The sequence below is a fragment of the Procambarus clarkii genome, chromosome 69 (genome assembly GCF_040958095.1).
Source record: "Procambarus clarkii isolate CNS0578487 chromosome 69, FALCON_Pclarkii_2.0, whole genome shotgun sequence".
Lineage (NCBI taxonomy): Eukaryota > Metazoa > Arthropoda > Malacostraca > Decapoda > Cambaridae > Procambarus > Procambarus clarkii.
This window is the reverse complement of record NC_091218.1, coordinates 29733490-29805578: the sequence shown is the minus strand read 5'-3', so window position 1 is coordinate 29805578 and position 72089 is coordinate 29733490.

Here is a 72089-nt window from a genome sequence, read left to right as displayed (position 1 = left end):
AAATGATGCAAACACATAATTGATTAGAAATTAACCCTAAATACTTCATTTTCAATCAACCATTTGTTTCTCGTTAAAATACTGAGTAGAATATTGAAAAGGGGAGAAGTTCTGTTTTTATTGCATATATCGACGTTTCAGCCGGAATAGAGATGTTCTCGTTTACATCTTCCATCGGTAATATAAACGGAAAATCAAGAACATTTTAGTTAATTCTAATGAAAGCACATTGTTTTTTATCATTTGTATTGGAAACAACATTGTCATATGTCTTTTCTTGGATCTAAATAATACAAAACCTCGCTCTATGATTTGAAGTTAAAATCCTCAAATATGGTAAAATAGTGACTTTTTTCACGTTTTTCATGTAGTTTGATATTAGGTAAAGATATTCAATTTTACCAATATTTCGATCCTATTTCATGTAGTATCACGATATGTGATTTGGCCTTCATATCTCAGAATTTCGCATAATATTGCGTTTTAAGCAAGTTTTCTTGCATTTTGTTTCGTACGAAAAATCATCGAATTTAGCAATATTTTGACGTTTATCATCTCCTTTTCCTTTATGTGATTTAAACAAAATATCATCGAATTAGGCAATATTTTGCCGTTTTTCCACGTTTTTGTGAATTTTCAGTCTATGGGTATTTATTCATTATATATACGATAAAAATGATGCAAACACATAATTGATTAGATAATAACCTTAAATACTTCATTTTCAATCATCTATTTGTTTCTCGTTAAAATACTGAGTAAGATATTGAAAAGGGAAGAAGTTCGGTTTTTATTGCATATATCGAGTTTTTAGCCGAATTAGAGCGGTTTTACGTGTACATCTTCTATCGGTAATATAAACGGAAAATCAAGAACATTTTAGTTAATTCTAATGAAAGCACATTGTTTTTTATCATTTGTATTGGAAACAACAATGTCATATGTCTTTTCTTGGATCTAAATAATACGAAACCTCGCTCTATGATTTGAAGTTAAAATCCTCAAATATGGTTAAATAGTGACTTTTTTCACGTTTTTCATGTAGTTTGATATTACGTATATATATTCATTTTTACCAATATTTCGATACTATTTCATGTAGTATCACGATATGTGATTTGGCTTTCAAATCTCAGAATTTCGCATAATATTGCATTTTAAGCAAGTTTTCTTGCATTTTGTTACGCACGAAAAATCATCGAATTTAGCAATATTTTGACGTTTATCATCCCCTATTCTTTCATGTGATTTAAACATAATATCATCGAATTTGGCAATATTTTGCCGTTTTACCACGTTTTTGTGAATTTTCAGTTTATTGATATTAATTCATTATATATACGATAAAAATGATGCAAACACATAATTGATTAGATAATAACCTTAAATTCTTCATTTTCAATCAACTATTTGTTTCTCGTTAAAATACTGAGTAAGATATTGAAAAGGGGAGAAGTTCTGTTTTTATTGCATATACCGACGTTTCAGCCGGATTAGAGCGGTTTTACGTGTACATCTTCTATCGGTAATATAAACGGAAAATCAAGAACATTTTAGTTAATTCTAATGAAAACACATTGATTTTTATCATTTGTATTGGAAACAACATTGTCATATGTCTTTTCTTGGATCTAAATAATACGAAACCTCGCTCTATGATTTGAAGGTAAAATCTTCAAATATGGTAAAATAGTAACTTTTTTCACGTTTTTCATGAAGTTTGATATTAGGTAAAGATATTCATTTTTACCAATATTTCGATCCTATTTCATGTAGTATCACGATATGTGATTTGGCCTTCATATCTCAGAATTTCGCATATTATTGCATTTTAAGCAAGTTTTTTTGCATTTTGTTTCGTACGAAAAATCATCGAATTTAGCAATATTTTGAGGTTTATCATCTCCTTTTCCTTTATGTGATTTAAACAAAATATCATCGAATTATGCAATATTTTGCCGTTTTTCGACATTTTTGTGAATTTTCAGTTTATTGGTATTAATTCATTATATATACGATAAAAATGATGCAAACACATAATTGATTAGATAATAACCTTAAATACTTCATTTTCAATCAACTATTTGTTTCTCGTTAAAATACTGAGTAAGATATTGAAAAGGGGAGAAGTTCTGTTTTTATTGCATATATCGACGTTTCAGCCGGAATAGAGCGGTTTTCGTGTACATCTTCCATCGGTAATATAAACAGAAAATCAGGAACATTTTAGTTAATTATAATGAAAACACAAAGGTTTTTTATCATTTGTTTTGGAAACAACTTTGTCATATGTCTTTTCTTGGATCTAAATAATACGAAACCTCGCTCTATGATTTGAAGTTAAAATCCTCAAATATGGTAAAATAGTGACTTTTTTCAGGTTTTTCATGAAGTTTGATATTAGGTAAAGATATTCATTTTTACCAATATTTCGATCCTATTTCATGTAGTATCACGATATGTGATTTGGCCTTCATATCTCAGAATTTCGCATAATATTGCATTTTAAGCAAGTTTTCTTGCATTTTGTTTCGTACGAAAAGTCATCGAATTTAGCAATATTTTGACGTTGATCATATCCTTTTCCTTTATGTGATTTAAACAAAATATCATCGAATTAGGCAATATTTTGCCGTTTTTCCACGTTTTTGTGAATTTTCAGTCTATGGGTATTAATTCATTATATATACGATAAAAATGATGCAAACACATAATTGATTAGATAATAACCTTAAATACTTCATTTCAATCAACTATTTTTTTCTCGTTAAAATACTGAGTAAGATATTGAAAAGGGGAGAAGTTCTGTTTTTATTGCATATATCGACGTTTCAGCCGGAATAGAGCGGTTTTCGTGTACATCTTCCATCGGTAATATAAACGGAAAATCAGGAACATTTTAGTTAATTCTAATGAAAACACATTGATTTTTATCATTTGTATTGGAAACAACATTGTCATATGTCTTTTCTTGGATCTAAATTATACGAAACCTCGCTCTATGATTTGAAGTTAAAATCCTCAAATATGGTTAAATAGTGAATTTTTCACATTTTTCATGTAGTTTGATATTACGCATATATATTCATTTTTACCAATATTTCGATACTATTTCATGTAGTATCACGATATGTGAATTGGCCTTCAAATCTCAGAATTTCGCATAATATTGCATTTTAAGCAAGTTTTCTTGCATTTTGTTACGTACGAAAAATCATCGAATTTAGCAATATTTTGACGTTTATCATCCCCCTTTTCTTTTATGTGATTTAAACAAAATATCATCGAATTAGGCAATATTTTGCCGTTTTTCCACGTTTTTGTGAATTTTCAGTTTATTGGTATTAATTCATTATATATACGATAAAAATGATGCAAACACATAATTGATTAGATAATAACCTTAAATACTTCATTTTCAATCAACTATTTGTTTCTCGTTAAAATACTGAGTAAGATATTGAAAAGGGGAGAAGTTCTGTTTTTATTGCATATATCGACGTTTCAGCCGGAATAGAGCGGTTTTCGTGTACATCTTCCATCGATAACATAAACGGAAAATCAGGAACATTTTAGTTAATTCTAATGAAAACACATTGATTTTTATCATTTGTATTGGAAACAACATTGTCATATGTCTTTTCTTGGATCTAAGTAATACGAAACCTCGCTCTTTGATTTGAAGTTAAAATCCTCAAATATGGTTAAATAGTGACTTTTTTCACATTTTTCATGTAGTTTGATATTACTCATATATATTCATTTTTACCAATATTTCGATACTATTTCGTGTAGTATCACGATATGTGATTTGGCCTTCAAATCTCAGAATTTCGCATAATATTGCACTTTAAGCAAGTTTTCTTGCATTTTGTTTCGTACGAAAAATCATCAAATTTAGCAATATTTTGACGTTTATCATCCCCTTTTCCTTTATGTGATTTAAACAAAATATCATCGAATTAGGCAATATTTTGCCGTTTTTCCACGTTTTTGTGAATTTTCAGTCTATGGGTATTAATTCATTATATATACGATAAAAATGATGCAAACACATAATTGATTAGATAATAACCTTAAATACTTCATTTCAATCAACTATTTTTTTCTCGTTAAAATACTGAGTAAGATATTGAAAAGGGGAGAAGTTCTGTTTTTATTGCATATATCGACGTTTCAGCCGGAATAGAGCGGTTTTCGTGTACATCTTCCATCGGTAATATAAACGGAAAATCAGGAACATTTTAGTTAATTCTAATGAAAACACATTGATTTTTATCATTTGTATTGGAAACAACATTGTCATATGTCTTTTCTTGGATCTAAATTATACGAAACCTCGCTCTATGATTTGAAGTTAAAATCCTCAAATATGGTTAAATAGTGAATTTTTCACATTTTTCATGTAGTTTGATATTACGCATATATATTCATTTTTACCAATATTTCGATACTATTTCATGTAGTATCACGATATGTGAATTGGCCTTCAAATCTCAGAATTTCGCATAATATTGCATTTTAAGCAAGTTTTCTTGCATTTTGTTACGCACGAAAAATCATCGAATTTAGCAATATTTTGACGTTTATCATCCCCTATTCTTTCATGTGATTTAAACATAATATCATCGAATTTGGCAATATTTTGCCGTTTTACCACGTTTTTGTGAATTTTCAGTTTATTGATATTAATTCATTATATATACGATAAAAATGATGCAAACACATAATTGATTAGATAATAACCTTAAATTCTTCATTTTCAATCAACTATTTGTTTCTCGTTAAAATACTGAGTAAGATATTGAAAAGGGGAGAAGTTCTGTTTTTATTGCATATACCGACGTTTCAGCCGGATTAGAGCGGTTTTACGTGTACATCTTCCATCCGTAATATAAACGGAAAATCAAGAACATTTTAGTTAATTCTAATGAAAACACATTGTTTTTTATCATTTGTATTGGAAACAACATTGTCATATGTCTTTTCATGGATCTAAATAATACGAAACCTCGCTCTATGATTTGAAGTTAAAATCCTCAAATATGGTAAAAAAGTGACTTTTTTCACGTTTTTCATGTAGTTTGATAATACGTAAATATATTCATTTTTACCAATATTTCGATACTATTTCATGTAGTATCACGATATATGATTTGGCCTTCAAATCTCAGAATTTCACATAATATTGCGTTTTAAGCAAGTTTTCTTGCATTTTCTTACGTACGAAAAATCATCGAATTTAGCAATATTTTGACGTTTATCATCCCCCTTTTCTTTTATGTGATTTAAACAAAATATCATCGAATTAGGCAATATTTTGCCGTTTTTCCACGTTTTTGTGAATTTTCAGTTTATTGGTATTAATTCATTATATATACGATAAAAATGATGCAAACACATAATTGATTAGATAATAACCTTAAATACTTCATTTTCAATCAACTATTTGTTTCTCGTTAAAATACTGAGTAAGATATTGAAAAGGGGAGAAGTTCTGTTTTAATTGCATATATCGACGTTTCAGCCGGAATAGAGCGGTTTTCGTGTACATCTTCCATCGGTAATATAAACAGAAAATCAGGAACATTTTAGTTAATTCTAATGAAAACACAAAGGTTTTTTATCATTTGTTTTGGAAACAACTTTGTCATATGTCTTTTCTTGGATCTAAATAATACGAAACCTCGCTCTATGATTTGAAGTTAAAATCCTCAAATATGGTAAAATAGTGACTTTTTTCACGTTTTTCATGAAGTTTGATATTAGGTAAAGATATTCATTTTTACCAATATTTCGATCCTATTTCATGTAGTATCACGATATGTGATTTGGCCTTCATATCTCAGAATTTCGCATAATATTGCATTTTAAGCAAGTTTTCTTGCATTTTGTTTCGTACGAAAAGTCATCGAATTTAGCAATATTTTGACGTTGATCATATCCTTGTCCTTTATGTGATTTAAACAAAATATCATCGAATTAGGCAATATTTTGCCGTTTTTCCAAGTTTTTGTGAATTTTCAGTCTATGGGTATTAATTCATTATATATACGATAAAAATGATGCAAACACATAATTGTTTAGATAATAACCTTAAATACTTCATTTCAATCAACTATTTTTTTCTCGTTAAAATACTGAGTAAGATATTGAAAAGGGGAGAAGTTCTGTTTTTATTGCATATATCGACGTTTCAGCCGGAATAGAGCGGTTTTCGTGTACATCTTCCATCGGTAATATAAACGGAAAATCAGGAACATTTTAGTTAATTCTAATGAAAACACATTGATTTTTATCATTTGTATTGGAAACAACATTGTCATATGTCTTTTCTTGGATCTAAATTATACGAAACCTCGCTCTATGATTTGAAGTTAAAATCCTCAAATATGGTTAAATAGTGAATTTTTCACATTTTTCATGTAGTTTGATATTACGCATATATATTCATTTTTACCAATATTTCGATACTATTTCATGTAGTATCACGATATGTGAATTGGCCTTCAAATCTCAGAATTTCGCATAATATTGCATTTTAAGCAAGTTTTCTTGCATTTTGTTACGCACGAAAAATCATCGAATTTAGCAATATTTTGACGTTTATCATCCCCTATTCTTTCATGTGATTTAAACATAATATCATCGAATTTGGCAATATTTTGCCGTTTTACCACGTTTTTGTGAATTTTCAGTTTATTGATATTAATTCATTATATATACGATAAAAATGATGCAAACACATAATTGATTAGATAATAACCTTAAATTCTTCATTTTCAATCAACTATTTGTTTCTCGTTAAAATACTGAGTAAGATATTGAAAAGGGGAGAAGTTCTGTTTTTATTGCATATACCGACGTTTCAGCCGGATTAGAGCGGTTTTACGTGTACATCTTCCATCGGTAATATAAACGGAAAATCAAGAACATTTTAGTTAATTCTAATGAAAACACATTGTTTTTTATCATTTGTATTTGAAACAACATTGTCATATGTCTTTTCATGGATCTAAATAATACGAAACCTCGCTCTATGATTTGAAGATAAAATCCTCAAATATGGTAAAAAAGTGACTTTTTTCACGTTTTTCATGAAGTTTGATAATACGTAAATATATTCATTTTTACCAATATTTCGATACTATTTCATGTAGTATCACGATATATGATTTGGCCTTCAAATCTCAGAATTTCACATAATATTGCGTTTTAAGCAAGTTTTCTTGCATTTTGTTACGTACGAAAAATCATCGAATTTAGCAATATTTTGACGTTTATCATCCCCCTTTTCTTTTATGTGATTTAAACAAAATATCATCGAATTAGACAATATTTTGCCGTTTTCCACGTTTTTGTGAATTTTCAGTTTATTGGTATTAATTCATTATATATACGATAAAAATGATGCAAACACATAATTGATTAGATAATAACCTTAAATACTTCATTTTCAATCAACTATTTGTTTCTCGTTAAAATACTGAGTAAGATATTGAAAAGGGAAGAAGTACGGTTTTTATTGCATATATCGAGTTTTTAGCCGAATTAGAGCGGTTTTACGTGTACATCTTCCATCGGTAATATAAACGAAAAATCAAGAACATTTTAGTTAATTCTAATGAAAGCACATTGTTTTTTATCATTTGTATTGGAAACAACATTGTCATATGTCTTTTCTTGGATCTAAATAATACAAAACCTCGCTCTATGATTTGAAGTTAAAATCCTCAAATATGGTAAAATAGTGACTTTTTTCACGTTTTTCATGTAGTTTGATATTAGGTAAAGATATTCATTTTTACCAATATTTCGATCCTATTTCATGTAGTATCACGATATGTGATTTGGCCTTCATATCTCAGAATTTCGCATAATATTGCGTTTTAAGCAAGTTTTCTTGCATTTTGTTTCGTACGAAAAATCATCGAATTTAGCAATATTTTGACGTTTATCATCTCCTTTTCCTTTATGTGATTTAAACAAAATTTCATCGAATTAGGCAATATTTTGCCGTTTTTCCACGTTTTTGTGAATTTTCAGTCTATGGGTATTAATTCATTATATATACGATAAAAATGATGCAAACACATAATTGATTAGATAATAACCTTAAATACTTCATTTTCAATTATCTATTTGTTTCTCGTTAAAATACTGAGTAAGATATTGAAAAGGGAAGAAGTTCTGTTTTTATTGCATATATCGAGTTTTTAGCCGAATTAGAGCGGTTTTACGTGTACATCTTCTATCGGTAATATAAACGGAAAATCAAGAACATTTTAGTTAATTCTAATGAAAGCACATTGTTTTTTATCATTTGTATTGGAAACAACATTGTCATATGTCTTTTCTTGGATCTAAATAATACGAAACCTCGCTCGATGATTAGAAGTTAAAATCCTCAAATATGGTTAAATAGTGACTTTTTTCACGTTTTTCATGAAGTTTGATATTAGGTAAAGATATTCATTTTTACCAATATTTCGATCCTATTTCATGTAGTATCACGATATGTGATTTGGCCTTCATATCTCAGAATTTCGCATAATATTGCATTTTAAGGAAGTTTTTTTGCATTTTGTTTCGTACGAAAAATCATCAAATTTAGCAATATTTTGACGTTTACCATCCCATTTTCCTTTATGTGATTTAAACATAATATCATCGAATTAGGCAATATTTTGCCGTTTTTCCACGTTTATGTGAATTTTCAGTTTATTGTTATTAATTCATTAAATATACGATAAAAATGATGCAAACACATAATTGATTAGAAATTAACCTTAAATACTTCATTTTCAATCAACCATTTGTTTCTCGTTAAAATACTGAGTAGGATATTGAAAAGGGGAGAAGTTCTGTTTTTATTGCATATATCGACGTTTCAGCCGGTATAGAGATGTTTTCGTGTACATCTTCCATCGGTAATATAAACGGAAAATCAGGAACATTTTAGTTAATTCTAATGAAAACACATTGACTTTTATCATTTGTATTGGAAACAACATTGTCATATGTCTTTTTTTGGATCTAAATAATACGAAACCTCGCTCGATGATTAGAAGTTAAAATCCTCAAATATGGTTAAATAGTGACTTTTTTCACGTTTTTCATGTAGTTTGATATTACGTATCAAACTCGTATAAAACGTATAAACGTATAAAACTCATTTTTAGCAATATTTCGATACTATTTCATGTAGTATCACGATATGTGAATTGGCCTTCAAATCTAAGAATTTCGTATAATATTGCATTTTAAGCAAGTTTTCTTGTATTTTGTTTCGTACGAAAAATCATCGAATTTAGCAATATTTTGACGTTTATCATCTCCTTTTCCTTTTTGTGATTTAAACAAAATATCATCGAATTAGGCAATATTTTGCCGTTTTTCCACATTTTTGTGAATTTTCAGTTTATTGGTATTAATTCATTATATATACGATAAAAATGATGCAAACACATAATTGATTAGATAATAACCTTAAATACTTCATTTTCAATCAACTATTTGTTTCTCGTTAAAATACTGAGTAAGATATTGAAAAGGGGAGAAGTTCTGTTTTAATTGCATATATCGACGTTTCAGCCGGAATAGAGCGGTTTTCGTGTACATCTTCCATCGGTAATATAAACGGAAAATCAGGAACATTTTAGTTAATTCTAATGAAAACACGTTGATTTTTATCATTTGTATTGGAAACAACATTGTCATATGTCTTTTCTTGGATCTAAATAATACGAAACCTCGCTCTATGATTTGAAGTTAAAATCCTCAAATATGGTAAAATAGTGACTTTTTTCACGTTTTTCATGAAGTTTGATATTAGGTAAAGATATTCATTTTTACCAATATTTCGATCCTATTTCATGTAGTATCACGATATGTGATTTGGCCTTCATATCTCAGAATTTCGCATAATATTGCATTTTAAGCAAGTTTTCTTGCATTTTGTTACGCACGAAAAATCATCGAATTTAGCAATATTTTGACGTTTATCATCCCCTATTCTTTTATGTGATTTAAACATAATATCATCGAATTTGGCAATATTTTGCCGTTTTTCCACGTTTTTGTGAATTTTCAGTTTATTGGTATTAATTCATTATATATACGATAAAAATGATGCAAACACATAATTGATTAGATAATAACCTTAAATACTTCACTTTCAATCATCTATTTGTATCTCGTTAAAATACTGAGTAAGATATTGAAAAGGGGAGAAGTTCGGTTTTATTGCGTATATCGAGGTTTTAGCCGGATTAGAGCGGTTTTACGTGTACATCTTCCATCGGTAATATAAACGGAAAATCAAGAACATTTTAGTTAATTCTAATGAAAACACATTGTTTTTTATCATTTGTATTGGAAACAACATTGTCATATGTCTTTTCTTGGATCTAAATAATACGAAACCTCGCTCTATGATTTGAAGTTAAAATCCTCAAATATGATAAAATAGTGACTTTTTCACGTTAATCATGTAGTTTAATATTACGTAAATATATTCATTTTTACCAATATTTCGATACTATTTCATGTAGTATCACGATATGTGATTTGGCCTTCAAATTTCAGAATTTCGCATAATATTGCATTTTAAGCAAGTTTTCTTGCAATTTGTTACGTACGAAAAATCATCGAATTAGGCAATATTTTGCCGTTTTACCACGTTTTTGTGAATTTTCAGTTTATTGATATTAATTCATTATATATACGATAAAAATGATGCAAACACATAATTGATTAGATAATAACCTTAAATACTTCATTTTCAATCAACTATTTGTTTCTCGTTAAAATACTGAGTAAGAAATTGAAAAGGGGAGAAGTTCTGTTTTTATTGCATATACCGACGTTTCAGCCGGATTAGAGCGGTTTTACGTGTACATCTTCCATCGGTAATATAAACGGAAAATCAAGAACATTTTAGTTAATTCTAATGAAAACACATTGTTTTTTATCATTTGTATTGGAAACAACATTGTCATATGTCTTTTCATGGATCTAAATAATACGAAACCTCGCTCTATGATTTGAAGTTAAATCCTCAAATATGGTAAAATAGTGACTTTTTTCACGTTTTTCATGAAGTTTGATATTAGGTAAAGATATTCATTTTTACCAATATTTCGATCCTATTTCATGTAGTATCACGATATGTGATTTGGCCTTCATATCTCAGAATTTCGCATAATATTGCGTTTTAAGCAAGTTTTCTTGCATTTTGTTACGTACGAAAAATCATCGAATTTAGCAATATTTTGACGTTTATCATCCCCCTTTTCTTTTAGGTAATTTAAACAAAATATCATCGAATTAGGCAATATTTTGCCGTTTTTCCATGTTTTTGTGAATTTTCAGTTTATTGGTATTAATTCATTATATATACGATAAAAATGATGCAAACACATAATTGATTAGATAATAACCTTAAATACTTCATTTTCAATCAACTATTTGTTTCTCGTTAAAATACTGAGTAAGATATTGAAAAGGGGAGAAGTTCTGTTTTTATTGCATATATCGACGTTTCAGCCGGAATAGAGCGGTTTTCGTGTACATCTTCCATCGATAACATAAACGGAAAATCAGGAACATTTTAGGTAATTCTAATGAAAACACATTGATTTTTATCATTTGTATTGAAAACAACATTGTCATATGTCTTTTCTTGGATCTAAATAATACGAAACCTCGCTCTATGATTTGAAGTTAAAATCCTCAAATATGGTTAAATAGTGACTTTTTTCACATTTTTCATGTAGTTTGATATTACGCATATATATTCATTTTTACCAATATTTCGATACTATTTCATGTAGTATCACGATATGTGATTTGACCTTCAAATCTCAGAATTTCGCATAATATTGCATTTTAAGCAAGTTTTCTTGCATTTTGTTTCGTATGAAAAATCATCATATTTAGCAATATTTTGACGTTTATCATCCCCTTTTCCTTTATGTGATTTAAACATAATATCATCGAATTAGGCAATATTTTGCCGTTTTTCCACGTTTTTGTGAATTTTCAGTTTATTGTTATTAATTCAATAAATATACGATAAAAATGATGCAAACACATAATTGATAAGAAATTAACCTTAAATACTTAATTTTCAATCAACCATTTGTTTCTCGTTAAAATACTGTGTAGGATATTGAAAAGGGGAGCAGTTCGGTTTTTATTGCATATATTGACGTTTCAGCCGGAATAGAGATGTTTTCGTATACATCTTCCATCGGTAATATAAACGGAAAATCAGGAACATTTTAGTTAATTCTAATGAAAACACATAGACTTTTATCATTTGTATTGAAAACAACATTGTCATATGTCTTTTCCTGGATCTAAATAATACGAAACCTCGCTCTATGATTTGAAGTTAAAATCCTCAAATATGGTTATATAGTGACTTTTTTCACGTTTTTTCATGTAGTTTGATATTACGTATATATATATTCATTTTTACCAATATTTCGATACTATTTCATGTCGTATCACGATATGTGATTTGGCCTTCAAATTTCAGAATTTCGCATAATATTGCATTTTAAGCAAGTTTTCTTGCATTTTGTTTCGTACGAAAAATCATGAAATTTAGCAATATTTTGACGTTTATCATCCCTTTTTCCTTTATGTGATTTAAACATAATATCATCGAATTAGGCAATATTTTGCCGTTTTTCCACGTTTTTGTGAATTTTCAGTTTATTGTTATTAATTCATTAAATATACGATAAAAATGATGCAACCACATAATTGATTAGAAATTAACCTTAAATACTTCATTTTCAATCAACTATTTGTTTCTCGTTAAAATACTGAGTAAGATATTGAAAAGGGGAGAAGTTCTGTTTTTATTGCATATACCGACATTTCAGCCGGATTAGAGCAGTTTTACGTGTACATCTTCAATAGGTAATATGAACGGAAAATTAAGAACATTTTAGTTAATTCTAAGGAAAACACATTGTTTTTTATCATTTGTATTGGAAACAACATTGCCATATGTCTTTTCTTGGATCTAAATAATACGAAACCTCGCTCTATGATTTGAAGTTAAAATACTCAAATATGGTAAAAAAGTGACTTTTTTCACGTTTTTCATGTAGTTTGATATTACGTATATATATATTCATTTTTACCAATATTTCGATACCATTTCATGTCGTATCACGATATGTGATTTGGCCTTCAAATCTCAGAATTTCACATAATATTGCATTTTAAGCAAGTTTTCTTGCATTTTGTTACGTACGAAAAATCATCGAATTTAGCAATATTTTGACGTTTATCATCCCCCTTTTCTTTTATGTGATTTAAACAAAATATCATCGAATTAGGCAATATTTTGCCGTTTTTCCACGTTTTTGTGAATTTTCAGTTTATTGGTATTAATTCATTATATATACGATAAAAATGATGCAAACACATAATTGATTAGATAATAACCTTAAATACTTCATTTTCAATCAACTATTTGTTTCTCGTTAAAATACTGAGTAAGATATTGAAAAGGGGAGAAGTTCTGTTTTTATTGCATATATCGACGTTACAGCCGGAATAGAGCGGTTTTCGTGTACATCTTCCATCGATAACATAAACGGAAAATCACGAACATTTTAGGTAATTCTAATGAAAACACATTGATTTTTATCATTTGTATTGAAAACAACATTGTCATATGTCTTTTCTTGGATCTAAATAATACGAAACCTCGCTCTATGATTTGAAGTTAAAATCCTCAAATATGGTTAAATAGTGACTTTTTTCACATTTTTCATGTAGTTTGATATTACGCATATATATTCATTTTTACCAATATTTCGATACTATTTCATGTACTATCACGATATGTGATTTGGCCTTCAAATCTCAGAATTTCTCATAATATTGCATTTTAAGCAAGTTTTCTTGCATTTTGTTTCGTACGAAAAATCATGAAATTTAGCAATATTTTGACGTTTATCATCCCCTTTTCCTTTATGTGATTTAAACATAATATCATCGAATTAGGCAATATTTTGCCGTTTTTCCACGTTTTTGTGAATTTTCAGTTTATTGTTATTAATTCATTAAATATACGATAAAAATGATGCAAACACATAATTGATTAGAAATTAACCTTAAATACTTCATTTTCAATCAACCATTTGTTTCTCGTTAAAATACTGAGTAGGATATTGAAAAGGGGAGAAGTTCTGTTTTTATTGCATATATCGACGTTTCAGCCGGAATAGAGATGTTTTCATGTACATCTTAAATCGGTAATATAAACGGCAAATCAAGAACATTTTAGTTAATTCTAATGAAAACATATTGACTTTTATCATTTGCATTGGAAACAACATTGTCATAGGTCTTTTCTTGGATCTAAATAATACGAAACCTCGCTCTATGATTTTAAGTTGAAATCCTCAAATATGGTTAAATAGTGACTTTTTTCACGTTTTTCATGTATTTTGATATAACGTAAATATATTCATTTTTACCAATATTTCGATACTATTTCATGTAGTATCCCGATATGTGATTTGGCCTTCAAATCATAAGAATTTCGCATAATAATGCATTTTAAGCAAGTTTTCTTGCAATTTGTTACGTACGAAAAATCATCGAATTTAGCAATATTTTGACGTTTATCATCTCCGTTTCCTTTATGTGATTTAAACAAAAATCATCGAATTAGGCAATATTTTGCCGTTTTTTCACGTTATTGTGAATTTTCAGTTTATTGGTATTAATTCATTATATATACGATAAAAAAGATGCAAACACATAATTGATTAGATAATACCCTAAAATACTTCATTTTCAATCAACTATTTGTTTCTCGTTAAAATACTGAGTAAGATATTGAAATGGGGAGAAGTTCTGTTTTTATTGCAAATATCGACGTTTCAGCCGGAATAGAGCGGTTTTCGTATACATCTTCCATCGGTAATATAAACGGAAAATCAGGAACATTTTAGTTAATTCTAATAAAAACACATTGATTTTTACAGTTTGTATTGGAAACAACATTGTCATATGTCTTTTCTTCGATCTAAATAATACGCAACCTCGCTCTATGATTTGAAGTTAAAATCCTCAAATATGGTTAAATAGTGATTTTTTCACGTTTTTCATGTTGTTTGATATTATGTAAATATTGTTACGGTGCCGTCTCCTATATCTTTCGTTTGCCGGCTTAAAGAGTCATATCAGCTCACCCTACTGATTCTCTAAGGTTCAGGGAGTCTAATGATATATGTGGCGACCAGACCGGCTGCCAGTTAAGGGAAGGAAGTTATATTATAAGTTGTAAATAAAGGAAAATTGGCGCCCTGTTATAAAATGAAACAGTATCCCCTACGGCAGATATGACCTTTTGGAAGGGACATTAGCCGATCGCGGATTGGCCGACGTGGGTCGCGGGCGACCAATCAGGGCCCGCCATGACGTCACCGAGTGCCCCGGGCGGCGCCAACGTCAGTGTTGATCTGACCTTGGAAGCGACAGGACGCGCCTCGGTCTGCTCTCAAGGATTGGAGGCTCTGCAAGCCTTATTCAGTGGATTGAACTAGCCATCGCAGCCCACCAGAGTTATTGGAGACCCTGCGCTTCTGGGAAGCAAAAGAGGAACCAAGTTCATTGAGCAGAGAAGTGCCAAACTTGGAAAATAGTCGGCGACGACGCTGGGCGGCGCCGCTGGCTGGACGTTGAGGTCTGGAAGGTGCGGCGGGCAGGCCTAGCTGTGACTGGGGTCACATCCACTGAGAATCTTGGAAGGACGACACCGTGCCTAGGACAAGGAGCAACGCCTTGTGGGAGAGGCGAGTGTGGGGAAAAATAGTGGTTAGCTCAGCGCCCATCGATGAACCAGGATTGGGGCAGCTGAATCTCAGGGATTGGAACGGCGACGACGCGAAGGCTCCACGACACCTGAGGACCCGTGGAACGTCCTGGATCGTCAAGGATCGACCCAAGGAAGCGTGGGAACCTCACACCATCGAGAGACAGGCGTCGTGAGCCAGGAATGTAAGGTAGATCATTTTCCCTCCCATTACCCCTTGTATGAGTAGGCTAGTTAGGCCACAATATTTACTTGTGTATGTGGCAGCAAGACTTTATTACTTTAATACTAGAATAGGCTGCAAGGCAGCTTGTGTCCAGGACTGTCAGAGAGGACAGAGTGTATGGATGGTAGGACAGTGAAGAAGAGGCGCCGACGTGGTGAAGAGGCCCTCCTGTGAGAGTGTGAGACTCCTGTCTTTCTGCCCAGTTGAAGGAGTGTTGGAGGTCGTGGAAGAAGAGGCTGACGATCTCCAGACTCATTATCCATATTTCCATATTCATGTATTACTTGTGATTGTGTGTGTGTGTTCATGTAATTTGCATCAGTAAATTCACACATTTTATCACTGTGTTCAAGTGTGCCTCCATTTATGATAATTCTCTATGAGCATACACGAAGGTTATCATAGTACCACCTAGGGGACACAACGTTCTCTATAGAAGTTCTTATTGCCTGGAGTGTGGTAAAGACAGCACAGACTTATATAAAAGTGTACCCTTAGCCATCCGATCAGTATCGGTGTCTGAATGGTGGCAACTATTAACGTAGTGGCTACAGAGAGGTAAAGCCACACAGACATTCCTGGGAGAGTACCCTGGGCCGACAGTCTAGTAGCAGATCCATGGGAGTAGCAACCTTCTGGCTACAAACAATATATAATACACCCACTGAACTGCATTGCTGGGGTGCAGATATAATAACCCAGCTGGCGACCTTGCTAAGAAGATAGAGAAGACAGGCGGGAAAGGAGTTCCTGCAACCTTTTTTGTCTGGCAGGCAAGACTCAGGGAGGTTATGGTTATAAGGTAAGCCTGAGTCTTCCTTCACTCCCCCACGGGTCTAGGCCGGAACTGTTAACAGCAGTTTCCCCGTGTTCGACTGAAGGGCTTCCAGGGTGAATCAGTGGCACCCCTTTTTGTGGTGGAAGCAAAGACCTGGGGAGGTGGGCATTGTTGGTCCTCTCCTGTGTGACCAGGGAGGCTCCGGTGAATCCCGGGAGTCGGAGGGGCTGAGTATTTGGGCCTTTTGAGCCCCTAGCAGCCGAGTGTTAGTAGAGCCCCGGACCACCCACCCCCACGTGAAAATATATTCATTTTTACCAATATTTCGATACTATTTCATGTAGTATCACGATATGTGAATTGGCCTTCAAATCTCAGAATTTCGCATAATATTGTATTTTAATCAAGTTTTCTTGCATTTTGTTACGAACGAAAAATCATAGAATTTAGCAATATTTTGACGTTTATCATCCTATTTTCCTTTATGTGATTTAAACAAAATATCATCGAATTAGGCAATATTTTGCAGTTTTTCCACGTTTTTGTGAATTTTCAGTTTATTTGTATTAATTCATTATATATACGATGAAAATGATGCAAACACATAATTGATTAGATAATAACTTTAAATCTTTCATTATTAATCAAGTATTTGTTTCTCGTTAAAATACTAAGTAAGATATTGAAAAGGTGAGAAGTTCTGTTTTTATTGCATATATCGACGTTTTAGCCGGAATAGAGGGGTTTCGTGTACATCTTCCACCTGTAATATAAACAAAAAATCAGGAACATTTTAGTTAATTCTAATGAAAACACATTGATTTTTATCATTTGTATTGGAAACAACATTGTCATATGTCTTTTCTTGGATTTAAATAATACGAAACCTCGCTCTATGATTTGAAGTTAAAATCCTCAAACATGGTTAAATAGTGACTTTTTTCACGTTTTTCATGTAGTTTGATATTACGTAAATATATTCATTTTTACCAATATTTCAATACTATTTCATGTAGTATCAGGATATGTGATTTGGCCTTCAAATCTCAGAATTTCGCATAATATTGCATTATAAGCAAGTTTTCTTGCATTTTGTTTCGTACGAAAAATCATCGAATTTAGCAATATTTTGACGTTTATCATCTCCTTTTCCTTTATGTGATTTAAACAAAATATCATCGAATTAGGCAATATTTTGCCGTTTTTCTACGTTTTTGTGAATTTTCAGTCTATGGGTATTAATTCATTATATATACGATAAAAATGATGCAAACACATAATTGATTAGATGATACTCTTAAATACTTCATTTTCAATCAACTATTTGTTTCTCGTTAAAATACTGAGTAAGATATTAAAAAGGGGAGAAGTTCTGTTTTTATTGCATATACCGACGTTTCAGCCGGATTAGAGCGGTTTTTCGTGTACATCTTCCATCGGTAATATAAACGGAAAATCAAGAACATTTTAGTTAATTCTAATGAAAACACATTGTTTTTTATCATTTGTATTGGAAACAACATTGTCATATGTCTTTTCTTGGACTTAAATAATACGAAACCTCGCTCTATGATTTGATGTTAAAATCATCAAATATGGTAAAATAGTGACTTATTTCACGTTTTTCATGTAGTTTGATTATACGTAAATATATTCATTTATACCAATATTTCGATACTATTTCATGTAGTATCACGATATGTGATTTGGCCTTCAAATCTCAGAATTTCACATAATATTGCATTTAAAGCAAGTTTTCTTGCATTTTGTTTCGTACAAAAAATCATCGAATTTAGCAATATTTTGACGTTTATCATCCCCTTTTCCTTTATGTGATTTAAACAAAATATCATCGAATTTGGCAATATTTTGCTGTTTTTCCACGTGTTTGTGAATTTTCAGTTTATTGGTATAAATTCATTATATATACGATAAAAATGATGCAAACACTTAATTGATTAGATAATAACCTTAAATACTTCATTTTCAATCAACTATTTGTTTCTCGTTAAAATACTGAGTAAGATATTGAAAAGGGGAGAAGTTCTGTTTTTATTGCATATATCGACGTTTCAGCCGGAATAGAGCGGTTTTCGTGTACATCTTCCATCGATAACATAAACGGAAAATCAGGAACATTTTAGTTAATTCTAATGAAAACACATTGATTTTTATCATTTGTATTGGAAACAACATTGTCATATGTCTTTTCTTGGATCTAAGTAATACGAAACCTCGCTCTTTGATTTGAAGTTAAAATCCTCAAATATGGTTAAATAGTGACTTTTTTCACATTTTTCATGTAGTTTGATATTACTCATATATATTCATTTTTACCAATATTTCGATACTATTTCGTGTAGTATCACGATATGTGATTTGGCCTTCAAATCTCAGAATTTCGCATAATATTGCACTTTAAGCAAGTTTTCTTGCATTTTGTTTCGTACGAAAAATCATCAAATTTAGCAATATTTTGACGTTTATCATCCCTTTTCCTTTATGTGATTTAAGCAAAATATCATCGAATTAGGCAATATTTTGCCGTTTTTCCACGTTTTTGTGAATTTTCAGTCTATGGGTTTATTAATTAATATTCATTATTCATTATATATACGATAAAAATTACGTATTATATATATATACGTATATTCATTATATATACGATAAAAATGATGCAAACACATAATTGATTAGATAATAACCTTAAATACTTCATTTTCAATCATCTATTTGTTTCTCGTTAAAATACTGAGTAAGATATTGAAAAGGGGAGAAGTTCGGTTTTTATTGCATATATCGAGGTTTTAGCCGAATTAGAGCGGTTTTACGTGTACATCTTCCATCGGTAATATAAACGGAAAATCAAGAACATTTTAGTTAATTCTAATGAAAGCACATTGTTTTTTATCATTTGTATTGGAAACAACATTGTCATATGTCTTTTCTTGGATCTAAATAATACGAAACCTCGCTCTATGATTTGAAGTTAAAATCCTCAAATATGGTTAAATAGTGACTTTTTTCACATTTTTCATGTAGTTTGATATTACGCATATATATTCATTTTACCAATATTTCGATACTATTTCATGTAGTATCACGATATGTGATTTGGCCTTCAAATCTGAGAATTTCACATAATATTGCATTTTAAGCAAGTTTTCTTGCATTTTGTTACGTACGAAAAATCATCGAATTTAGCAATATTTTGACGTTTATCATCCCCTTATTTCGATCCAAGAAAAGACATGACAATGTGATTTAAACAAAATATCATCGAATTAGGCAATATTTTGCCGTTTTTCCACGTTTTTGTGAATTTTCAGTTTATTGGTATTAATTCATTATATATACGATAAAAATGATGCAAACACATAATTGATTAGATAATAACCTTAAATACTTCATTTTCAATCAACTATTTGTTTCTCGTTAAAATACTGAGTAAGATATTGAAAAGGGAAGAAGTACGGTTTTTATTGCATATATCGAGTTTTTAGCCGAATTAGAGCGGTTTTACGTGTACATCTTCCATCGGTAATATAAACGGAAAATCAAGAACATTTTAGTTAATTCTAATGAAAGCACATTGTTTTTTATCATTTGTATTGGAAACAACATTGTCATATGTCTTTTCTTGGATCTAAATAAAAGGAAACTCGCTCTATGATTTGAAGTTAAAATCCTCAAATATGGTTAAATAGTGACTTTTTTCACGTTTTTCATGAAGTTTGATATTAGGTAAAGATATTCATTTTTACCAATATTTCGATCCTATTTCATGTAGTATCACGATATGTGATTTGGCCTTCATATCTCAGAATTTCGCATAATATTGCATTTTAAGGAAGTTTTTTTGCATTTTGTTTCGTACGAAAAATCATCAAATTTAGCAATATTTTGACGTTTACCATCCCATTTTCCTTTATGTGATTTAAACATAATATCATCGAATTAGGCAATATTTTGCCGTTTTTCCACGTTTATGTGAATTTTCAGTTTATTGTTATTAATTCATTAAATATACGATAAAAATGATGCAAACACATAATTGATTAGAAATTAACCTTAAATACTTCATTTTCAATCAACCATTTGTTTCTCGTTAAAATACTGAGTAGGATATTGAAAAGGGGAGAAGTTCTGTTTTTATTGCATATATCGACGTTTCAGCCGGTATAGAGATGTTTTCGTGTACATCTTCCATCGGTAATATAAACGGAAAATCAGGAACATTTTAGTTAATTCTAATGAAAACACATTGACTTTTATCATTTGTATTGGAAACAACATTGTCATATGTCTTTTTTTGGATCTAAATAATACGAAACCTCGCTCGATGATTAGAAGTTAAAATCCTCAAATATGGTTAAATAGTGACTTTTTTCACGTTTTTCATGTAGTTTGATATTACGTATCAAACTCGTATAAAACGTATAAACGTATAAAACTCATTTTTAGCAATATTTCGATACTATTTCATGTAGTATCACGATATGTGAATTGGCCTTCAAATCTAAGAATTTCGTATAATATTGCACTTTAAGCAAGTTTTCTTGTATTTTGTTTCGTACGAAAAATCATCGAATTTAGCAATATTTTGACGTTTATCATCTCCTTTTCCTTTTTGTGATTTAAACAAAATATCATCGAATTAGGCAATATTTTGCCGTTTTTCCACGTTTTTGTGAATTTTCAGTTTATTGGTATTAATTCATTATATATACGATAAAAATGATGCAAACACATAATTGATTAGATAATAACCTTAAATACTTCATTTTCAATCAACTATTTGTTTCTCGTTAAAATACTGAGTAAGATATTGAAAAGGGGAGAAGTTCTGTTTTAATTGCATATATCGACGTTTCAGCCGGAATAGAGCGGTTTTCGTGTACATCTTCCATCGGTAATATAAACGGAAAATCAGGAACATTTTAGTTAATTCTAATGAAAACACGTTGGTTTTTGATCATTTGTATTGGAAACAACATTGTCATATGTCTTTTCTTGGATCTAAATAATACGAAACCTCGCTCTATGATTTGAAGTTAAAATCCTCAAATATGGTAAAATAGTGACTTTTTTCACGTTTTTCATGAAGTTTGATATTAGGTAAAGATATTCATTTTTACCAATATTTCGATCCTATTTCATGTAGTATCACGATATGTAATTTGGCCTTCATATCTCAGAATTTCGCATAATATTGCATTTTAAGCAAGTTTTCTTGCATTTTGTTACGCACGAAAAATCATCGAATTTAGCAATATTTTGACGGTTATCATCCCCTATTCTTTTATGTGATTTAAACATAATATCATCGAATTTGGCAATATTTTGCCGTTTTTCCACGTTTTTGTGAATTTTCAGTTTATTGGTATTAATTCATTATATATACGATAAAAATGATGCAAACACATAATTGATTAGATAATAACCTTAAATACTTCACTTTCAATCATCTATTTGTATCTCGTTAAAATACTGAGTAAGATATTGAAAAGGGGAGAAGTTCGGTTTTATTGCGTATATCGAGGTTTTAGCCGGATTAGAGCGGTTTTACGTGTACATCTTCCATCGGTAATATAAACGGAAAATCAAGAACATTTTAGTTAATTCTAATGAAAACACATTGTTTTTTATCATTTGTATTGGACACAACATTGTCATATGTCTTTTCTTGGATCTAAATATGACGAAACCTCGCTCTATGATTTGAAGTTAAAATCCTCAAATATGGTAAAATAGTGACTTTTTCACGTTAATCATGTAGTTTAATATTACGTAAATATATTCATTTTTACCAATATTTCGATACTATTTCATGTAGTATCACGATATGTGATTTGGCCTTCAAATTTCAGAATTTCGCATAATATTGCATTTTAAGCAAGTTTTCTTGCAATTTGTTACGTACGAAAAATCATCGAATTAGGCAATATTTTGCCGTTTTACCACGTTTTTGTGAATTTTCAGTTTATTGACATTAATTCATTATATATACGATAAAAATGATGCAAACACATAATTGATTAGATAATAACCTTAAATACTTCATTTTCAATCAACTATTTGTTTCTCGTTAAAATACTGAGTAAGAAATTGAAAAGGGGAGAAGTTCTGTTTTTATTGCATATACCGACGTTTCAGCCGGATTAGAGCGGTTTTACGTGTACATCTTCCATCGGTAATATAAACGGAAAATCAAGAACATTTTAGTTAATTCTAATGAAAACACATTGTTTTTTATCATTTGTATTGGAAACAACATTGTCATATGTCTTTTCATGGATCTAAATAATACGAAACCTCGCTCTATGATTTGAAGTTAAATCCTCATATATGGTAAAATAGTGACTTTTTTCACGTTTTTCATGAAGTTTGATATTAGGTAAAGATATTCATTTTTACCAATATTTCGATCCTATTTCATGTAGTATCACGATATGTGATTTGGCCTTCATATCTCAGAATTTCGCATAATATTGCGTTTTAAGCAAGTTTTCTTGCATTTTGTTACGTACGAAAAATCATCGAATTTAGCAATATTTTGACGTTTATCATCCCCCTTTTCTTTTAGGTGATTTAAACAAAATATCATCGAATTAGGCAATATTTTGCCGTTTTTCCATGTTTTTGTGAATTTTCAGTTTATTGGTATTAATTCATTATATATACGATAAAAATGATGCAAACACATAATTGATTAGATAATAACCTTAAATACTTCATTTTCAATCAACTATTTGTTTCTCGTTAAAATACTGAGTAAGATATTGAAAAGGGGAGAAGTTCTGTTTTTATTGCATATATGGACGTTTCAGCCGGAATAGAGCGGTTTTCGTGTACATCTTCCATCGATAACATAAACGGAAAATCAGGAACATTTTAGGTAATTCTAATGAAAACACATTGATTTTTATCATTTGTATTGAAAACAACATTGTCATATGTCTTTTCTTGGATCTAAATAATACGAAACCTCGCTCTATGATTTGAAGTTAAAATCCTCAAATATGGTTAAATAGTGACTTTTTTCACATTTTTCATGTAGTTTGATATTACGCATATATATTCATTTTTACCAATATTTCGATACTATTTCATGTAGTATCACGATATGTGATTTGACCTTCAAATCTCAGAATTTCGCATAATATTGCATTTTAAGCAAGTTTTCTTGCATTTTGTTTCGTATGAAAAATCATCATATTTAGCAATATTTTGACGTTTATCATCCCCTTTTCCTTTATGTGATTTAAACATAATATCATCGAATTAGGCAATATTTTGCCGTTTTTCCACGTTTTTGTGAATTTTCAGTTTATTGTTATTAATTCAATAAATATACGATAAAAATGATGCAAACACATAATTGATAAGAAATTAACCTTAAATACTTAATTTTCAATCAACCATTTGTTTCTCGTTAAAATACTGTGTAGGATATTGAAAAGGGGAGCAGTTCGGTTTTTATTGCATATATTGACGTTTCAGCCGGAATAGAGATGTTTTCGTATACATCTTCCATCGGTAATATAAACGGAAAATCAGGAACATTTTAGTTAATTCTAATGAAAACACATAGACTTTTATCATTTGTATTGAAAACAACATTGTCATATGTCTTTTCCTGGATCTAAATAATACGAAACCTCGCTCTATGATTTGAAGTTAAAATCCTCAAATATGGTTATATTGTGACTTTTTTCACGTTTTTCATGTAGTTTGATATTACGTATATATATATTCATTTTTACCAATATTTCGATACTATTTCATGTCGTATCACGATATGTGATTTGGCCTTCAAATTTCAGAATTTCGCATAATATTGCATTTTAAGCAAGTTTTCTTGCATTTTGTTTCGTACGAAAAATCATGAAATTTAGCAATATTTTGACGTTTATCATCCCTTTTTCCTTTATGTGATTTAAACATAATATCATCGAATTAGGCAATATTTTGCCGTTTTTCCACGTTTTTGTGAATTTTCAGTTTAATGTTATTAATTCATTAAATATACGATAAAAATGATGCAAACACATAATTGATTAGAAATTAACCTTAAATACTTCATTTTCAATCAACTATTTGTTTCTCGTTAAAATACTGAGTAAGATATTGAAAAGGGGAGAAGTTCTGTTTTTATTGCATATACCGACATTTCAGCCGGATTAGAGCAGTTTTACGTGTACATCTTCAATAGGTAATATGAACGGAAAATTAAGAACATTTTAGTTAATTCTAAGGAAAACACATTGTTTTTTATCATTTGTATTGGAAACAACATTGCCATATGTCTTTTCTTGGATCTAAATAATACGAAACCTCGCTCTATGATTTGAAGTTAAAATACTCAAATATGGTAAAAAAGTGACTTTTTTCACGTTTTTCATGTAGTTTGATAATACGTAAATATATTCATTTATACCAATATTTCGATACTATTTCATGTAGTATCACGATATGTGATTTGGCCTTCAAATCTCAGAATTTCACATAATATTGCATTTTAAGCAAGTTTTCTTGCATTTTGTTACGTACGAAAAATCATCGAATTTAGCAATATTTTGACGTTTATCATCCCCCTTTTCTTTTATGTGATTTAAACAAAATATCATCGAATTAGGCAATATTTTGCCGTTTTTCCACGTTTTTGTGAATTTTCAGTTTATTGGTATTAATTCATTATATATACGATAAAAATGATGCAAACACATAATTGATTAGATAATAACCTTAAATACTTCATTTTCAATCAACTATTTGTTTCTCGTTAAAATACTGAGTAAGATATTGAAAAGGGGAGAAGTTCTGTTTTTATTGCATATATCGACGTTACAGCCGGAATAGAGCGGTTTTCGTGTACATCTTCCATCGATAACATAAACGGAAAATCACGAACATTTTAGGTAATTCTAATGAAAACACATTGATTTTTATCATTTGTATTGAAAACAAAATTGTCATATGTCTTTTCTTGGATCTAAATAATACGAAACCTTGCTCTATGATTTGAAGTTAAAATCCTCAAATATGGTTAAATAGTGACTTTTTTCACATTTTTCATGTAGTTTGATATTACGCATATATATTCATTTTTACCAATATTTCGATACTATTTCATGTACTATCACGATATGTGATTTGGCCTTCAAATCTCAGAATTTCTCATAATATTGCATTTAAACAAGTTTTCTTGCATTTTGTTTCGTACGAAAAATCATGAAATTTAGCAATATTTTGACGTTTATCATCCCCTTTTCCTTTATGTGATTTAAACATAATATCATCGAATTAGGCAATATTTTGCCGTTTTTCCACGTTTTTGTGAATTTTCAGTTTATTGTTATTAATTCATTAAATATACGATAAAAATGATGCAAACACATAATTGATTAGAAATTAACCTTAAATACTTCATTTTCAATCAACCATTTGTTTCTCGTTAAAATACTGAGTAGGATATTGAAAAGGGGAGAAGTTCTGTTTTTATTGCATATATCGACGTTTCAGCCGGAATAGAGATGTTTTCATGTACATCTTAAATCGGTAATATAAACGGCAAATCAAGAACATTTTAGTTAATTCTAATGAAAACATATTGACTTTTATCATTTGCATTGGAAACAACATTGTCATAGGTCTTTTCTTGGATCTAAATAATACGAAACCTCGCTCTATGATTTTAAGTTGAAATCCTCAAATATGGTTAAATAGTGACTTTTTTCACGTTTTTCATGTATTTTGATATTACGTAAATATATTCATTTTTACCAATATTTCGATACTATTTCATGTAGTATCACGATATGTGATTTGGCCTTCAAATCATAAGAATTTCGCATAATAATGCATTTTAAGCAAGTTTTCTTGCAATTTGTTACGTACGAAAAATCATCGAATTTAGCAATATTTTGACGTTTATCATCTCCGTTTCCTTTATGTGATTTAAACAAAATATCATCGAATTAGGCAATATTTTGCCGTTTTTTCACGTTATTGTGAATTTTCAGTTTATTGGTATTAATTCATTATATATACGATAAAAAAGATGCAAACACATAATTGATTAGATAATACCCTAAAATACTTCATTTTCAATCAACTATTTGTTTCTCGTTAAAATACTGAGTAAGATATTGAAATGGGGAGAAGTTCTGTTTTTATTGCAAATATCGACGTTTCAGCCGGAATAGAGCGGTTTTCGTATACATCTTCCATCGGTAATATAAACGGAAAATCAGGAACAGTTTAGTTAATTCTAATAAAAACACATTGATTTTTACAGTTTGTATTGGAAACAACATTGTCATATGTCTTTTCTTCGATCTAAATAATACGAAACCTCGCTCTATGATTTGAAGTTAAAATCCTCAAATATGGTTAAATAGTGATTTTTTCACGTTTTTCATGTTGTTTGATATTATGTAAATATTGTTACGGTGCCGTCTCCTATATCTTTCGTTTGCCGGCTTAAAGAGTCATATCAGCTCACCCTACTGATTCTCTAAGGTTCAGGGAGTCTAATGATATATGTGGCGACCAGACCGGCTGCCAGTTAAGGGAAGGAAGTTATATTATATGTTGTAAATAAAGGAAAATTGGCGCCCTGTTATAAAATGAAACAGTATCCCCTACGGCAGATATGACCTTTTGGAAGGGACATTAGCCGATCGCGGATTGGCCGACGTGGGTCGCGGGCGACCAATCAGGGCCCGCCATGACGTCACCGAGTGCCCCGGGCGGCGCCAACGTCAGAGTTGATCTGACCTTGGAAGCGACAGGACGCGCCTCGGTCTGCTCTCAAGGATTGGAGGCTCTGCAAGCCTTATTCAGTGGATTGAACTAGCCATCGCAGCCCACCAGAGTTATTGGAGACCCTGCGCTTCTGGGAAGCAAAAGAGGAACCAAGTTCATTGAGCAGAGAAGTGCCAAACTTGGAAAATAGTCGGCGACGACGCTGGGCGGCGCCGCTGGCTGGACGTTGAGGTCTGGAAGGTGCGGCGGGCAGGCCTAGCTGTGACTGGGGTCACATCCACTGAGAATCTTGGAAGGACGACACCGTGCCTAGGACAAGGAGCAACGCCTTGTGGGAGAGGCGAGTGTGGGGAAAAATAGTGGTTAGCTCAGCGCCCATCGATGAACCAGGATTGGGGCAGCTGAATCTCAGGGATTGGAACGGCGACGACGCGAAGGCTCCACGACACCTGAGGACCCGTGGAACGTCCTGGATCGTCAAGGATCGACCCAAGGAAGCGTGGGAACCTCACACCATCGAGGGACAGGCGTCGTGAGCCAGGAATGTAAGGTAGATCATTTTCCCTCCCATTACCCCTTGTATGAGTAGGCTAGTTAGGCCACAATATTTACTTGTGTATGTGGCAGCAAGACTTTATTACTTTAATAGTAGAATAGGCTGCAAGGCAGCTTGTGTCCAGGACTGTCAGAGAGGACAGAGTGTATGGATGGTAGGACAGTGAAGAAGAGGCGCCGACGTGGTGAAGAGGCCCTCCTGTGAGAGTGTGAGACTCCTGTCTTTCTGCCCAGTTGAAGGAGTGTTGGAGGTCGTGGAAGAAGAGGCTGACGATCTCCAGACTCATTATCCATATTTCCATATTCATGTATTACTTGTGATTGTGTGTGTGTGTTCATGTAATTTGCATCAGTAAATTCACACATTTTATCACTGTGTTCAAGTGTGCCTCCATTTATGATAATTCTCTATGAGCATACACGAAGGTTATCATAGTACCACCTAGGGGACACAACGTTCTCTATAGAAGTTCTTATTGCCTGGAGTGTGGTAAAGACAGCACAGACTTATATAAAAGTGTACCCTTAGCCATCCGATCAGTATCGGTGTCTGAATGGTGGCAACTATTAACGTAGTGGCTACAGAGAGGTAAAGCCACACAGACATTCCTGGGAGAGTACCCTGGGCCGACAGTCTAGTAGCAGATCCATGGGAGTAGCAACCTTCTGGCTACAAACAATATATAATACACCCACTGAACTGCATTGCTGGGGTGCAGATATAATAACCCAGCTGGCGACCTTGCTAAGAAGATAGAGAAGACAGGCGGGAAAGGAGTTCCTGCAACCTTTTTTGTCTGGCAGGCAAGACTCAGGGAGGTTATGGTTATAAGGTAAGCCTGAGTCTTCCTTCACTCCCCCACGGGTCTAGGCCGGAACTGTTAACAGCAGGTTCCCCGTGTTCGACTGAAGGGCTTCCAGGGTGAATCAGTGGCACCCCTTTTTGTGGTGGAAGCAAAGACCTGCGGAGGTGGGCATTGTTGGTCCTCTCCTGTGTGACCAGGGAGGCTCCGGTGAATCCCGGGAGTCGGAGGGGCTGAGTATTTGGGCCTTTTGAGCCCCTAGCAGCCGAGTGTTAGTAGAGCCCCGGACCACCCACCCCCACGTGAAAATATGTTCATTTTTACCAATATTTCGATACTATTTCATGTAGTATCACGATATGTGAATTGGCCTTCAAATCTCAGAATTTCGAATAATATTGTATTTTAATCAAGTTTTCTTGCATTTTGTTACGAACGAAAAATCATAGAATTTAGCAATATTTTGACGTTTATCATCCCCTTTTCCTTTATGTGATTTAAACAAAATATCATCGAATTAGGCAATATTTTGCAGTTTTTCCACGTTTTTGTGAATTTTCAGTTTATTTGTATTAATTCATTATATATACGATGAAAATGATGCAAACACATAATTGATTAGATAATAACTTTAAATCTTTCATTATTAATCAACTATTTGTTTCTCGTTAAAATACTAAGTAAGATATTGAAAAGGTGAGAAGTTCTGTTTTTATTGCATATATCGACGTTTTAGCCGGAATAGAGGGGTTTCGTGTACATCTTCCACCTGTAATATAAACAAAAAATCAGGAACATTTTAGTTAATTCTAATGAAAACACATTGATTTTTATCATTTGTATTGGAAACAACATTGTCATATGTCTTTTCTTGGATCTAAATAATACGAAACCTCGCTCTATGATTTGAAGTTAAAATCCTCAAACATGGTTAAATAGTGACTTTTTTCACGTTTTTCATGTAGTTTGATATTACGTAAATATATTCATTTTTACCAATATTTCAATACTATTTCATGTAGTATCAGGATATGTGATTTGGCCTTCAAATCTCAGAATTTCGCATAATATTGCATTATAAGCAAGTTTTCTTGCATTTTGTTTCGTACGAAAATTCATCGAATTTAGCAATATTTTGACGTTTATCATCTCCTTTTCCTTTATGTGATTTAAACAAAATATCATCGAATTAGGCAATATTTTGCCGTTTTTCTACGTTTTTGTGAATTTTCAGTCTATGGGTATTAATTCATTATATATACGATAAAAATGATGCAAACACATAATTGATTAGATGATACTCTTAAATACTTCATTTTCAATCAACTATTTGTTTCTCGTTAAAATACTGAGTAAGATATTAAAAAGGGGAGAAGTTCTGTTTTTATTGCATATACCGACGTTTCAGCCGGATTAGAGCGGTTTTTCGTGTACATCTTCCATCGGTAATATAAACGGAAAATCAAGAACATTTTAGTTAATTCTAATGAAAACACATTGTTTTTTATCATTTGTATTGGAAACAACATTGTCATATGTCTTTTCTTGGACTTAAATAATACGAAGCCTCGCTCTATGATTTGATGTTAAAATCATCAAATATGGTAAAATAGTGACTTATTTCACGTTTTTCATGTAGTTTGATTATACGTAAATATATTCATTTATACCAATATTTCGATACTATTTCATGTAGTATCACGATATGTGATTTGGCCTTCAAATCTCAGAATTTCACATAATATTGCATTTTAAGCAAGTTTCCTTGCATTTTGTTTCCTACGAAAAATCATCGAATTTAGCAATATTTTGACGTTTATCATCTCCTTTTCCTTTATGTGATTTAAACAAAATATCATCGAATTAGGCAATATTTTGCCGTTTTTCCACGTTTTTGTGAATTTTCAGTTTATTGTTATTAATTCATTAAATATACGATAAAAATGATGCGAACACATAATTGATTAGAAATTAACCTTAAATACTTCATTTTCAATCAACCATTTGTTTCTCGTTAAAATACTGAGTAGGATATTGAAAAGGGGAGAAGTTCTGTTTTTATTGCATATATCGACGTTTCAGCCGGAATAGAGATGTTTTCATGTACATCTTATATCGGTAATATAAACGGCAAATCAGGAACATTTTAGTTAATTCTAATGAAAACATATTGACTTTTATCATTTGCATTGGAAACAACATTGTCATAGGTCTTTTCTTGGATCTAAATAATACGAAACCTCGCTCTATGATTTTAAGTTGAAATCCTCAAATATGGTTAAATAGTGACTTTTTTCACGTTTTTCATGTAGTTTGATATTACGTAAATATATTCATTTGTACCAATATTTCGATACTATTTCATGTAGTATCACGATGTGTGATTTGGCCTTCAAATCTCAGAATTTCGCATAATAATGCATTTTAAGCAAGTTTTCTTGCATTTTGTTACGTACGAAAATTCATCGAATTTAGCAATATTTTGACGTTTATCATCTCCTTTTCCTTTATGTGATTTAAACATAATATCATCGAATTAGGCAATATTTTGCCGTTTTTTCAGTTTATTGTGAATTTTCAGTTTATCGGTATTAATTCATTATATATACGATAAAAATGATGCAAACACATAATTGATTAGATAATACCCTTAAATACTTCATTTTCAATTAACTATTTGTTTCTCGTTAAAATACTGAGTAAGATATTAAAATGGGGAGAAGTTCTCTTTTTATTGCAAATATCGACGTTTCAGCCGGAATAGAGCGGTTTTCGTGTACATCTTCCATTGGTTATATAAACGGAAAATCAGGAACATTTTAGTTAATTCTAATGAAAACACATTGGATTTTACCGTTTGTATTGGAAACAACATTGTCATGTCTTTTCTTGGATCTAAATAATACGAAACCTCGCTCTATGATTTGAAGTTAAAATTCTCAAATGTGGTAAAATAGTGACTTTTTTACGTTAATCATGTAGTTTGATATTACGTAAATATATTCATTTTTACCAATATTTCGATACTATTTCATGTAGTATCACGATATATGATTTGGCCTTCAAATGTCAGAATTTCGCATAATATTGCATTTTAAGCAAGTTTTCTTGTATTTTGTTTCGTACGAAAAATCATGAAATTTAGCAATATTTTGACATTTATCATCCCCTTTTCCTTTATGTGATTTAAACATAATATCATCGAATTAGGCAATATTTTGCCGTTTTTCCACGTTTTTGTGAATTTTCAGTTTATTGTTATTAATTCATTAAATATACGATAAAAATGATGCAAACACATAATTGATTAGAAATTAACCTTAAATACTTCTTTTTCAATCAACCATTTGTTTCTAGATAAAATACTGAGTAGGGTATTGAAAAGGGGAGAAGTTCTGTTTTTATTGCATATATCGACGTTTCAGCCGGAATAGAGATGTTTTCGTGTACATCTTCCATCGGTAATATAAACGGCAAATCAGGAACATTTTTGTTAATTCTAATAAAAACATTTTGACTTTTATCATTTGCATTGGAAACAACATTGTCATAGGTCTTTTCTTGGATCTAAATAATACGAAACCTCGCTCTATGATTTGAAGTTAAAATCCTCAAATATGGTTAAATAGTGACTTTTTTCACGTTTTTCATGTAGTTTGATATTACGTAAATATATTCATTTTTACCAATATTTCGATACTATTTCATGTAGTATCACGATACGTGATTTGGCCTTCAAATCTCAGAATTTCGCATAATAATGCATTTTAAGCAAATTTTCTTGCATTTTGTTACTTACGAAAAATCATCGAATTTAGCAATATTTTGACGTTCATCATCCCATTTTACTTTATGTGATTTAAACAAAATATCATCGAATTAGGCAATATTTTGCCGTTTTTCCACGTTTTTGTGAATTTTCAGTTTATTGGCATTAATTCATTATATATACGATAAAAATGATGCAAACACATAATTGATTAGATAATAACCTTAAATACTTCATTTTCAATCATCTATTTGTTTCTCGATAAAATACTGAGTAAGATATTGAAATGGGGAGAAGTTCGGTTTTATTGCATATATCGAGGTTTTAGCCGGATTAGAGCGGCTTTACGTGTACATCTTCCATCGGTAATATAAACGGAAAATCAAGAACATTTTAGTTAATTCTAATGAAAACACATTGATTTTTATCGTTTGTATTGGAAACAACATTGTCATATGTCGTTTCTTGGATCTATATAATACGAAACCTCGCTCTATGATTTGAAGTTAAAATCCTCAAATATTTTTAAATAGTGACTTTTTTCACGTTTTTCATGTAGTTTAATATTACGTATTTATATTCATTTTTACCAATATTTCGATACTATTTCATGTAGTATCACGATATGTGATTTGGCCTTCAAATCTTAGAATTTCGCATAATATTGCATTTTAAGCAAGTTTTCTTGCATTTTGTTTCGTACGAAAAATCATCGAATTTAGCAATATTTTGACGTTTATCGTCTCCTTTTCCTTTATGTGAGTTAAACAAAATATCATCGAATTAGGCAATATTTTGCCGTTTTTCCACGTTTTTGTGAATTTTCAGTTTATTGTTATTAATTCATTATATATACGATAAAAATGATGCAAACACATAATTGATTAGAAATTAACCTTAAATACTTCATTTTCAATCAACCATTTGTTACTCGTTAAAATACTGAGTAGGATATTGAAAAGGGGAGAAGTTCTGTTTTTATTGCATATATCGACGTTTCAGCCGGAATAGAGCGGTTTTCGTGTACATCTGTGGGATATTTGGGGCTTGATTGTGATTATTTAAATATTAATGTAGTAAATTAAATTACGAAGGACCACCCGCTTTTATAGTAATGAGGGAAACTGAGAATTTCTGATCATTAGAGAATTCCTAGATGAACCAGTAACTATGGATAAAATACTAGAGAATATGATCATAGAAATAATTAATGGGCTGTATAATTAAATGAATCAAATTTTCAAACACCTACATTGGGGGGTTATTGCTGGAGGTAAGTACGTCCAGGAATTAGTGTGGTACGTTCACTAATTCAATTAATAATAATCTAATCCTATAAAATTATATTGGAACTGATATCATTACCATAAATGGAACATAGATTATAAGTATTGTAATGAGAGTTACAGTAAACCACATATTAATCCTGAGGGATTCTGCACATAAGAAATTGCAATAGAATCATGAAAGAAAATATAGTCTTAGCTTAATTATGATTCCTTTAGACAAGCCATGGAAGTTCCTCTTATTCTCTGGACTCGGTCGGCTGACGAAAGGGACGGATTAATATGGGAGAAGGCGGCATGGAGAGTTCCTCTCTCGTGCTGCAAGACAAATATGTACAGTAGTAACTAATTTAACTACTAAATCTATATTCAAGAAATTGAGAGTTACAGGTGACAGAATTTAATCACCTGTTATTAGATGTTATCGTGCGTCATAACGGACAATCACCCAGCTACCATTAAAGCTTTACCTGATGCATCACATAAAGGAATATACTTAGCTGTGGGCACTGTATAAGTATTAAGATTGCCGTGCTTCGCGTCCCAGGCTCCGGTTTGATCTATCCTGGATAGTGACGCGCTTCGCTGGCCAGTCACGTGTCGTCAAGAACCAGGTTAAAAGGTTCCTTATTTGACACCAGCACTAGCTGAAGATATTATCTGCAAGGTTATTCACGCCTCACAGTGGCGACTTTCATCTGAGGATGGATAACGTCTGCCCTAGTGGCTGGACAATGGCGTCTCCTTATGAGTACGGAATACGCGGGTCTGCCTCTGAGCAACTCTCCGCGTGTACTAAGTTGGCCTTCCTCTACCCACGCCGCATCCACGTTCATAAAACAAATTATTGTCACGAACATTGATATTTCTCGCATTTACGCTTGAAACGTTGAGGACTGGACGGGTTTATTATTTAGAGGAGGAAAATATTGTTATTTACCATTTTAAGAATAGTAAATATATAAGGGAGAGGAATTAATGTCTTCCCATGTGTTATGATCTCAGCCTGCAGGAGAAACGAGTCTCCCTTCTTGAGAGTTATTCAGCAAGCCTGACCTAACTAGAAGGTCTAGCAAGTATTGAGGTGATAACGCATATGTAAAATAGTTGGTTGGATATGTGTAACAGTTTGAGATTATGGGCAATGCAGAAGAAAATAGATAAATGACGGGCTAGGAGATGTGGACATTTTGCTGGAGGCTTGAGGCTCGCTTCCGGAGGACCTTGACCTCACTTGAGTGCCAGACATCGCAGGGGGAAACCGCGCTCCGTTGAGCTCCCGTCAGAAGGGAACCCCTAGTGATATATCTCTAAGAGAAGAGAAGTGTGCAGACGTGCCAGCTGTGGAATCGAGCTGGGGACGTGTGGTCTCAAGTCGTGGACGATAATTAGTGAATATTAAATCGCCCAGAAGCATTATTGTGGGCTGTGTGGAGCGCCCTGACCAGACGCCGTCAGAGGAAAAGCGCCCTCGATCAGTTAATCTGTGGTAAGCACGATATACGCCAGTTCATAGTGATCGCTTGTAGTTTGGTCGTGTGCCCAGCGACAGTAGCAATGTTTATTTATAAGTTAGACATGTTTTAATAAGGCAGAAGGCCTGAAATAAGAGAGTGGAGAGGGAGGAACACGGAGCGACGTCCGCCCCCTCTGAGCGCTGGCGGAAGACTGAGGGAGCCTGGCTCTTGACGGAGGAAGACCCTCCCAGTGAGTGAGGACCGCCGCCAGGCGAGGTGGAGTATGGACCCGCCCAAAACGGGGGAGTCCACTCTCACTGTATGTAGAGAACAGATAGAGGTTTGAGGCAAGCATATTGTGTGGTTATTTTTGTTTATGTGTTAAAGGGGAACATTTTATTGGAGTGTCGATGGGTTGCAGGTTTGTTCTTTGGGGAAGAAGTTGCTGAGAACTTCGAAGCCAGCAGAGGAAGTAGCTGATGAGACTCCAAGGTAGTGGAGCAGAGGACCTCGAGCTGTGAGGAGAAGCAGCAGTGAAGAGGAGTGTCACGTGCTTCTGCAGAGGTGGAGAAGTACCACAGTTGCTCGGGGAAACTTCATGGTGTAGCAGCCAAGAGAGCTGTGGAGGAATCTAGCAGAAGGGTGAAGCACCGTAGGTACTCAAGGAAACTTCATGATAGCAGCCTGGAGGAGCTGCAGAGGTTCCTGGTAGTGAAGCCCGGAAGAACCTAAGGATATTAGGGTTGTGAACTTCCAGAGGTGGAAGGGGAAGTTCTGGTGGATTACTTATAGGGAGTTGATAGTGTTTGGTTGTCAGTAGCGTGCAAGACGCAGTGAGAGGTGAGTGACTGTTGGCATCCTTATGTCAAGGAGTTTTTTTATATTGAAGTATCAATGAACATTTATACTGGTATATGTTATTGCATTCAAATGCTGGTTTTCTATATATATATGTTATCTTGCTGATGGTGCAACAGTGTGTAGGCTTGACCAACTTGAGGAGGTTAATAGTATCAGGTGGTGAACCAGGAGATAGGATACCACTTGATAAGCTGATAATAGAGTTCTGATGGTATTGGAGTGCAACCTGATTGTAATATTATAGAGTATAGGATTCATTATTATTATATGTGTGTATGTATCGTGTATGTGCTTTGTTCAGTAAATGTGTCACAATTTGCTGGTGTTTGCCCTTGTCCTAGTGAGGCTTCCCAGGAGGTAGTAAAGAAGGAGAGAGAGAGAGAAAGAACCATGAACCACTGCTGTGGACAGGGTAGGAGGTAATACTAGTAAGTCATAGGGGGATTGAGGAGATCATATCTCATAAGGAGAGAGTGGGGAGTCACAGCGGCTCGAGTGGGTGTGTGCACGTGACAACGAGGCTAAGTGTTGGAGCCGCATCCCCTGAACGTGTGACGTTGAGCCCCTCTCCAAGAGCCAGAAGCGCCAAGGGTGATCTCCTAGTATAAGCACTCTGCCGAGTTGTGGGTTGGGTTGTCCATAGAGAAGGATCAACGACGACAACACCAACCAACCCACAGTCTATAATACATGGCATTCACTGGTGACGTTAACGTTATTACGAGATTGACGCTATGACTCCAGCGCTCTATTCGGCTTTTAGTTGGAAGTTAATTCATCTGCAATTAGTTATCATACAGAATGCCTTAGGTATAGAGAATCGTATTTAATTCTCACATACATTGGATATAATGTGTTTACTTTAAGGAAATCTGACGCAATACTGGCGTCAGGTGACGTAAGAATCCTAGCCTACTGCACAGATGAAATTATTAGTACATGAGAATTCTACGTGTTGTTAATTTTACTTACTACAATAATTAGTATTGTTAGTAATAAGTAATGAGAATATAACAGTGTTGTATTCGGTGTTGGAAATATCCAACATAACTCCGGGGGGAGGATTCTAGGGACGTAGTGTACTGTGTTGTACTGACCTATCCCGAAGTTATATTAAGATTAGTACATTAGTATGTTAATATGTTAGTATGTTAGTACACACATAACGAACGTCCCGGATTGATCAAGGACTTACAAGAACTTGAGTCTTGCTATTTACATGTCAAATGAAACATGTTGCTTGTAGCCTACACAATATTTATAGAATCTAACTCCCCCAATTTAAACTAACAGAATCTACAGTGATACGATATCCTGGGTCATAGTGACATGTAATGTTTCGTTACGTGATATCACATCGTAGTATCATCATAGTTATCTCAGTGGGAAGTGAAGGAAATTACTCTTCTTCCGAGTTGTAATAGGCTTGCAAATTCCGCCTACATTGTTGAGCTGCAGCTCTAGTGGGGCGATTGCTTGGAGGAACAAATTCATCGTCCTCTGAAATTACTGGGGAAACTGGATCTGGCTGATATTCTTGTTCAGTCAGTTCAAGGGGAACCAGCTTCTCCAAAGTTTTTAGAGTAGTGTTGCCTCTGCATAGGACTTTAACCACTCTTAGGACACCTTGTCGATCTGGATGAATGGTGATAATTTTACCTATAGGCCACTCTGACCTCGGTCCATCGCTGTCGACTAGCACTAGGTCTCCTGGCTTTAATTGCACCTTATTGTAAGGACTCGAAGCTCCGTAGTGGTACTACGTAGAAGCTCGTAGAGCTGTGAGGTACTCTCGAGTCCACTCCTTATTCCACCTGTTAATAACTCTAGAAAGATGCTGGTAGCTTTCCACCAAGTCTCCTCTGGTCACATGGGACGGGTCTACAGGGTCCTCTTCGGCTAAAGGGATGAGAGGGCTCAGTAGACCTCCGTGGATCAAGTGAGAGGGGCTCAGTGGTTCTCTCTGGGTGAAATCATCAGACAGGTAGGTGATTGGGCGGTTATTGACTCGCGCCTCGATTTCCACAACTATAGTTTGGAGTTCTGAGTAACTGACCCTTTGTCGGTGTAAAGTTTTCCTTAGACACTTCTTGACTGTGCCTACCATTCGCTCATAGAACCCACCTTGCCAAGGGGCTCTCGGTGCTATGAATTTCCAGTGACATTGTCTTCTTTGTAAGACTGACTGTACTTCAGGGTGGTTCCAGACTTCTCGCAAACAACTTTCTCCTGCCACAAAATTAGATCCGTTGTCTGATATCATTAATCTAGGACATGATCGGCGGGCAGCAAATCTGCGGAAAGCTTGAATGAAAGCTTCAGCACTCATGTCTGGGGTGACCTCTAAGTGCACGCCTCTGGTTGTAGCACATGTAAAGAGACAAATGTACGCCTTCACTGGTATATTATCTGGGTTACCAGTGAGGAGTAAGGCTCCTGTATAATCAACTCCAGTGGTTTCGAAAGGATGAAGATGTACCACTCGCTCTTCGGGGAGTGGGGGAGGTCCTGGGTAAGGACAGACTCTAGCGTCGTATCTCTTACAGATTACACAAGATTTAATAATGGTCTTAACAGTCTGACGACCTTGAGGAAGCCAGTACCTTTGTCTAAGGTCGGTGAGAGTATCTAAAACTCCACCATGTAGTGTACCATATTGATGGTGATGTAAGACAAGAAGTTTAGTTATGATGTGGTGACGAGGTAAAAGAATGGGATTCTTAGTGTCTAAGTCAATCTTTGCATGCAGCAAACGGCCTCCACATCGTAGTATGTTATGAGTGTTGGCATCGTACCAGATGCCCAGAGACTTAGTGAGTTTATCCGGAAGATTCTCAAATTCGCTTCCGTAAGTCTCTTTCTGTGCACGCTTGATCCAATAGTGGACAGGATTGGGAAATTTATGTCGAATTCCTATTTTGACAAGGAAATCAAACACGTGCGCAGTCACTCGTAACAATTTACTTAAGTTAGAATAATGATGAGGATCAATGGCTAATATTCGCTGAGGCTCTGGTTCCTTCATGGGAGTGGTGATATTGGTCACTATGACTTGTGGCTTTTGTTTGGGCCACTGACCACCAACAAGCCATGAAGGTCCATTGAACCACAGCGAAGACTTGACAAGTTGTTTTAATGTCAATCCTCTTGATAAATAATCTGCAGGATTGTCCTTAGTAGGGACATGTCTAAACTTATATCCAGCAGATAAATCATGAATCTCCCTGACGCGATTACTGACGTAAGGAGTTTTGTTGTTATTGTTTCTTACCCATTGTAATACTGCCTCGTTGTCTGACCACACTACAATCTCACCAAAGTGGATGTTATTGAGTGTCTTTGCCAGGCAATGGGCCAATCTTACTCCCACTAGCAATGCAGTCAACTCCATCTGAGGTAAGGATCTCTTCTTAATGGGGGCAACTCTTGCTTTAGATGTGAGCAAAATTGATTGTGCACTATTAACTAAATAGGCTACGGCGCCATATGCTTTGCCAGAGGCATCGCAGAAAACGTGTAAATTGGTGGGTAAGTTTGGTCCTGAAGCATTACGAGGAAATTTCAAAACGTCTAACTGGTTAAATTCCGTCGAGAGTATTTGCCATTTAGCTTGTAACTCACTTGGTAACGGATCATCCCATCCCATATGTTTCTGCCAGCACTCCTGCATTAGAAGTTTGCCCCTTATTAATATAGGAATAAGCAAGCCCAAAGGGTCAAATGGTTGACTGACAAACGAGAGCAATGTTCTCATGGTAAGGGTTGAATTATCAGTTTGTACTGACTTAATGTTCATCTCGTCCGTACTGGTGTTCCATTCCACGCCTAGAACCTTTGATTGACTGGGTACCTGATAATCTGGAAATTCTTTCTCGATTACCTGGTTAAGCAGTTTATTATTTGAGGCCCATGACTGTAGTGGCATATTGGCTCCTAACAGTTCACGGTTAGCCTCATGGTAGATTTCTACCAGATCAGCTTGATCATTAGTTGTCCCCTGGAAATTGTCGACATACAAGTTGTCGCTAATGGTTGTCTTATAAGGGCTGTTTGATTTCCTCAAATGCGTGTCTAATGTTGTTTGCAAAAGAAACGGTGAGGACGTAGCTCCAAATAATACTGAGGCAAAACGATAGGTGATTATTTCACTGTTAGGATCTAGTGGATCCTTGAACCAGAGGAATTTTGTGTAGTCACGATCTTCCTCCTGTAATCCTACTCGGAGAAAGGCTTTGCTGATGTCAGCTGTATAGGCAAAAATGCCTGTGCGAAATCGTAACAACACGTCATGTAGCCTTTGTGTTAGGCTAGGTCCCGTTTGGAGACACACTGCTCGGCTTTACTTTAGCACTGCAGTTAAAGACAATACGAATAGGTGTTGTCAATGAGTCTTTCACCACAGCATGGTGAGGTAAATAATGACCTGTTTTTCGGTCATCGTGTTCAACAACTTCAATGAACTTATTGTTAAGTTGTTGTTGGATAAGTTGGTGATACATGGTTAGTTTGTCTGGCTGCTTCTGCAGTCGTGTTAATTGAGACTGCAATTGTGAGGCTGCCATAAAATAGTTCACTGGAAGTTGTGGATGATCCAACTTCCATGGGAGTCTTACCCAGTATTGTTTATTTGATTAGACAACTGTATCCAGATATTGCTGGTAAGTCCACGTATCATCAGGACTTGGTTGCTCAGGGATGATGCCTAACGTATCTAAATCCCACAAACGATGTATTGGTGGGTCAGATTCAATATCCTCGGCTATTTCCCTGAAGCGTAGGGGTGACTGCTCTAAGCCTAGTCACGCCACAATTACATTATTGGTTTGTTGGTTTGTGGACGCTGGACCTTGTCTGAAAAGCACGGGTCCTGTGAGCAATTTGCCCCCTGCGGACGACAACAAATTCATACCATGTTGTCTAGTGCATCCAGTGATAAACTTGTAATAATGATCCGCGCCTATTAATATTCCAATATCTGTGAGGCAATCTGAATTTATTTTATGATCCGCTAGCCTCATGCGGTTTCGCTAAAGGTGTCTCGCAGTGCGAGCTAATCCTGTGACCTGCAGGTCTGTAGGAATCTTATCCACTACCACCGCATGGATTGGGCTAGTAGAGGATCCTAATCTAACTAATAATTTAACTACCTTGTACTCACGAGGTCCACTATTTGACAGGAAACCAGAAATGTTTAACTGTACACTTTTGGCAGGTTTTAAATTTAACTCGTCTACCAACTGTTGTGTAATGAAGGATTTCTGTGAACCTTGGTCAAAAAGACCCCTAGTGTTAATTCTAGATCTTCGATTTATTAATTTAAGTTGAGCTGTAGGCAAAGTAGTATTATTGCCTGACTCAGTAGCAAGTACATTCACTTCGTGATGTACTTTACAATATTGCACTGCAGTAGAATTAGTAGAATTCTCTCCAGTGGTCATGGTTGGTGTAGAAGACTTTCTACATAAGGCGTAGTGGTGTAAACCTTGGTTACAACGGCTGCAGGTACGTAGTGGCACTGCACATTTCTTGGGATCATGAGAGCCCATGCACCTGGTGCACTTGTGCATTTCTTGCAACCTTTTAATCCTAGCATTATAAGTAGGATAAACAGAGCATTGGTATACGGTATGCCCTTGATTGCAGAGCAGACACCTCTTCTCTTTGTTTGACTTGTTCTCTTTAGTAGACAAGTCGTTGGTTATCTCTGAAGGAGATACCGAATATGTACCCACATTTCCACTTCTTTTCCCAGTGGATTGGGTAGTTCTAGATGTAAATTTATTAGACTTACTCTGAGTCTGTTTAGGTTTGACTGAAGTGGCAACTGGAGTTGAGTTACGTTGAGAGTTGGTAGAGGAGTTTGAAACTTTCTCCCCGTCTTGATTGGCTCTTTGTCTTTCGACTAAGGTATGTAGACCTTCTGTGATTTCTTTCAGAGTCAAAAAGGTCGTATTGTATATAGTACACAACTTATCTAAAGTTTCTCTTGGCAACTTTCGCTTAACAACTACTTTAGTCATCCATTCGGCTGATTAGATTTGGACTTTAAGGCTTAAGGCCTTGAGTAAAGACTCTAGCTCTAGTCTGAAATTTTGGAGAGATTCTGCGGAATTATTAGCAGAGGGTAAATCTAGCAATTTTTGAACTAAGACAGTAATAGTTCTCTCCGTGTTATCGTAGTTGGTTTTGAGCAATTGAACCGATGATGTGTAACCATCACTGGTCAGTGTTATATTGGAGATTACCTTCAAGGCTTCATTTCTTAACAGGCCTTGTAGATAAGTGAATTTGGTGGTTTGAGGAATGTTAGCTTTAGAGTCTACTGCATCTACAAATTTACTCCAGAAATCATCCCAGTTTTCGTTCTCATCACCAGAGAATGTGGGTATATTGATTTGAGGTAATTTGACCTCAGGATCTGTACGTGCAGCAGAAGCTACTGTCAGCTTGTTTTTAGCAATTTGCTTCTTAAAGGGTAGAAGCTTAACTCGAATATCTTCTTCATACTGAGCTAACTCATCTATAACCTCATCAAGTTCACTACTTTCTACGGAAGTTGATTGAAGTTCTGTCAAATACAAATTCATGTGTTGCTTAATATGAGCAAATTTACTTTCAGCAACTTGTAATAAATCTTCCAACTCAAAGTAATCAACAGTTGACTGTTGTGACAGATTTTGGCATTTATTAATCTGTCGGGTCAAATGACCTTTCAGACCGATAAGGGTCCTTTTCATTCTGGTAGCCGTATCCATCTTGTTGGTTAAAGGCTGATTGATCAGTAAGTATTTATTACTGAAATAACTGGGATATTGACTCATTCAGTGGAGTTCAACATCAATGAGAATAGCCTAATGTACTTGAATAGACTATGTTTCTACCTACCTAACACGAAATAGCTAGATATTTTGTGCACTGTCTGAACTTCACCATTAGTTCTCGTCCGGTTAGCTCATCTATATCACCATCAGAGTTAATGGAGATTATCCAGCAATACACAAAATAGATACACAAAATAATGCATACAAGAGAAATATTATGGAGACACTCCAATCAGAGTTATCTCAAAATTTAATCCCACCCTGTATAGGGTCAGCACAAATAATATAATACATACAACACTGACTAGTTTAAATCTAGTCGTAATAATTCCTAACTAAGAACTATAAAGTTATTTAGTCTGGGCTTGTACCAAATTCAGCACAATCTCAGCCTAAATTCTACCTAATAACATGGGTAAAGATTATTGGGGTGCAGTAAGGTGAATATTGTTGTGCTGTATTTTTGGGTTTTTTGTTTTATAAAAGTGCTCTTGCACACACAAGTGAAAACATATAAAGGTTATGAGCTGATGCTCCTGGTGACCTAAAGATTCATACTTCTGTATAAGGTATAAGTCTAAGTGTTGTGGGTAATTGGTTATGACCCACTAAAGCTATGTATAAGGTAGCTATGTTAGTGTGATCTAGACTAACTGATGTGTTACACTGTTAGTTGACACAATTAATTAAATAGTTAGTCTAGCTTCTATCACGCAAGGATTAGTTATTAATGGTTAATATTTTAATTATAGATTTAATGCCTATCCGGTTCGATAAGGACCATAATGTGGGATATTTGGGGCTTGATTGTGATTATTTAAATATTAATGTAGTAAATTAAATTACGAAGGACCACCCGCTTTTATAGTAAAGAGGGAAACTGAGAATTTCTGATCATTAGAGAATTCCTAGATGAACCAGTAACTATGGATAAAATACTAGAGAATATGATCATAGAAATAATTAATGGGCTGTATAATTAAATGAATCAAACCTTCAAACACCTACATTGGGGGGTTATTGCTGGAGGTAAGTACGTCCAGGAATTAGTGTGGTTCGTTCACTAATTCAATTAATAATAATCTAATCCTATAAAATTATATTGGAACTGATATCATTACCATAAATGGAACATAGATTATAAGTATAGTAATGAGAGTTACAGTAAACCACATATTAATCCTGAGGGATTCTGCACATAAGAAATTGCAATAGAATCATGAAAGAAAATATAGTCTTAGTTTAATGATGATTCCTTTAGACAAGCCATGGAAGTTCCTCTTATTCTCTGGACTCGGTCGGCTGACGAAAGGGACGGATTAATATGGGAGAAGGCGGCATGGAGAGTTCCTCTCTCGTGCTGCAAGACAAATATGTACAGTAGTAACTAATTTAACTACTAAATCTATATTCAAGAAATTGAGAGTTACAGGTGACAGAATTTAATCACCTGTTATTAGATGTTATCGTGCGTCATAACGGACAATCACCCAGCTACCATTAAAGCTTTACCTGATGCATCACATAAAGGAATATACTTAGCTGTGGGCACTGTATAAGTATTAAGATTGCCGTGCTTCGCGTCCCAGGCTCCGGTTTGATCTATCCTGGATAGTGACGCGCTTCGCTGGCCAGTCACGTGTCGTCAAGAACCAGGTTAAAAGGTTCCTTATTTGACACCAGCACTAACTGAAGATATTATCTGCAAGGTTATTCACGCCTCACAGTGGCGACTTTCATCTGAGGATGGATAACGTCTGCCCTAGTGGCTGGACAATGGCGTCTCCTTATGAGTACGGAATACGCGGGTCTGCCTCTGAGCAACTCTCCGCGTGTACTGAGTTGGCCTTCCTCTACCCACGCCGCATCCACGTTCATAAAACAAATTATTGTCACGAACTTTGATATTTCTCGCATTTACGCTTGAAACGTTGAGGACTGGACGGGTTTATTATTTAGAGGAGGAAAATATTGTTATTTACCATTTTAAGAATAGTAAATATATAAGGGAGAGGAATTAATGTCTCCCCATGGCATTCACTGGTGCCGTTAACGTTATTACGAGATAGACGCTATGACTCCAGCGCTCTATTCGGCTTTTAGTTGGAAGTCAATTCATCTGCAATTAGTTATCATACAGAATGCCTTAGGTATAGAGAATCGTGTTTAATTCTCACATACATTGGATATAATGTGTTTATTGTAAGGAAATCTGACGCAATACTGGCGTCAGGTGACGTGAGAATCCTAGCCTACTGCACAGATGAAATTATTAGTACATGAGAATTCTACGTGTTGTTAATTTTACTTACTACAATAATTAGTATTGTTAGTAATAAGTAATGAGAATACAACAGTGTTGTATTCGGTGTTGGAAATATCCAACAACATCTTCCATCGGTAATATAAACGGAAAATCAGGAACATTTTAGTTAATTCTAATGAAAACACATTGGTTTTTATCATTTGTATTAGAAACAACATTGTCATGTCTTTTCTTGGATCTAAATAATACGAAACCTCGCTCTATGACTTGAAGTTAAAATCCTCAAATATGGTAAAATAGTGACTTTTTCACGTTAATCCTGTAGTTTGATATTACGTAAATATATTCATTTTGACCAATATTTCGATACTATTTCATGTTGTATCACGATATGTGATTTGGCCTTCAAATCTCAGAATTTCGCATAATATTGCATTTTAAGCAAGTTTTCTTGCATTTTGTTTCGTACGAAAAATCATCGAATTTAGCAATATTTTGACGTTCATCATCCCCTTTGACTTTATGTGATTTAAACAAAATATCATCGAATTAGGCAATATTTTGCCGTTTTTCCACGTTTTTGTGAATTTTCAGTTTATTGGCATTAATTCATTATGTATACGATAAAAATGATGCAAACACATAATTGATTAGAAATTAACCTTAAATACTTCATTTTCAATCAACCATTTGTTTCTCGTTAAAATACTGAGTAGGATATTGAAAAGGGGAGAAGTTCTGTTTTTATTGCATATATCGACGTTTCAGCCGGAATAGAGCGGTTTTCGTGTACATCATCCATCGGTAATATAAACGGAAAATCAGGAACATTTTAGTTAATTCTAATGAAAACACATTGGTTTTTATCATTTGTATTAGAAACAACATTGTCATATGTCTTTTCTTGGATCTAAATAATACCAAACCTCGCTCTATGACTTGAAGTTAAAATCCTCAAATATGGTAAAATAGTGACTTTTTTCACGTTTTTCATGTAGCTTGATATTACGTAAATATATTCATTTTTAACAATATTTCGATACTATTTCATGTAGTATTATGATATGTGATTTGGCCTTCAAATCTCAGAATTTCGCATAATAGTGCATTTTAAACAAGTTTTCTTGCATTTTGTTTCGTACGAAAAATCATCGAATTTAGCAATATTTCGACGTTTATCATCTCCTTTTCCTTTATGTGATTTAAACAAAATATCATCGAATTAGGCAATATTTTGCCGTTTTTCCACGTTTTTGTGAATTTTCAGTTTTTTGGTATTAATTCATTATATATACGAAAAAAATGATCGTAATTACAAAAAAATTACAAAAAAGATCGTAATTTCAAACTGCGAATACGTGCAGAGAGCCACAATTTGGCTCCAAAATATGGCTCAAGGGTAGAAATTGGGATGTTTGGGATATTTTGCAAACTGCAGGGTGGATTGGGTCAAATGTGACCCATCGCTGCTTTCAGTAATTGGCATATTTTCGGTATAAAAAGTCGTAATTTCAAACTGCGAATACATGCAGAGAGCCAAAATTTGGCTCCAAAATATAGCTCAAGGGTCGAAATTGGGATGTTTGGGATATTTTGAAAATTGCAGGGTGGATTGGGTCAAATGTGACCCATCGCTGCTTTCTGTAATTGGCATATTTTCGGTATAAAATATTGTAATTTCAACCTGCGAATATGTGCAGATGGCCAGAATTAGGCTCCGAAATATGGCTCAAGGGTCGAATTTGGGATGGTTGGGATATTTTGAAAACTGCAGAGAGGGTTTGGGCAAAATGTGATCCATCGCCTCTTTCAGCAATTGGCATATTTTCGGTATTAAATGTCGTATAGTTTCAAACTGCGAATACATGCAGAAAGCCGGAATTTGGCCCCTAAATATGGCTCAACCGTCGAATTTGGGATGCTTGGGATATTTTGAAAACTGAAGGGAGGGTTTGAGCAAAATTTGATCCATCGCCGCTCTCAGTAATTGGCATATTTTCGGTATAAAAAGTCGTAATTTCAAACTGCGAATACGTGCAGACAGCCAGAATTTGGCTCCAAAATATAGCTCAATGGTCGAATTTGGGATGTTTGGGATATTTTGAAAACTGCATGGAGGGTTTGGGCAAAATGTCATCCAAAGCCGCTCTCAGTAATTGGCATATTTTCGGTATAAAAATTCGTAATTTCAAACTACGAATACATGCAGAAAGCCAAAATTTGGCTCCAAAATATGGGTCAAGTGTCAAATTTGGGATGTTTGGGATATTTTGGAAACTGCAGGGAGGGTATGGCGAAAATGTGATCCATCGCTGCTCTCAGTAATTAGCATATTTTCGGTATAAAAAGCCGTAATTTCAAACTGCGAATATGTGCAAAGAGCCAGAATTTGGCTCCAAAATATGGCTCAAGCGTCTAATTCGAGATGTTTGGGATATTTTGAAAACTGCAGGGAGGGTATGGCGAAAATGTGATCCATCGCCGCTCTCAGTAATTAGCATATTTTCGGTATAAACATTCGTAACTTCAAACTGCGAATACTTGCAGAGAGCCAGAATTTGGCTCCAAAATATAGCTCAATGGTAAAATTTTGGATGTTTGGGATAATTTGAAATTTGCAGGGGGGTTTGGGCAAAATGTAATCCATCGCGGCTCTCAGTATTGTACATATTTTCGGTATAAAAGTCGTAATTTCAAACTGCGAATATGTGCAGAGAGCCCCAATTTGGCTACAAAATATGGCTCAAGGGTCAAATTTTGGATATTTGGGATATTTTGAAAACTGCAGGAGGTTTGAGCAAAAAGTGATCCATTGCCGCTTTCAGTAATTGGCATATTTTCGGTATAAAAAGTCGTAATTTCAAACTGCGAATACATGCAGAAAGCCAAAATTTGGCTCCAAAATATGGCTCACGGGTCGAATTTGGGATGTTTGGGATATTTCGAAAACTGCTGGGAGGGTTTAGGCAACATGTGACCCGTCGCTGCTCTCAGTAATTTGCATATTTTCGGTATAAAATGACGTAATTTCAAACTGCGAATACTTGATGAGAGCCCGAATTTGGCTTCAAAATATGGCTCAGGCGTCGAATTTGAGATGTTTGGGATATTTTGAAAACTGAAGGGGTGGGGGGTGGGGGTTTGGCAAAATGTGACCCATCGCTGCTTTCAGAAATTAGCATATTTTCAGTATAAAAATCGTAATTTCAAACTGCGAATACGTACAGAGAGCCCGAATTTGGCTCAAGGGTCGAATTTGGGATGTTTAGGATGTTTTAAAAACTGCAGGGAGGGTCTGGGCCAAATGTGATCCATCGCCGCTTTCAATAATTGGCATATTTTCCGTATTAAATGTCGTAATTTCAAACAGCGAATACATGCCGAAAGCTAAAATCTGGCTCCAAAATATGGCTCAAGGTTCGAATTTGGGGTGTTTGGGATATTTTGAAAACTGCAGGAGGAGGGGGGGCAAAATGTGATCCATCGCCGCTTTCAGTAATTGGCGTATTTTCGGTATAAAAATTCCTAATTTCAAACTGCGAATGCGTACAGAAAGCCAGAATTTGGCTCCAAAATATGTCTTAAGTGGCGAATTTGGGATGTTTGAGATATTTTGCAAACTGCAGGCAGGTTTGGGCAAATTGTGACCCATCGCTGCTTTCAGTTATTGGAATATTTTTAGTATAAAAATTCTTAATTTCAAACTGCGAATACATGCAGAATGCCAAAATTTGGCTCCAAAATATAGCTCAAGGGTCGAATTTGGGATGTTTGGGATATTTTGAAAACTGCAGGGGGGTTTGGGCAAAATGTGACCCATCGACTCTCTCAGTAATTGACATATTTTCGGAATAAAAATTCGTAATTTCAAACTGCGAATAAGTGCAAAGAACCACAATTTCGCTGCAAAATATGGCTCAAGGTTCGAATTTGGGATGTTTGGGATATTTTGAAAACTGCAGGGGGGATTGGGGAAAATGTGACCCATCGACTCTCTCAGTAATTGACATATTTTCGATATAAAAATTCGTAATTTCAAACTGCGAATAAGTGCAAAGAGCCACAATTTCGCTGCAAAATATAGCTCAAGGGTCGAGTTTGGGATGTTTAGGATATTTTGAAAACTGCAGGGGGGGTTAGGGCAAATTGTGACCCATCGCTGCTTTCAGTAATTGGCATATTTTCGGAATAAAAATTCGTAATTTCAAACTGCCAATACGTGCAGAGAGCCAGAATTTGGCTCGAAAATATGGCTCAAGGGTAGAATTTGGGATGTTTGGGATATTTTGAAAACTGCAGGGAGGGTTTGGGCAAAATGTGATCCATCGCCGCTCTCAGTAATTGGCATATTTTCGGTATAAAATCTCGTAATTTCAATTTGCGAATACGTGCAGAGAGCCAGAATTTGGCTCCAAAATATAGATGAAGGGTCGAATTTGGGATGTTTGAAATTTTTTGAAAACTGTAGGGAGGGTTTGGGCAAAATGTTATCCATCGCCGCTCTCAGTAATTAGCATATTTTCGGTATAAAAAGTCGTAATTTCATACTGCGAAAACATGCAGCAAGCCAAAATTTGGCTCCAAAATATGGCTCAAGTATCAAATTTGGGATGTTTGGGATATTTTGAAAACTGCAGGGAGGGTTTGGGCAAAACGTGATCCATCGCCGCTCTCAGTCAGTGGCATATTTCAGGTATAAAAAGTTGTTATTTCAAACTACGAATACGTGCAGAGAACCAGAATTTGGGTCCAAAATATAGTTCATGGTTCGATTTTGGGATGTTTGCGATATTTTGAAAACTGCAGGGGGGTTTGGGCAAAATGTGACCCATCGCTGCTCCCAGTAATTGACATATTTTCGGTATAAAATGTCGTAGTTTCAAACTGCGAATATGTGCAGAGAGCCACAATTTGGCTCCAAAATATTGCTCAAGGGTCAAATTTGGGATGTTAGGGATATTTTCAAAACTACAGGGGGGTTTGGGCAAAATGTGACCCATCGCTGCTTTGAGTATTTGGCATATTTTCGGTATTAAATGTCGTAATTTCATACTGCGAATACGTGCAAAGAGCCAGATTTTGGCTCCAAAATATAGCTCAAGGGTCGAATTTGGGATGTTTGAAATATTTTGAAAACTGCAGGGAGGGTTTGGGCAAAATGTGATCCATAGCCGCTTTCAGTAATTGGCATATTTTCGGTATTAAATGTCGTAATTTCAAACTGCGAATACATGCAGAAAGCTAAAATTCGGCTCCAAATAATGGCTCAAGGGTCGAATTTGGGATGTTTGGGATATTTTGAAAACTGCAGGGAGGGTTTGGGCAAAATGTGATCCATCGCCGCTCTCAGTAATTAGCATATTTTCGGTATAAAATCTCGTAATTTCAAACTGCGAATACGTGCAGAGAGCCAGAATTTGGCTCCGAAATATAGGTGAAGAGTCGAATTTGGGATGTTTGAAATTTTTTGAAAACTGTAGGGATTGTTTGGGCAAAATGTGATCCATCGTCGCTCTCAGTAATTAGCATATTTTCGGTATAAAAATTCGTAATTTCATACTGCGAAAACATGCAGCAAGCCAAAATTTGGCTCCAAAATATGGTTCAAGTATCAAATTTGGGATGTTTGGGATATTATGAAAACTGCAGGGAGGGTTTGGGCAAAACGTGATCCATCGCCGCTCTCAGTCAATTGCATATTTCAGGTATAAAAAGTTGTAATTTCAAACTACGAATACGTGCAGAGAACCAGAATTTGGGTCCAAAATATAGTTCATGGTTCGAATTTGGGATGTTTGGGATATTTTGAAAACTGCAGGGGGGTTTGGGCAAAATGTGACCCATCGCTGCTCCCAGTAATTGACCTATTTTCGGTATAAAATGTCGTAGTTTCAAACTGCGAATATGTGCAGAGAGCCACAATTTGGCTCCAAAATATTGCTCAAGGGTCAAATTTGGGATGTTTGGGATATTTTGAAAACTACAGGGGGGTTTGGGCAAAATGTGACCCATCGCCGCTTTGAGTATTTGGCATATTTTCGGTATTAAATGTCGTAATTTCATACTGCGAATACGTGCAAAGAGCCAGATTTTGGCTCCAAAATATAGCTCAAGGGTCGAATTTGGGATGTTTGAAATATTTTGAAAACTGCAGGAAGGGTTTGGGCAAAATGTGATCCATCGCCGCTTTCAGTAATTGGCATATTTTCGGTATTAAATGTCGTAATTTCAAACTGCGAATACATGCAGAAAGCTAAAATTCGGCTGTAAATAATTGCTCAAGGGTCGAATTTGGGATGTTTTGGATATTTTGAAAACTGCAGGGAGGGTTTGGGCAAAATGAGATCCATCGCCGCTATCAGTAATTTGCACATTTTCGGTATAAAAAGTTCTAATTTAAACTGCGAATACATGCAGAGAGCCAGAATTTGCCTCCAAAATATGGCTAATGGGTGGAATTTGGGATGTTTGGGATATTTTGAAAACTGAAGGCGGTTTTGGGCAAAATGTGACCCTTCGCCGCTCACAGTAATTGGCATTATTTCGGTATAAAAAGTCGAAATTTCAAACTGTTAATACGTGCAGAGAGCCAGAATTTGGCTCCAAAAAAAGGCTCAAGAGTCGAATTTGGGATGTTTTTGATATTTTGAAAACTGTATGGCGGGGTTTGGGCAAAATGTGACCCATCGCCGCTTTAAGTAATTGGTATATTTTCGGAATATAATGAAATAATTTCAAACGGCGAATACGTGCAGAGAGCCAGAATTTGCCTCCAAAATATTACTCAAGCGTCGAATTTGGGATGTTTGGGATATTTTGAAAACTGCAGGGAGGGTTTAGGCAACATGTGACCCGTCGCTGCTCTCAGTTATTGGCATATTTTCGGTATAAAATGACGTAATTTCAAACTGCGAATACGTGATGAGAGCCCGAATTTGGCTTCAAAATATGGCTCAAGCGTCGAATTTGAGATGTTTGGGATATTTTGAAAACTGAAGGGGTGGGGGGGGGGGGGGTGGCAAAATGTGACCCATCGTTGCTTTCAGAAATTAGCATATTTTCAGTATAAAAATCGTAATTTCAAAATTCGAATACGTACAGAGAGCCGAATTTGGCTCAAGGGTCGAATTTGGGATGTTTTGGATGTTTTAAAAACTGCAGGGAGGGTCTGGGCCAAATGTGATCCATCGCCGCTTTCAATAATTGGCATATTTTCCGTATTAAATGTCGTAATTTCAAACAGCGAATACATGCAGAAAGCTAAAATTTGGCTCCAAAATATGGCTCAAGGTTCGAATTTGGGGTGTTTGGGATATTTTGAAAACTGCAGGAGGGGGGAGGGGCAAATTGTGACCCATCGCTGCTTTCAATAATTGGCATATTTTCCGTATTAAATGTCGTAATTTCAAACAGCGAATACATGCAGAAAGCTAAAATTTGGCTCCAAAATATAGCTCAAGGGTCGAATTTGGGATTTTTGGGATATTTTAAAAACTGCAGGGAGGGTTTGGGCAAAATGTGATCCATCGCCGGTTTCAGTAATTGGCATATTTTCGCTATATAATATCGTAATTTCAACCTGCAAATTTGTGCAGAGGGTCAGAATTTGGCTCCAAAATCTGGCTCAAGGATCGAATTTAGGATGTTTGGGATATTTTGAAAACTGCAGGGGGGTTTGGGCAAAATTTGACCCATCGACCATCTCAGTATTTGACATATTTTCGGAATAAAAAGTCGTAATTTCAAACTGCGAATACGTGCAGAAAGCTAAAATTTGGCTCCAAAATTTGGCTCAAGGGACGAATTTGGGATGTTTGGGATATTTTGAAAACTGCAAGAGGTGGGGGTTTGGGCAAAATGTGAACCATCGCTGCTTTCAGTAATTGGGCATATTTTCGGTATAAAATATCGTAATTTCAACCTGCAAGTTTGTGCAGAGGGTCAGAATTTGTTTCCAAAATATGGCTCAACGGTCGAATTTGGGATGTTTGGGATATTTTGCAAACTGCAGGGAGGGTTTGGGCAAAATGTGACCCATCGCTGCTTTCAGTTATTGGCATATTTTCAGTATAAAAATTCGTAATTTCAAACTGCGAATACATGCAGAGAGCGAGAATTTGGCTCCAAAATATAGCTCAAGGGTCGAATTTGGGATGTTTGGGATATTTTGAAAACTGCAGGGGGGTTTGGGCAAAATGTGACCCATCGACTCTCTCAGTAATTGACATATTTTCGGAATAAAAATTCGTAATTTCAAACTACGAATATGTGCAGAGAGCCACAATTTGGCTCCAAAATATGGCTCAAGGGTTGAATTTGGGATGTTTTTGATATATTGAAAACTGCAAGGGAGTTTGGGCTACAAGTGACCCATCGCCGCTCTCAGTAATTGGCATATTTTCGCTATAAAATGACGAAATTTGAAACTGCGAATACATGCAAAGAGCCAGAATTTGGCTCCAAAATATGACTCAAGCGTCGAATTTGGGATGTTTGGGTTATTTTAAAAACTGCTGGGAGGGTTTGGGCAAAATGTGATCCATCGCCGGTTTCAGTAATTGGCATATTTTCGCTATATAATATCGTAATTTCAACCTGCAAATTTGTGCAGAGGGTCAGAATTTGGCTCCAAAATCTGGCTCAAGGATCGAATTTAGGATGTTTGGGATATTTTGAAAACTGCAGGGGGGTTTGGACAAAATTTGATCCATCGACCATCTCAGTAATTGACATATTTTCGGAATAAAAAGTCGTAATTTCAAACTGCGAATACGTGCAGAAAGCTAAAATTTGGCTCCAAAATATGGCACAAGGGTCGAATTTGCGATGTTTGGGATATTTTGAAAACTGCAAGGAGGGTTTGGGCAAAATGTGACCCATCGCTGCTTTCAGTAATTGGGCATATTTTCGGTATAAAATATCGTAATTTCAACCTGCAAGTTTGTGCAGAGGGTCAGAATTTGTCTCCAAAATATGGCTCAACGGTCGAATTTGGGATGTTTGGGATATTTTGCAAACTGCAGGGAGGGTTTGGGCAAAATGTGACCCATCGCTGCTTTCAGTAATTGGCATATTTTCAGTATAAAAATTCGTATTTTTAAACTGCGAATACATGCAGAGAGCCAGAATTTGGTTCCAAAATAAGGCTCAAGGGTCGAATTCGGGATGTTTTGGATATTTTGAAAATTGCCGGGAGGGTTTGGGCAAAATGTGATCCATCGCTGCTTCCAGTAATTGGCATATTTTCGGTATAAAAACTCGTATCTTCAAACTGCGAATACGTGCAGAGAGACTGAATTTGGCTCCAAAATATGACTCAAGCGAAGAATTTGGGATGTTTTGAAAACTACAGGGAGGGATTGGGCAAAATGTGACCCTTCGCCACTTTCAGTAATTGGCATATTTTCGGTATAAAATTCGTAATTTCAAACTGTGAATACGTGCAGAGATCCAAAATTTGGCTCCAAAAAATTGCTCAAACGTCGAATTTGGGATGTTCGGGATATTTTGAAAACTGCTGGGAGGGTTTGGGCAGAATGTGATCCATCGCTGCTTTCAGTAATTGGTATATTTTCGGTATAAAAAGTTTTAATTTCAAACTCCGAATACGTGCAAAGAGCCAGAATTTGGCTCCAAAATATAGCTCAAAGGTCGAATTTAAAATGTTTGGGATATTTTGAAAACTGCAGGGAGGGTTTTGGCAACATGTGACCCATCGCCGCTCTCAGTAATTGGCATATTTTCGGTATAAAATGACGTAATTTCAAATTGCGAATACGTGCAGAGAGCCCGAATTTGGCTTCAAAATATTACTCAAGCGTCGAATTTGGGATGTTTGGGATATTTTGAAAACTGATTTTCGGGCAAAATGTGACCCATCGTTGCTCTCAGTAATTACCATATTTTCGGTATAAAATATCGTAAATTCAACCTGCGAATATGTGCAGAGAGCCAGAATATGGCTCCAAAATATGGATCAAGGGTCGAACGTTGGATGTTTAAGATATTTCGAGAACTGCAGGGAGGGTTTGGGCAAAATGTGTCCCATCGCTCGGCTTTCAGTAATTGGCATATTTTCGATAAAAAAAAGTCGTGATTTCTAACTGCGAATACGTGCAGAGAGCCAGAATTTGGCTCCAAAATATGACTCAAGCGTCGAATTTGGGATGTTTGGGATATTTTTAAAACTGCAGGGAGGGTTTGGGCAAAAAGTGATCCATCGCCGCTTCCAATAATTGGCAAATTTTCGGTATTAAATGTCGTATTTTCAAACTGCGAATACATGCAGAAAGCTAAAATTTGGCTCCAAAATATGGCTGAAGGGTAGAATTTGGGATGTTTGGGATATTTTGAAAACTGCAGAGAGGGTTTGGGTAAAATGTGATCCATCGCCGCTCTCAGTAATTGGCATATTTTCGGTATAAAATCTCGTAATTTCAAACTGCGAATACGTGCAGAGAGCCAGAATTTGGCTTCAAAATATAGCTGAAGGGTCGAATTTGGGATGTTTGAAATATTTTGAAAACTGCAGGGAGGGTTTGGGCAAAATGTGATCCATCGCTGCTCTCAGTAATTGGCATATTTTCGGTATAAAAAGTCGTAATTTCAAACTACGAATACATGCAGCAAACCAAAATTTGGCTCCAAAATATGGCTCAAGTGTCGGATTTGGGATGTTTGGGATATTTTGAAAACTACAGGAAGGGTTTGGGCAAAATGTGATCCATCGCTGCTCTCAGTAAATGGCATATTTTCAGTATAAAAAGCTGTAATTTCAAACTACGAATACGTGCAGAAAACCAGAATTTGGCTCCAAAATATAGTTCATGGGTTGAATTTGGGATGTTTGAGATATTTTGAAAACTACAGGGGGGTTTGGGCAAAATGTGACCCATCGCCGCTTTCAGTAATTGGCATATTTTCGGTATAAAAAGTCGTAATTTCAAACTGCGAATAAGTGAAGAAAACCAGAATTTGGCTCCAAAATATGGCTCAAGGGTCAAATTTGTGATGTTTGGAATATTTTGAAAACTGCAGGGAGGTTTTGGGCAAAATGTGATCCATCGTTGCTTTCAGTAATTGGCATATTTTCGGTATTAAATGTCGCAATTTCAAACTGCGAATACATGCAGAAAGCTAAAATTTGGCTCCAAATAATGGCTCACGGGTCGAATTTGGGATGTTTGGGATATTTTGAAAACTGCAGGGAGGGTTTGGCCAAAATGTGATCCATCGCCACTCTCAGTAATTGGCATATTTTGGGTATAAAATCTCGTAATTTCAAACTGCGAATACGTGCAGAGAGCCAGAATTTAGCTCCAAAATATAGCTGAAGGGTTGAATTTGGGATGTTTAAAATATTTTGAAAACTGTAGGGAGGATTTGGGCAAAATGTGATCCATCGCCGCTCTCAGTAATTGGCATATTTTCGGTACAAAAAGTCGTAATTTCAAACAGCGAATAAGTGCAAAGAGCCACAATTTCGCTCCAAAATATGGCTCAAGGTTCAAATTTGGGATGTTTGGGATATTTTGAAAACTGCAGGGGGGGTTAGGGCAAAATGTGAACCATCGGCAAATGTGAATTTAGGATGTTTGGGATATTTTGAAAGCTGGAGGGAGGGTTTGGGCAAAATGTGAACCATCGCCGCTCTCCGTAATTGGCATATTTTCGGTATAAAAATTCGTAATTTCAAGCTGCGAATATGTGCAGATAGCCAAAATTTGGCTCCAAAATATGGCTCAAGGGTCGAATTTGGGATGTTTGAAATAATTTAAAAACTGCAGGGGGGTTTGGGCAAAATGTAACCTATCGCCGCTCTAATTCTAATGAAAATACATTGTGTTTTATCATTTGTATTGGAAACAACATTGTCATATGTCTTTTCTTGGATCTAAATAATACGAAACCTCGCTCTATGATTTGAAGTTAAAATCCTCAAATATGGTAAAATAGTGACTTTTTTCACGTTTTTCATGTAGTTTGATAATAAGTAAATATATTCATTTTCACCAATATTTCGATACTATTTCATGTAGTATCACGATATGTGATTTGGCCTTCAAATCTCAGAATTTCACATAATATTGCATTTTAAGCAGGTTTTCTTGCATTTTGTTTCGTACGAAAAATCATCGAATTTAGCAATATTTTGACGTTTATCATCTCCTTTTCCTTTATGTGATTTAAACAAGATAACATCGAATTAGGCAATATTTTGCCGTTTTTCCACGTTTTTGTGAATTTTCAGTCTATGGGTATTATTTCATTATATATACGATAAAAATAATGCAAACACATAATTGATTAGATAATACCTTTAAATACTTCATTTTCAATCAACTATTTGTTTCTCGTTAAAATACTGAGTAAGATATTGAAAAGGGGAGAAGTTCTGTTTTTATTGCATATATCGACGTTTCAGCCGGAATAGAGCGGTTTTCGTGTACATCTTCCATCGGTAATATCAACGGAAAATCAGGAACATTTTAGTTAATTCTAATGAAAACACATTGATTTTTATAATTTGTATTGGAAACAACATTGTCATATGTCTTTTCTTGGATCTTAATAATACGAAACCTCGCTTTATGATTTCAAGTTAAAATCCTCAAATATGGTTAAATAGTGACTTTTTTCACGTTTTTCATGTAGTGTGATTTTACGTAAATATATTCGTTTTTACCAATATTTCGGTACTACTTCAAGTAGTATCACGATATGTGATTTGGCCTTCAAATCTCAGAATTTTGCATAATATTGCATTTTTAGCAAGTTTTCTTGCATTTTGTTTCGTACTAAAAATCATCGAATTTAGCAATATTTTGACGTTTATCATCCCCTTTTCCTTTACGTGATTTAAACAAAATATCATCGAATTAGGCAATATTTTGCCGTTTTACCACGTTTTGAGAATTTTCAGTTTATTGTTATTATTTCATTAAATATACGATAAAAATGATACAAACACATAATTGATTAGAAATTAACATTAAATACTTCATTTTCAATCAACTATTTGTTTCTCGTTAAAATACTTAGTAAGATATTGAAAAAGGGAGTAGTTCTGTTTTTAACGCATATATCGACGTTTCAGCCGGATTAGAGCGGTTTTACGTGTACATCTTCCATCGGTAATATAAACGGAAAATCAGGAATATTTTAGTTAATTCTAATGAAAACACATTGATTTTTATAATTTGTATTGGAAACAACAGTTTCATGTCTTTTCTTGGATCTAAATAATACGAAACCTCGCATTATGATTTGAAGTTAAAATTCTGAAATTTGGTAAAATAGCGATTTTTTCACGTTTTTCACGATTTTGTCATATAGTGTGACTTTACGTAAATATATTCGTTTTTACCAATATTTCGATATTACATCATGTTTTCTCACGATATGTGATTTGGCCTTCATATCTCAGAATTTCGCAAATTTTGAACTTTAAGCAAGTTTTCTTGCATTTTGTTTCGTACTAAAAATCATCGAATATATCAATATTTTGACGTTTATCATCCCTTTTTCCTTTTTGTGATTTAAACAAAATATCATAGAATTAGGCAATATTTTGCCGTTTTTCCACGTTTTGTGAATTTTCAGTTCATTGTTAATAATTCATTATATATATGACAAAAATGATGCAAACACATAATTGATTTGAAATTAACCTTAATTACCTCATTTTCAAATAACTATTTGTTTCTCGTTAAAATACTGAGTAAGATATTGAAAAGGGAAAAAGTTCTGTTTTTATTTCATATATCGACAATTCAGCCGGATTAGAGCGGTTTTAGGTGTACATCTTCCATCGGAAATATAAACGGAAAATCAGAAACATTTTAGTTAATTCTAATGAAAACACATTGATTTTTACCATTTGTATTGGAAACAACATTGTCATATGTCTTTTCTTGGATCTAAATAATTCGAAACCTTGCTCTATGATTTGAAGTTAAAATCCTCAAATTTGGTAAAATAGTAACTTTTTTCACGTTTTTCATGTAGTTTGATTTTACGTAAATATATTCGTTTTTACCAATATTTCGATACTACTTCAAGTAGTATAACGATATGTGATTTGGCCATCATATCTCAGAATTTCGCATAATATTGCATTTTAAGCAAGTTTTCTTGCATTTTGTTTAGTACTAAAAATCATCGAATTTAGCAATATTTTGACGTTTATCATCCCCTTTAAATGTGATTTAAACAAAATATCATCGAATTAGGCAATATTTTTCCGTTTTTCCACGTTTCTGTGAATTTTCAGTTTATTGTTATTATTTCATTAAATATACGATAAAAATGATACAAACACATAATTGATTAGAAATTAACATTAAATACTTCATTTTCAATCAACTACTTGTTTCTCGTTAAAATACTGAGTAAGATATTGAAAAAGGGAGAAGTTCTGTTTTTAATGCTGTGACGATAATCTCTTTCAAGAGAGATTGAGCCTGCTCTTCCCTACAAAGTACGTCAATATACAAGATAATATAGAAGATACGTCCAGCAAGTATCGCCAAACGTTTTGCCCAGAGAGCAAATTGTACCCAGCACACAGAGACACCTCCTACCTACCACCGCCGAAACCAGCAAACTGCTCATCCTTTGCCTGCCTGTCGCTGATTGGCTGGTGTCCCGTCGCACCTGCCCTCCGCCTCCGCCACAAGCCGACGTCTGGGCTGCAGTGCGCTAATATCGTCAGAATATCTCAGTGCTCCAAGCAGTTGATATCTCTCGCTGGTAGACTAAGCCTTGGCTTTCGTGTACTACGGGAGGTGGCAGCTCGAAGCCGGTATTCCAGCACCACTAATACTTTATTTCGCTATCTCTGTAACTCACTTGTCTTAACGTAACTTTTCATTTGCCAGAGATTATTCATATTATTTTGTTTGTTGACTTATCTTTCATATTTTATGTGATTAACTTTATTCATGTCTTGTTTTTCTAGAGTAATTAAAATTTCATTGTTAATTTACTTGTGTTTTGTGTGTCTTCCCATTACCTTACCACAGACGAAAGCTCCAGCTTTTCTCTTTTTTTTCTATTATGTGACGAGGCCCTGCCCATAGCTTTTGAAACAGCCGAACACCAACGCTTTACCGTCACAATGCATATATCGACATTTCAGCCGGATTCGAGCGGTTTTACGTGTACATCTTCCATCGGTAATATAAACGGAAAATCAGGAACATTTTAGTTAATTCTAATGAAAACACATTGATTTTTATCATTTGTATTGGAAACAACATTTTCATGTCTTTTCTTTTATCTAAATAATACGAAACCTCGCATTATGATTTGAAGTTAAAATTCTGAAATTTGGTATAATAGCGATTTTTTCACGTTTTTCACGATTTTGTCATATAGTGTGACTTTACGTAAATATATTCGTTTTTACCAATATTTCGATATTACTTCATGTTTTCTCACGATATGTGATTTGGCCTTCATATCTCAGAATTTCGCAAATTTTAATTTTAAGCAAGTTTTCTTGCATTTTATTTCGTACTAAAAATCATCGAATTTAGCAATATTTTGACGTTTATCATCCCCTTTTCCTTAATGTGATTTAAACAAAATATAATCAAATTAGGCAATATTTTTCCGTTTTTCCACGTTTCATTGAATTTTCAGTTTATTGTTATTATTTCATTAAATATACGATAAAAATGATACAAACACATAATTGATTAGAAATTAACATTAAATACTTCATTTTCCATCAACTATTTGTTTCTCGTTAAAATACTGAGAAAGATATTGAAAAAGGGAGAAGTTCTGATTTTAATGTATATATCGACGTTTCAGCCAGATTAGAGCGGTTTTATGTGTACATCTTCCATCGGTAAGAAAAACGTAAAATCAGGAACATTTTAGTTAATTCTAATGAAAACATATTGATTTTTATCATTTGCATTGGAAACAACATTTTCATATGTCTTTTCTTGAATCTAAATAATACGAAACCTCGCTCTATGATTTGAAGTTAAAATCCTCAAATTTTGTAAAATAGTGACTTTTTTTACGTTTTTCATGTAGTGTGATTTAACGTAAATATATTCGTTTTTACCAATATTTCGATACTACTTCATGTAGTATCACGATATGTGATTTGGCCTTCATATCTCAGAAATTCGCATAATATTGCATTTTAAGCAAGTTTTCTTGCATTTTGTTTCGTACTAAAAATCATCGAATTTAGCAATATTTTGACGTTTATCATCCCCTTTTCCTTTATGTGATTTAAACAAAATATCATCGAATTAGGCAATATTTTGCCGTTTTTCCACGTTTTCGTGAATTTTCAGTTATTGTTAATAATTCATTAAATATGCGATAAAAATGATGCAAACACATAATTGATTAGAAATTAACCTTAAATACCTCATTGTCAATCAACTATTTGTTTCTCGTTAAAATACTAAGTATGGTATTGAAAAGGGGAGAAATTCAATTCATATTGCATATATCAAGAATTCAGCCGGAATAGAGCGGTTTTACGTGTACATCATCCATCCGTAATATAAACGGAAAATCAGGAACCTTTTAGTTAATATTAGTGAAAACACATTGATTTTTATCATTTGTATTGGAAACAACATTTTCATATGTCTTTTCTTTGGTCTAAATAATACGAAACCTCGCTTTATGATTTGAAGTTAAAATTCTCAAATTTGGTAAAATAGCGATTTTTTCACGTTTGTCTTGTAGTGTGACTTTACGTAAATATATTCGTTAGAGCCAATATTTCGATATTACTTCATGTTTTCTCACGATATGTGATTTGGCCTTCAAATCTCAGAATTTCGCAAATTTTGAACTTTAAGCAAGTTTTCTTGCATTTTGTTTCGTACTAAAAATCATCGAATATATCAATATTTTGACGTTTATCATCCCTTTTTCCTTTATGTGATTTAAACAAAATATCATAGAATTAGGCAATATTTTGCCGTTTTTCCACGTTTTGTGAATTTTCAGTTCATTGTTAATAATTCTTTATATATATGATAAAAATGATGCAAACACATAATTGATTTGAAATTAACCTTAAATACCTCATTTTCAATTAACTATTTGTTTCTCGTTAAAATACTGACTAAGGTATTGAAAATGGGAGAAGTTTTGTTTTTATTGCATTTATCGACGTTTCAGCCGGATTAGAGCGGTTTTACATGTATATCTTCAATAGGTAATATAAACGGAAAATCAGGAACATTTTAGTTAATTCTAATGAAAACACATTGATTTTTATCATTTGTATTGGAAACAACATTTTCATGTCTTTTCTTGGATCTAAATAATTCTAAACCTCGCTCTATGATTTGAAGTTAAAATCCTCAAATATGGTAAAATAGAGACTTTTTTCACGTTTTTCATGTAGTGTGATTTTACTTATATATATTCGCTTTTACCAACATTTAGATACTACTTCATGTTATATCACGATATGTGATTTGGCCTTCATATCTAAGAATTTCGCATAATATTGCATTTTAAGCAAGTTTTCTTGCATTTTCTTTCGTACTAAAAATCATCGAATTTAGCAATATTTTGACGTTTATCATTTCTTTTCCTTTTTTTGATTTACACAAAACATTGTAGAATTAGGCAATATTTCGCCGATTTTCCACGTATTTGTGAATTTTCAGAGTATTGTTATTAATTCATTAAATATACGATAAAAATGAAACAAACACATAATTGATTAGAAATTAACATTAAATAATTGATTAGAAATTAACATTAAATAATTGATTAGAAATTAACATTAAATAAATTTTCAATCAACTATATGTTTCTTGTTAAAATACTGAGTAAGATATTGAAAAAGGGAGAAGTTCTGTTTTTATTGCATATATCGACGTTTCAGCCGGATTAGAGCGGTTTTATGTGTACATCTTCCATCGGTAATATAAACGGAAAATCAGGACCATTTTAACTAATTCTAATAAAAACACATTCATTTTTATAATTTGTATTGGAAACAACATTGTCATATGTCTTTTCATGGATCTAAATAATACGAAACCTCGCTCTATGATTTGAAGTTAAAATCCTCAAATTTGGTAATATAGTGACTTTTTTCACGTTTTTCATGTAGTGTGATTTTACGTAAATATATTCGTTTTTACCAATATTTCGATACTACTTCAAGTAGTATCACGATATGTGATTTGGCCATCATATCTCAGAATTTCGCATAGTATTTAATTTTAAGCAAGTTTTCTTGCATTTTGTTTCTTACTAAAAATCATCGAATTTAGCAATATTTTGACGTTTATCATCCCTTTTAAATGTGATTTAAACAAAATATCATCGAATTAGGCAATATTTTTCCGTTTTTCCACGTTTCTAAGAATTTTCAGTTTATTGTTATTATTTCATTATATATACGATAAAAATTATACAAACACATAATTGATTAGAAATTAACATTAAATACTTCATTTTCAATCAACTATTTGTTTCTTGATAAAATACTGAGTAAGATATTGAAAAGGGGAAAAGTTCTGTTTTTATTTCATATATCGACAATTCAGCCGGATTAGAGCGGTTGTAGGTGTACATCTTCCATTGGAAATATATACGGAAAATCAGAAACATTTTAGTTAATTCTAATGAAAACGCATTGATTTTTACCATTTGTATTGGAAACAACATTGTCATATGACTTTTCTTAAATCTAAATAATACGAAACTTTGCTCTATGATTTGAAGTTAAAATCCTCATATTTGATAAAATAGTGACTTTTTTCACGTTTTTCATGTTGTTTGATTTTACGTAAATATATTCGTTTTTACCAATATTTCGATACTACTTCAAGTAGTATAACGATATGTGATTAGGTCTTCATATCTCAGAATTTTGCATAATATTGCATTTTAAGCAAGTTTTCTTGCATTTTGTTTCGTACTAAAAATCATCGAATTTAGCAATATTTTGACGTTTATCATCAACTTTAAATGTGATTTAAACAAAATATCATCGAATTAGGCAATATTTTTTTGTTTTTCCACGTTTTGTGAAATTTCAGTTCATTGTTAATATTTCATTATATATATGGTAAAAATTATGCAAACACATAATTGATTAGAAATTAACCTTAAATACCTCATTTTCAATTAACTATTTGTTTCTCGATAAAATACTGACTAAGGTATTGAAAAGGGGAGAAGTTTTGTTTTTATTGCATATATCGTCGATGCAGCCAGATTAGAGCGGTTTTACATGAAAATCTTCAATAGTTAATTCTAATGAAAACACATTGATTTTTATCATTTGTATTGAAACAACATTTTCATGTCTTTTCTTGGATCTAAATAATACGAAACCTCGCTCAATGATTTGAAGTTAAAATCCTCAAATATGGTAAAATAGTGACTTTTTCACGTTTTTCATATAGTGTGATTTTACGTAAAAATATTCGTTTTTACCAACATTTCGATACTACTTCATGTTGTATCACGATATGTGATTTGGCCTTCATATCTTAGAATTTCGCATAATATTGCATTTTAAGCAAGTTTGATGATTTTTAGTTCGAAACAAAATGCAACAAAACTTGCTTAAAATGCAATATTATGCGAAATTCTGAGATATCTCAGAATTTTGCATAATATTGCATTTTAAGCAAGTTTTCTTGCATTTTGTTTCATACTAAAAATCATTGAATTTAGCAATATTTTGACGTTTATCATCCCCTTTTTCTTTACGTGATTTAAACAAAATATCATCGAATTAAGCAATATTTTGCCGTTTTTCCACGTTTTCGTGAATTTTCAGTTATTGTTAATAATTCATTAAATATACGATAAAAATGATGCAAACACATAATTGATTAGAAATTAACCTTAAATACCTCATTGTCAATCAACTATTTGTTTCTCGTTAAAATACTTAGTAAGGTATTGAAAAGGGGAGAAGTTCTGTTTTTAATGCTGTGACGATAATCTCTTTCAAGAGAGATTGAGCCTGCTCTTCCCTACAAAGTACGTCAATATACAAGATAATATAGAAGATACGTCCAGCAAGTATCGCCAAACGTTTTGCCCAGAGAGCAAATTGTACCCAGCACACAGAGACACCTCCTACCTACCACCGCCGAAACCAGCAAACTGCTCATCCTTTGCCTGCCTGTCGCTGATTGGCTGGTGTCCCGTCGCACCTGCCCTCCGCCTCCGCCACAAGCCGACGTCTGGGCTGCAGTGCGCTAATATCGTCAGAATATCTCAGTGCTCCAAGCAGTTGATATCTCTCGCTGGTAGACTAAGCCTTGGCTTTCGTGTACTACGGGAGGTGGCAGCTCGAAGCCGGTATTCCAGCACCACTAATACTTTATTTCGCTATCTCTGTAACTCACTTGTCTTAACGTAACTTTTCATTTGCCAGAGATTATTCATATTATTTTGTTTGTTGACTTATCTTTCATATTTTATGTGATTAACTTTATTCATGTCTTGTTTTTCTAGAGTAATTAAAATTTCATTGTTAATTTACTTGTGTTTTGTGTGTCTTCCCATTACCTTACCACAGACGAAAGCTCCAGCTTTTCTCTTTTTTTTCTATTATGTGACGAGGCCCTGCCCATAGCTTTTGAAACAGCCGAACACCAACGCTTTACCGTCACAATGCATATATCGACATTTCAGCCGGATTCGAGCGGTTTTACGTGTACATCTTCCATCGGTAATATAAACGGAAAATCAGGAACATTTTAGTTAATTCTAATGAAAACACATTGATTTTTATCATTTGTATTGGAAACAACATTTTCATGTCTTTTCTTTTATCTAAATAATACGAAACCTCGCATTATGATTTGAAGTTAAAATTCTGAAATTTGGTATAATAGCGATTTTTTCACGTTTTTCACGATTTTGTCATATAGTGTGACTTTACGTAAATATATTCGTTTTTACCAATATTTCGATATTACTTCATGTTTTCTCACGATATGTGATTTGGCCTTCATATCTCAGAATTTCGCAAATTTTAATTTTAAGCAAGTTTTCTTGCATTTTATTTCGTACTAAAAATCATCGAATTTAGCAATATTTTGACGTTTATCATCCCCTTTTCCTTAATGTGATTTAAACAAAATATAATCAAATTAGGCAATATTTTTCCGTTTTTCCACGTTTCATTGAATTTTCAGTTTATTGTTATTATTTCATTAAATATACGATAAAAATGATACAAACACATAATTGATTAGAAATTAACATTAAATACTTCATTTTCCATCAACTATTTGTTTCTCGTTAAAATACTGAGAAAGATATTGAAAAAGGGAGAAGTTCTGATTTTAATGTATATATCGACGTTTCAGCCAGATTAGAGCGGTTTTATGTGTACATCTTCCATCGGTAAGAAAAACGTAAAATCAGGAACATTTTAGTTAATTCTAATGAAAACATATTGATTTTTATCATTTGCATTGGAAACAACATTTTCATATGTCTTTTCTTGAATCTAAATAATACGAAACCTCGCTCTATGATTTGAAGTTAAAATCCTCAAATTTTGTAAAATAGTGACTTTTTTTACGTTTTTCATGTAGTGTGATTTAACGTAAATATATTCGTTTTTACCAATATTTCGATACTACTTCATGTAGTATCACGATATGTGATTTGGCCTTCATATCTCAGAAATTCGCATAATATTGCATTTTAAGCAAGTTTTCTTGCATTTTGTTTCGTACTAAAAATCATCGAATTTAGCAATATTTTGACGTTTATCATCCCCTTTTCCTTTATGTGATTTAAACAAAATATCATCGAATTAGGCAATATTTTGCCGTTTTTCCACGTTTTCGTGAATTTTCAGTTATTGTTAATAATTCATTAAATATGCGATAAAAATGATGCAAACACATAATTGATTAGAAATTAACCTTAAATACCTCATTGTCAATCAACTATTTGTTTCTCGTTAAAATACTAAGTATGGTATTGAAAAGGGGAGAAATTCAATTCATATTGCATATATCAAGAATTCAGCCGGAATAGAGCGGTTTTACGTGTACATCATCCATCCGTAATATAAACGGAAAATCAGGAACCTTTTAGTTAATATTAGTGAAAACACATTGATTTTTATCATTTGTATTGGAAACAACATTTTCATATGTCTTTTCTTTGGTCTAAATAATACGAAACCTCGCTTTATGATTTGAAGTTAAAATTCTCAAATTTGGTAAAATAGCGATTTTTTCACGTTTGTCTTGTAGTGTGACTTTACGTAAATATATTCGTTAGAGCCAATATTTCGATATTACTTCATGTTTTCTCACGATATGTGATTTGGCCTTCAAATCTCAGAATTTCGCAAATTTTGAACTTTAAGCAAGTTTTCTTGCATTTTGTTTCGTACTAAAAATCATCGAATATATCAATATTTTGACGTTTATCATCCCTTTTTCCTTTATGTGATTTAAACAAAATATCATAGAATTAGGCAATATTTTGCCGTTTTTCCACGTTTTGTGAATTTTCAGTTCATTGTTAATAATTCTTTATATATATGATAAAAATGATGCAAACACATAATTGATTTGAAATTAACCTTAAATACCTCATTTTCAATTAACTATTTGTTTCTCGTTAAAATACTGACTAAGGTATTGAAAATGGGAGAAGTTTTGTTTTTATTGCATTTATCGACGTTTCAGCCGGATTAGAGCGGTTTTACATGTATATCTTCAATAGGTAATATAAACGGAAAATCAGGAACATTTTAGTTAATTCTAATGAAAACACATTGATTTTTATCATTTGTATTGGAAACAACATTTTCATGTCTTTTCTTGGATCTAAATAATTCTAAACCTCGCTCTATGATTTGAAGTTAAAATCCTCAAATATGGTAAAATAGAGACTTTTTTCACGTTTTTCATGTAGTGTGATTTTACTTATATATATTCGCTTTTACCAACATTTAGATACTACTTCATGTTATATCACGATATGTGATTTGGCCTTCATATCTAAGAATTTCGCATAATATTGCATTTTAAGCAAGTTTTCTTGCATTTTCTTTCGTACTAAAAATCATCGAATTTAGCAATATTTTGACGTTTATCATTTCTTTTCCTTTTTTTGATTTACACAAAACATTGTAGAATTAGGCAATATTTCGCCGATTTTCCACGTATTTGTGAATTTTCAGAGTATTGTTATTAATTCATTAAATATACGATAAAAATGAAACAAACACATAATTGATTAGAAATTAACATTAAATAATTGATTAGAAATTAACATTAAATAATTGATTAGAAATTAACATTAAATAAATTTTCAATCAACTATATGTTTCTTGTTAAAATACTGAGTAAGATATTGAAAAAGGGAGAAGTTCTGTTTTTATTGCATATATCGACGTTTCAGCCGGATTAGAGCGGTTTTATGTGTACATCTTCCATCGGTAATATAAACGGAAAATCAGGACCATTTTAACTAATTCTAATAAAAACACATTCATTTTTATAATTTGTATTGGAAACAACATTGTCATATGTCTTTTCATGGATCTAAATAATACGAAACCTCGCTCTATGATTTGAAGTTAAAATCCTCAAATTTGGTAATATAGTGACTTTTTTCACGTTTTTCATGTAGTGTGATTTTACGTAAATATATTCGTTTTTACCAATATTTCGATACTACTTCAAGTAGTATCACGATATGTGATTTGGCCATCATATCTCAGAATTTCGCATAGTATTTAATTTTAAGCAAGTTTTCTTGCATTTTGTTTCTTACTAAAAATCATCGAATTTAGCAATATTTTGACGTTTATCATCCCTTTTAAATGTGATTTAAACAAAATATCATCGAATTAGGCAATATTTTTCCGTTTTTCCACGTTTCTAAGAATTTTCAGTTTATTGTTATTATTTCATTATATATACGATAAAAATTATACAAACACATAATTGATTAGAAATTAACATTAAATACTTCATTTTCAATCAACTATTTGTTTCTTGATAAAATACTGAGTAAGATATTGAAAAGGGGAAAAGTTCTGTTTTTATTTCATATATCGACAATTCAGCCGGATTAGAGCGGTTGTAGGTGTACATCTTCCATTGGAAATATATACGGAAAATCAGAAACATTTTAGTTAATTCTAATGAAAACGCATTGATTTTTACCATTTGTATTGGAAACAACATTGTCATATGACTTTTCTTAAATCTAAATAATACGAAACTTTGCTCTATGATTTGAAGTTAAAATCCTCATATTTGATAAAATAGTGACTTTTTTCACGTTTTTCATGTTGTTTGATTTTACGTAAATATATTCGTTTTTACCAATATTTCGATACTACTTCAAGTAGTATAACGATATGTGATTAGGTCTTCATATCTCAGAATTTTGCATAATATTGCATTTTAAGCAAGTTTTCTTGCATTTTGTTTCGTACTAAAAATCATCGAATTTAGCAATATTTTGACGTTTATCATCAACTTTAAATGTGATTTAAACAAAATATCATCGAATTAGGCAATATTTTTTTGTTTTTCCACGTTTTGTGAAATTTCAGTTCATTGTTAATATTTCATTATATATATGGTAAAAATTATGCAAACACATAATTGATTAGAAATTAACCTTAAATACCTCATTTTCAATTAACTATTTGTTTCTCGATAAAATACTGACTAAGGTATTGAAAAGGGGAGAAGTTTTGTTTTTATTGCATATATCGTCGATGCAGCCAGATTAGAGCGGTTTTACATGAAAATCTTCAATAGTTAATTCTAATGAAAACACATTGATTTTTATCATTTGTATTGAAACAACATTTTCATGTCTTTTCTTGGATCTAAATAATACGAAACCTCGCTCAATGATTTGAAGTTAAAATCCTCAAATATGGTAAAATAGTGACTTTTTCACGTTTTTCATATAGTGTGATTTTACGTAAAAATATTCGTTTTTACCAACATTTCGATACTACTTCATGTTGTATCACGATATGTGATTTGGCCTTCATATCTTAGAATTTCGCATAATATTGCATTTTAAGCAAGTTTGATGATTTTTAGTTCGAAACAAAATGCAACAAAACTTGCTTAAAATGCAATATTATGCGAAATTCTGAGATATCTCAGAATTTTGCATAATATTGCATTTTAAGCAAGTTTTCTTGCATTTTGTTTCATACTAAAAATCATTGAATTTAGCAATATTTTGACGTTTATCATCCCCTTTTTCTTTACGTGATTTAAACAAAATATCATCGAATTAAGCAATATTTTGCCGTTTTTCCACGTTTTCGTGAATTTTCAGTTATTGTTAATAATTCATTAAATATACGATAAAAATGATGCAAACACATAATTGATTAGAAATTAACCTTAAATACCTCATTGTCAATCAACTATTTGTTTCTCGTTAAAATACTTAGTAAGGTATTGAAAAGGGGAGAAGTTCACTTCTTATTGCATATATCGACAATTCAGCCGGAATAGCGCGGTTTTACCTGTACATCTTCCATCTGTAATATAAACGGAAAATCAGGAACCTTTTTAGTTAATTCTAGTTAAAACACATTGATTTTTATCATTTGTATTGGAAAAAATATTTTCATATGTCTTTTCTTGGATCTAAATAATACGAAACCTCGCTTTATGATTTAAAGTTAGAATTCTCATATTTGGTATAATAGCGATTTTTTCACGTTTGTCATGTAGTGTGACTACGTAAATATATTCGTTTTTACCAATATTTCGATATTACTTCATGTTTTCTCACGATATGTGATTTGGCCTTCAAATCTCAATTTCGCAAATTTGGAAATTTAAGCAAGTTTTCTTGCATTTTGTTTCGCACTAAAAATCATCGAATATATCAATATTTTGACGTTTATCATCCCCTTTTCCTTTATGTGATTTAAACAAAATATCATAGAATTAGGCAATATTTTGCCCTTTTTGCACATTTTGTGAATTTTCAGTTCATTGTTAATAATTCATTATATATATGATAAAAATGATGCAAACACATAATTGATTAGAAATTGAACTTAAATACCTTATTTTCAATTAACTATTTGTTTCTCGTTAAAATACTGACTAAGGTATTGAAAAGGGGAGAAATTCTGTTTTTATTGCATATATCGACGTTTCAGCCGGATTAGAGCGGTTTTACATGTACATCTTCAATCGGTAATATATACGGAAAATCAGGAACATTTTAGTTAATTCTAATGAAAACACATTGATTTTTATCATTTGTATTGGAAACAACATTTTCATGTCTTTTCTTGGATCTAAATAATACGAAACCTCGCTTTATGATTTGAAGTAAAATCCTCAAATATTGTAAAATAGTGACTTGTTTCACGTTTTTCATGTAGTGTGATTTTACGTAAATATATTCGTTTTTACCAATATTTCGATACTACTTTATGTAGTATCACGATATGTGATTTGGCCTTCAAATCTCAGAATTTCGCATAGTATTGCATTTTAAGCAAGTTCTCTTGCATTTTGTTTCGTACTAAAAATCATCGAATTAAGCAATAATTTGACGTTTATCATCCCCTTTACCTTTACGTGATTTTAACAAAATATCATCGAATTAGGCAATATTTTGCCGTTTTTCCACGTTTTGAGAA